General features: G+C 38.8%; 7 protein-coding genes across 8 annotated transcripts in view; 6 read left to right on the top strand and 1 right to left on the bottom strand.

The window, feature by feature from the left end:
- The first annotated feature begins 2011 nt into the window (after window positions 1-2011).
- On the top strand, window positions 2012-8060 carry LOC116256563 (probable thiamine biosynthetic bifunctional enzyme, chloroplastic). 2 transcript variants are annotated; one of them, XM_031632957.2, is made up of 11 exons: window positions 2014-2278; window positions 2567-2697; window positions 3266-3583; window positions 3665-3739; window positions 3911-3986; window positions 4062-4137; window positions 4432-4566; window positions 5110-5174; window positions 5329-5456; window positions 6542-6795; window positions 7404-8060. In XM_031632957.2, the coding sequence occupies exons 2-11, from the start codon at window positions 2668-2670 to the stop codon at window positions 7927-7929; spliced, it is 1683 nt and encodes a 560-aa protein (XP_031488817.1). In that variant the 5' UTR covers window positions 2014-2278; window positions 2567-2667; the 3' UTR covers window positions 7930-8060. The 2 variants fall into 2 exon arrangements, with proteins under 2 accessions (XP_031488818.1, XP_031488817.1); XM_031632958.2 differs by lacking the exon at window positions 2567-2697 and having other exon boundaries at window positions 2012-2278.
- A 2419-nt stretch (window positions 8061-10479) lies between these two features.
- On the top strand, window positions 10480-27582 carry LOC116255727 (protein transport protein SEC31 homolog B-like). Its single transcript, XM_031631664.2, has 22 exons — window positions 10480-11163; window positions 11428-11482; window positions 11570-11692; window positions 13783-13879; window positions 13980-14016; window positions 14125-14230; window positions 14309-14366; window positions 15719-15816; window positions 15932-16051; window positions 17620-17683; window positions 18899-19008; window positions 20191-20318; window positions 20485-21037; window positions 21354-21446; window positions 22729-22914; window positions 22993-23203; window positions 24744-24859; window positions 25008-25211; window positions 25584-25706; window positions 25793-26081; window positions 26356-26594; window positions 27177-27582. Exons 1-22 carry the CDS (start codon window positions 10847-10849, stop codon window positions 27264-27266), a joined length of 3417 nt encoding a protein of 1138 aa, XP_031487524.1. The 5' UTR covers window positions 10480-10846; the 3' UTR covers window positions 27267-27582.
- A 1835-nt stretch (window positions 27583-29417) lies between these two features.
- Window positions 29418-33116, top strand: LOC116255544 (protein SLOW GREEN 1, chloroplastic). The gene is made up of 4 exons (XM_031631406.2): window positions 29418-30286; window positions 32090-32236; window positions 32348-32428; window positions 32604-33116. The coding sequence occupies exons 1-4, from the start codon at window positions 29591-29593 to the stop codon at window positions 32787-32789; spliced, it is 1110 nt and encodes a 369-aa protein (XP_031487266.1). The 5' UTR covers window positions 29418-29590; the 3' UTR covers window positions 32790-33116.
- Window positions 33117-36622: 3506 nt separating this feature from the next.
- LOC116255890 (disease resistance protein At4g27190-like) lies at window positions 36623-39538 on the top strand. The gene has a single exon (XM_031631970.1). It carries the CDS (start codon window positions 36623-36625, stop codon window positions 39536-39538), a length of 2916 nt encoding a protein of 971 aa, XP_031487830.1.
- Window positions 39539-43266: 3728 nt separating this feature from the next.
- On the bottom strand, window positions 43267-47526 carry LOC116255637 (LRR receptor-like serine/threonine-protein kinase RGI5). Its single transcript, XM_031631511.2, has 2 exons — window positions 44356-47526; window positions 43267-43771 (listed from the first exon to the last, which is right to left on the bottom strand). The coding sequence occupies exons 1-2, from the start codon at window positions 47228-47230 to the stop codon at window positions 43404-43406; spliced, it is 3243 nt and encodes a 1080-aa protein (XP_031487371.1). The 5' UTR covers window positions 47231-47526; the 3' UTR covers window positions 43267-43403.
- An 8330-nt stretch (window positions 47527-55856) lies between these two features.
- LOC116256815 (violaxanthin de-epoxidase, chloroplastic) lies at window positions 55857-59526 on the top strand. Its single transcript, XM_031633307.2, has 2 exons — window positions 55857-56304; window positions 57652-59526. Exons 1-2 carry the CDS (start codon window positions 55987-55989, stop codon window positions 58960-58962), a joined length of 1629 nt encoding a protein of 542 aa, XP_031489167.1. The 5' UTR covers window positions 55857-55986; the 3' UTR covers window positions 58963-59526.
- A 9455-nt stretch (window positions 59527-68981) lies between these two features.
- The window catches only part of LOC116255461 (splicing factor-like protein 1), a 7407-nt gene continuing 6219 nt past the window's right edge, over window positions 68982-70169 (top strand). Inside the window, exon 1 of the mRNA XM_031631289.2 lies at window positions 68982-70169. This exon is cut by the window's right edge and continues 1328 nt beyond it. Within this exon, the coding sequence (XP_031487149.1) occupies window positions 69152-70169 (1018 nt within the window). The 5' untranslated portion in view covers window positions 68982-69151.

The raw sequence follows: 70169 nt of genomic DNA on the forward strand, positions 1-70169 counted from the left end.
TTTTTGTAGCATTTGGATGCCTCAAAACTAGATTCGAAGAAAACCTAATTTTGATGAAACTCGGTTTTGTAAAATAGAGTGAAAAACTTGGTTTGCTCATGTTATTAGAAAAACATGTTTTGGCCTTTGGGTGCATAAATTAGACAGACAAGGTTTAAAAGCCTTGGTTTTTATAGAACTATGTTTGGGTTGGATGAGGGTGTCCTCTCAACTTATTTGTGCAATGAATGGCATTATAACACATGCATATAATATACTATAGAGTTTATATGTGTGTGTATGTGTGCTTAGTATTTATGAGGATTCAAAAATGTCACATGCAAAAAGAGCTAAAAGTTGAAAATTCATTGTCGAAAGCACAATATCGATTGCCTAAAGCACCATAACTAATTGTTGCATTATAAACTATTTGGTAACATTTTCTTAGCAATCGATTCTTAAATTTTAACTATCCAGCAACATCAGTATGTTATATTTGATTATTCAAATTCAATGGAAACCAACACATCTAATGGCGTCATATAGGCAAAATGTGGACCCATTGATAATATATATATTTTTTTCTGAACAGTATCAGCCTATTGAAAACATGAGCGTAGATAAATGTATTTTTGAAAAGGAGATCAGTTTCGCAAAAAATATCGATGGTCGGTTGGGTTTAGTTGGCCGTTGCTTTCTGTGTGACCTGTTGATGGGCCCTCCTGTATTTATGTCGGTTAAGAAAGGGACTAGCCGTTGACGTAATTCAGTTTAAAAAGAGAACAACACCGTTCTGGTTATTAATGTAAAAGAGGGTTCAAGTACGTAAAGCATCTCCACTTCCAAGAGAATGGGTTTTTAACGTGTAAAGATAAGACAATTTCCTAAATAATAGGAAGTCATTAATAATGAACATATTATATGTAGTAATGTAGTTCATTTTTTTAATTATGTGTAAATACAGAAGTTTGTACACATTCACATGTGTGTGCACTTCTTTGATAGTGGTAGGGGTGGAGCAAAAATTTGTTGAGCGAATGGAATTAGTTAATCTTAATAAAAACCAAAATATATAAGACATGTAAAATTTTTTAAACAACGAGTCGAGTTCGACTCATGAACGAGTTCGAGCCGAGTCATTTGCTTAACAAGTCGAGCTCGAGTTCATGAGTCGACTCGTTCAAATAACCAAGTTGAGTTCAAGTTCAACACGTAACTACGGAGTCGAGCTTGAGCCTCAATCGAGTTTGTCGAGCATTAATCAATATATTCAAACGAGTTTACGAGTTTGTCGAGCTCGAACTCAACAAGTCACGATGAATATCAATGATGAATATCAATTCCATTCAAACGAGTTTGTCGAGCTTTAATCGAGTCGAGCTCAAACTCAACTCGTAACGATGAATATCAATTCTATTTAAACTATTTTGTCGAACCTTAGTCGAGTCGAGCTTGAGCTCAACACGTAACTGTCAAGTCGAGCTTGAGCTCAACACGTAACTGTCAAGTCGAGCTTGAGCTGCTTCCATCGAGCTATTCTCGAACTTGAGCTGAGTCGAGCTCAAAGTTTCATTAGTCGAGTTCCAGCTGACTGAACTCTTGCTCATTTGGGCTCGTGGTTCACCCATAGTCTCATGTTAGGACCTAAAATAAGCCTTGATTCCAAACTCCCTAAGACTCACAATTTCAAGTTTTCACTTCGGAGATCTACCCTTATAAGAGTAATCTTCACGTAAAATCTCTCTCTTTAATAACTTTTCAAATTTTCTTTTCCCTTTTGTTAAGTCTGAATTTATAAGTCATGTGGAGTTCATAAAAGTTTGATAGCTCATTTTTTGTGGCAAGACAAGCAACGGTGATCTCATAGTTTGCTTTTAACAAGACAAACCGAGTCGAACAACGAGCAGCTTTGCTTGTTTGCCGCTAAAATCTTGGCCATAGTTTGCAAAAGTTAGTACTGTCTATTGCAACCAACAAAAAAATTTGGGGTTTCCTTCGGAATGATAAGTACGGCTAAATGCGAGCACAGATTTTATCGGTGGAGTCCGCTGAATACGACCACCAAAATGCGATATCAGAATGTCTGCAACAGCTGAAATGTAAAATATCACAATCCCTTGGGAAACGGATTCACAGATTGGTTGTCAGAAGACTCGAAAAGAAGCTTTTGCAGGTTGGGGTCTTCAGTTCGAGGCAAACCACGACTCGCCAAGCTGGAGTTCAGGTGGTGAAAGGTTGAGGTACAGCTGGTCGGAAGCCGGCGGTCGATCGTTGGTCGGCGAAGAGCTTTTCGTATAGGGTAAGGAACTCCCTCTCTCTCTCTCGCAGACGAGCACACACACAAAAGTACTGAGCAATTGGATATGCAGAGGACCTGTTTGTTCAAAAAATCCTAACCAGATTATTTAGGTTTTTTTGTTAATCCAAGGCACAAGGAGTTTGGAGCAGAGTGTAGGGTGCCAGATTGTGTTATGTCAATAGTTGGCTCTTTAGTAGCAGTTTTTTGAATTGGTTGTAGCTGAAGAACTCCATAGTTTCTTCGTTCTTGACTGTGACTTGGTGACTTGAACTATATGTCTTGTACCAGATTGAAGGAGTTACTGCCCATTGACCGATCATGCCATGAAGGATGCGAAGGGTTTATAGGTGGCAGTTTAAGACTTTAAGTTGTGAGGCGGGTGAACAAAGATGAGTGATCGGATGGTGCTATTGGCCGTGGTATTTTTCTCAGATATGCACCATTCGTGTTCCTGCAGTTATTATGCAGCATTTCCTATTCTTCTGCAAGGATTAAACTTGCCTAATCTTCTTATCATTGAAAAACCACCCCGTACCAGGCCTTGATCTTTTGCTTTTTCTGTACATTTTTTAGCAGGATGTTGTTTAAATTTTCATTCTTGACAGAAATGTGCAGATAATATATTCTTCTGCCTCAATGATATAGCAATTTGTAGTTGCTGGGATAGGGCCAGTTTAAGTTCATGGCCACCTTCTTATCTTGTGGCAGACAGTGTAGGTGCCATGCTTAGTTGCCACAAGAATCTCTGCCCTTTTCATTTTCGTGGCATCGGAGAGACTTGTTTGATAGTATATCAGGTTGTAAACTTGGTGTGAATCATGAGAAGCTTTTCTTAGGATATGTTTAAACCCTGAATCCTAGTTATTGATATGATGAACCAAAAAAATTGATTTTTTTTCCTCTTGGTCTTCTATGACAACGATTCAGAATATTTGTATACATTTTTTGTATACAAATCTAAACTAATTTTTAATTTCTTCTGGACAGAACTGCTCTTCAGGACACCATATCCAACCTCCTTCAGGCAGGCTGCAATTAGCTGAAAGTTTCACCAAACATTTGAGACCTCTACGAGCTAACATAAAGATGACCTCCCGAAATTTAAGTGATGGAACTATCAAACATGCAGAAACCCTCAAAGAAATAAATGCAATATCTAAAGTTCCTCATGTAATGACTGTTGCGGGTTCTGATTCGGGGGCAGGAGCTGGCATACAAGCTGATTTAAAGGCTTGTGCTGCACTTGGTGTTTTCTGTTCTTCTGTCATTACAGCAGTGACTGCTCAAAACACTTGCGGAGTCCAGGTGAGTCCAGGTGGTGCAACTCTCTCAACATTGAATTTGTTAATTTTGTGCAAGAATGAGAAACTATTTTTGTGGTCACAGGGAATTCATGAGGTGCCAGAAAATTTTATTTATGAACAACTGAAGTCAGTATTATCAGATATGCATGTCGATGTGGTAAATTGCTGATTCTTTGCCATTTTAACCAATTAAGTTTTGCTTGCTTATTTATTAATTTGATGCGTGTTATCCAATGATATCTAAAAACTATTCTGATTAGTTAGTTTCACAAAACTATGCATTAGTAGGTCACTTTTGAGTTTTGACGCTGCTATCTTATTTCCCCAGGTGAAAACTGGGATGCTTCCTTCTGTTGGTGTGGTTAAGGTTCTCTGTGACAGCTTGAAAGAGTTCCCTGTTAAAGGTAAGTTGCATTTCTTTAGGGTCAAAACATTGTGATTCTTGTTGCTGTGTAGCATGACTTTATTCTCGAGTGCAGCTCTAGTGGTAGATCCTGTCATGGTTTCTACAAGTGGAGATGCACTGTCAGGGCCATCTGTCCTAGATATACTTCGGTATGTAAAATTTATTGCACTAGATGTATCAAATGTTAAGTAGATAGCACATGGGCTTCTCTCAAATACTATGGCTGATGTCCATGCTTTCTGGGTCTGCTGCCCCCTAGGCATATATGAACATACCAACTTCCATCTGCAAAATGTATTGGGATGTTAAGAGAACATTTTGAAACATCTCATGTTGTGTGCCTATTTTTTTGAAAAGGAAATAAATTTTCCTTTTTCTTTTCTTTGAAGTACTTGTTATTTGCCTGAGTGTCTCACAAAGTTGATTCTGCATTTGGGACACAGGAAGGACCTTCTTCCCATGGCGGACATTGTTACTCCAAATCTTAAAGAAGCGTCTACTTTATTGGGTGGAACTGAGGTCAAAACAGTTGCTGATATGCATTCTGCAGCAAAATCAATCTATTCTTTAGGCCCAAGGTTGAAATTTGGATTATAATTTAAACTCTAAGTGATATTGTTAATACGAGAAAGAAAGCTTTCTTATGCTCTTTAAATTTGACTACATATATTGGCTGAAACATTATTGTCTTTATTAGTTTTATTTCATAGTACTTATGTGCTGCAGCCCGCTTGGTTCAAATGTTTATGGCATGGGCTGGTGCAACTTTAGGTTGTAGATCAAGTGTGAAAGCTGGTTTGTTTCACACCAGCTTATTAGTGGATTTATATGTTATAATCCTATGTTTGTTTGGGAAAATGAAAAGATAACTGATATTTGGCCACTCATTATTTGATTATCAGCAAACTGTGTGCTGCATAACATGTGTATGTTCCACATCTACCAGTGCCATGCAAATAAAGTTATGGTTCATGTTAGACCTGACACATCTATCCTAGGAGTATGACTTAAAAGTCATCCTCTAGGGTAGCTTTTAACTTTAAGCATATCTACAGTCTTTTCTTTTATTTTTCTTGTTACTGCTTTCTGGGAATTAAGTATCTGCTATTTTTTTTTTCCAGAAATGTTCTGGTCAAAGGTGGGCACCTTCCAGACTCATCAGATGCTATTGATGTATTTTTTGATGGTAGGGTGAGACTGTACTACAATGTCCTTATGGTCCTTTCAAATGTAAACATTTTTATTTCCTCTTAGCTGATGTCCTATGTGCTTTTATGTGTGTGTTGTTATATACCTACCAACAATATTGAATTGGAAAAAACTGTTGCTGGCATGCATAGGTGTGCATTCTGTTGAGCTCCAGGCACCACGTATCAGGGCTTATAATACACATGGAACTGGTTGCACCCTGGCATCATGTATAGCTGCTGAGCTGGCAAAAGGTTCTCCTATGCTTCCAGCCGTCCAGGTAAGTTTATAACCATGGCCTAATGAGTTCCATTTAGAAAGCAATCTCTCCATTATTAGTTTCAGCAGGAAAGGTGTTTGTTTTTTTATTTTGGAGTTACAAACTTACAACTTTTGCTCCATGAATCTTGTCAACTGAAATTACCTCTTTTCTATAGAACCTCAAATGATGTTCTTAGTGGGCTTTATCTTTTTTCTTGATTCTTTTTACCTTGTGATGGTGGAAGAAGGGGAACCTTTTTAAACCTTTTACCTCATGTTCTTAGTAGAAGATAACACCAGGATCCATATATGTTGGAGACTTGCACTTTGTGGAACAATTGAAGAGCCATATCGATGACGGCATTTCGTGACACATATGCTTCCTCTTCCCAAATTAAAGCAGGATATTAGCGGGACTTGAGTAATGCAAAAGATAATCGGTTTCAGGCTCCAGTCCTGATGTGAGAAATTTTTCCAATCTAAGATACAATTGGGGCATATGTCCTGATCAGGAATTTGTTCACATGAAAACTGTTGATTTTTGTTAAAATTAGAGTCAGATGAGGTTCTGTATTTGGATCTGGATGTGAAGGTACTGAAATTCGTTATGAAGTCTGATTAGTAAATTAGTAATAAGAGTCTATTCTCTTGTCAATGCAGCAGCTGACTGGAATTCACTAGATATATCCCCTAAACCCTGACTATGTCCCTATTTGAGAAAGTCTTTGTGTGTCATGCAGGTGATTTAGCTAGAATTGTTTGGCTGGTACACATAAAAGCTATTATAGGTCAATCAGTTGTAAATGGACAATATATGGGTTCCTGAAACATGTTGCTTTTAGCAAAAGGGTAAAAGCTCAATTGATTCTGATACAAGTTCAATGTTGCTAACAATATAAGAAAGCCTTTTCACTTGAGTATAAAACTTAACCAGAAAATTGTGGTATACCACAGATTCCTCAAATCAACATTTGTTTACCAAGGGGAAAAAAACTTATCAATTTTTCATGGCAGAAAATTTAGGGATCCTTCTTTTTTCGGTAGGACCCTGTGGTAATTGATTTGCCTTAAAATATATGTATAAAAGTTTTGAAGTTTTGGCAGGCAGCAAAACAGTTTGTTGAGCAGGCGCTTGAGCACAGCCAAGAGTTTCTCATAGGAAGTGGGCCTCAGCGGCCATTTAATCACTTATTCATGCTTCAAACTGGTGATGTGAAACAGCCACAGAAACCATTTAAGCCAGCTGATTTGTTCTTATATGCAGTCACTGATTCTGGAATGAACAAAAAATGGGGCCGTTCCATTTCAGAAGCTGTGAAAGCTGCCATTGAAGGTGGGGCAACAATTGTCCAATTGAGGTTAGTTTTCTTTAAATTAAAAAAAGTCCCTCTGTAAAGTTTTCTAAATTTGTACTTTTCGGTGCTGACATAAACAATTCTTTAGATGCATTTTAAATATATGCTGAATGTTTACTCCTTTCTGCTTACTGAAATTTGTTATGACGTTGTATATGTGATTCTTATGTTCATGGTAGGTTTGCATCGAGAGATTTCTCTAATTTCATCTGGTTTCTAGTGATTAAGAATTCAAATGCCTGGTCATCTGGTCTTGAGACTTTTGGTGGTTCAGTTGAATGATTCAGTTCAGGATTTAGGTGTATCTGACTGAGCCAGCTTGTAGCAAATTATATATATATATATATATATATATATATATATATATATACAAGTAAAATTGACATTTGTGACTGACAGTCGAACTTAACATATCTTATAATTTTTGGGTCTAAGCATTTTCTGGCCATTATTGTATCAAAAGCTGCAGGAAAGTCTATTATCGTCCTGCATAAACTGTAGTTACATCAAGAAGGTATCAATCACACAGTTTGATGAAAGAAAATCCAGATCATGAATGGATTTGTTGAAGATTAAAATGTAATCTGCTCATAAGTTTCTTTCTTTTGCAGAGAAAAGGAGGCTGAAACCAAGAAATTTGTAGAAGCAGCTGAGGAATGCATGGAGATTTGCAAGTCATTTGGTGTGCCTCTGTTAATTAATGACCGGATAGATGTAGCCCTTGCTTGTGATGCTGATGGAGTGCATGTTGGGCAGTCAGATATGAGTGTCCCCATGTCTCGCAAGCTACTTGGCCCTGGAAAGATCATTGGTGTCTCCTGCAAGACTCCTGAGCAAGCCCGAAAAGCTTGGTTGGATGGTGCTGACTATATTGGCTGTGGTGGCATGTTCCCTACAAATACAAAGCAGAACAACCCTACGATTGGGTTGGCTGGATTGAAAGCAGTCTGTGAGAGCTCACCGTTACCTGTTGTGGCTATTGGTGGCATTGGCATCAAGAATGCCCATTTGGTCATGGAATCTGGCTTCCCAAATTTAAGCGGTGTAGCTGTTGTCTCAGCACTGTTTGATCGAGAATCTATTTCTGAGGAGACTCGTAGGCTGAAGTCTGTGATCTCAAAAGTGGTATCAAACTGATATGAAATGGTCACAGAATCTGATAACTTATGCTCAGTTGGCTTGAGAAAATAAATGGATAATCTATTCTTCATTGTAGCCAATAAATTGGTTTGCATGGAAATAAATGGTTTTAGAAATCTCTGACTCAATTTGTCACACTTGTTTTGCCGCTCATCATGGAAGCAATTTATAAGTTTTGTGTCACAAAATTATTGCACAGACAAAGGTAGGTCACACGTTTCAAGAAACATATGCCGGTTTCTGTTAAACTGTTATAGGAGTTTCAAGATTTTGAAGATCACGGGATTGTTCGAAGTCTCTTCTTGTGATAGCCAAACAACTCAGATGATCCTATCTGCATTTGTTTCCCCCCAATATTCTATATATGAGAGCCGGTATTATCCCAGGATGCCAAAGAGGTTGTTGAGATTCCAATTTCAAGCAGGGCGACAAGTATCTGTCGGGTTTTACTATTGCTCCCATTAAGGTCTAGGTCTCAAACTACTCTTATTGGAAAAAAGGAAGTGATGCTGGAGAAATGGAGAATCCTGCATCCGGACATTTCCCTTTGTGCTTATATCTTGATTGAATTTGAAGGAGTCAGTACAACTGGGGAGGCCCATGGCCAGGCCAGTAGGCCTTACTGTGCAGCAAAGGCCCTTAACTCTCCAATTTTAAAATGTTGGGGAGGTGACAGTGCGGAAGACAAAAACCAGCACAACCAAATTTTCCACTAAAAAAAATGAGTTCTCTGCTCTAAGGAAAATTTCCAATGTCTTGCAAGATCCAGGTGCCTCAATAAACAATCACTGGCATTTCAGGTCACAACCTGCCCATGCAAATTTCTGCAGTTTCTGTCTAATGGTTTTGCCATAATTGGATGTAACAAGATCTCATGGAAATATGAGTTTACGTGCTTCAGCTTTCTATGATTCACCCTGTTCGCCGAAAAGGCCAGTACGAGCCGAAGTATATCCTATCGTTTTAAAAGGTTAATGATACAAAATAAAAACCAATATCAGGAAACCGATCACTCTTCGTTCTTGTGAAAAATGAGTTCCATATCGCCTGATAGGTTTTTACCTAAAACTACGTGACCACTAACAACGCTGGATAATAATTTGAATAAACTTGATTGTAGGAACTTAGTCTCAGCATCCACACAAGTAACAAGAAATTGTTCGAACGACATTAGATTGCATCCAAAACTTAGTTTTAGCATCATAGCCAGTGCAAAAAAACTTAATTCAGCGACAAAATCTAAGGTCTTGTTTGGGTTATACCTTTAAAAAATAATGTTTGTGATGACATTTGTACTAACTATTTTGTAAAACTTGTTTGTTTTAGTGACGAAAGAAGAACAATATTTTCTGCTAATAACCTGAAGGGGGCTGAGCTCTTCACTCCCCCAATTTGTATATGATATTTTGTTAAAGTTGAGTTTTTCAACAACCCAATTTCCACCATCACCCAAGCACACCTTAAACAAGTAAAATTAAATGAACATTTGAACTGTTACCCAAACAACTGATATGTATATAAATGGTGTGAACCAATACTAAACAACGAAAAATGCTTGTAATCTTTTTTTTTCTTTGTTTTTTTCTTAACTGTACATTATGATGTAGCGGACGACACACATATATATGAAAATCATATGGATATATAATAGATGAACTAATGTTGTTATTACATGTATATATATATAATATGACAAACATGTGTAGATTAGTTCTGTTCTGCCTGTGTTTGTGCCCACAGGAATTTTTGTTGATGATCGTCACTATGATTATGTTTGGTGGTGGTTAGACTATTAGTGTGTATTTGCAACCTACAATGATTTGTGCTACTACATTTATGGTAGTAAGCTTAGCTTTAGCCAAACTTAAGATTTCAATTCATAAGTGGTAGCTTTGAGCTGCATACTGGTTTTTATTTGAGATAAATGTATATCCATTTTTCCAAACCATACCCTACTTAAGGTTAGACATTTTCATACTCATATTGCAATCTAACTCAATTTCCATTTTATCTCTACAGGTAGTTTTTGATTGACTATTGACTTTTGGATGAACTCCATAAGTTTTGGTACAAACTAGCATTGACAATCTATACATTGAATCGAGTTTGAGATTTTTTTTTTCATTGAGTCATTGTAATCTTTTTTCTTTGGGCTATACATTAATTCTTGTGACATCGTTATTCTCATTGGATCTGTTTTTGCTTTGGTTATTACTTAAATTTGATTTAACGTTTAAAACTTGATGTTCATTCCTTAATATATCTATACTTTTTTCTTTTATATATATATATATATATATAATTTTGTGTCAAAACTTGAGTAGTGACCGAAGCGCCCTTTATATATATGTATATATGTCCTTAAATTTTTAGTATGATTTTGTTGTCATATAAGCAAATAGGACATTTTTTAATCCCTTGTGGCTTGCCAACTAATTGGCTTGTTTGACGCGGCTGGAGTAACCGGCTTTGAGTTGAATAAACGCTCGGTTCGCTAACGACGTTTTATTAGCCTTACCTGCTACCCTCCCTCCAACACACAGAGCACTGGCACTTGCCACGAGTAACTGAAGCGTGCGAACATGATGCACACGAGCGGTTAACGTTTGGAAATACATGGAGATCGTGGCAGCGCGCGGAGAGCAGTCCCGAGGAAGAGATGCAAGAAGCGAAGACGCAGCGGACAACGAGGAGGAAGAGAGGGAGAAGAAGAAGCAGCGGCAGCGGAAAGTCGGACTGCGCCTGATTATTCACGATCTTTGTCTTGTCAAGTTCCCGTACATTTCCCCTGTGCGCTCCACTTAAGAGGACTGAGATCGGGATCAACATTAGATCTGGTTCTGCAAGATTCGGAATTAGGACCGTATAAAAACGAGAACGAAGGAGAGAGAGAGTTTGCGCGGAATTGGCATCCATGGCGTGCATCAAAGGGACATTAAGATCGGCGTCCGTGGCGTTCTCGCCGGATTCGCCGTACCTGGCGGCTGGGACTATGGCCGGCGCGGTGGATCTTTCCTTCAGCTCTTCGGCGAATCTGGAGGTTTTCAAATTGGATTTCCAGTCCGATGAGTGGGAGCTGCCCGTGGTGGGAGAGTGCGCTAGTAGCGAGCGCTTCAGCAGGTTATCGTGGGGGAAGCCTGGACCGGGCAGCAAGGAATACGCGTTGGGACTGATTGCCGGAGGGTTGGTCGACGGTGGCATCAACATCTGGAACCCTCTCAGATTAATGAGGTTTTTCTTTCGTTCTTGTTTTATGTCATTCTTTTAATTATTTCGCGATTGTGAGTTTGAATTCGGTCCGTCTTCGCATTTAGTTTTGAGAATTGGATGTCGGAATGTCTGTTTCTTCAAATTTCTTCTTCCATGTCCATGTCCCGTTTATGAACTGCGCTTAAATCTTGTCCATGGATAAACACAAAGTTCGTTTTTAGTTAGATTATTTAGTATTTACTGCACGATTAGTATCTAGTTTTGAAGGATGGATCCATTTTGCAGCTCCAAGGTTGCTGAAGGTTCTCTGGTTGCAAGTCTTCAGAAGCATACGGGGCCGGTAGGTAGTATACTTTTAATAATTGGATGAAACTCTCCTTAAATGGATGATATTTATGAAGATGTTATGTTTTTCGTTGTGCCACAGGTTCATGGATTGGAATTCAACATTAATTCACCAAATCTACTTGCTTCTGGTGCTGATGATGGAGAACTTTGCATTTGGGATCTTTCCAACCCTGCAGAGCCATCACACTTCCCACCCCTGAAGGCAAGACATGTTGGCAGCCTGACATAACTTAGTTCTATATCTTTTATTCTGATTGTAGTTTCACGGTTTAGTTTAGTTCCTGGTCTGAGTTGCTGACTCATATAATAAATAATAATGCAGCTTAAGATATGAATTAACTTTACATCCAGTTTACATTGGTGCAATTCTTAATATAATTTAACATTTAAGTAAACTCATGTTATTGTTTTTGTTCCTTATAATATCGATTCAAGTGTAAGCAGTGATCCTAGTGCTGTCATGATTTACAATATTTCTTTCTCTCTTTGTCTGGACTCATATATTTAGTGTTAACGTATCCTGCCACCAGAAAATTTTCAACAGGGAGGGAGGTGGAGGGGCGAGGGCCATTCTTGATATGGGAAACACTGAAGAGGTTCAACAGATGAAAAATTAAAAATACCTAGCAGAACACTATGACATATCAAAAAAAATATGAAACTTTTATTAGTTGACAAGTCATTGGCTGCAGCTGATAGAACAATGAACTAATCGGTACGATTGATGGCGCATCAATTAATGTAAAAAGAACCAATTGGAAGGCAATGGCCATGGTTGTAATCTTTCATACTATTGGCAAATGAATCTATTATACCATTTGATCCCTGCGTTGGAAGAAACTGTAAGGTGTAAGAAAATGGATGTTCAGATAAATGCCTTTCAGTGTACAATCCAGTCAACAAATAATTATTTAGAAAGAGAAGGCAAAGAAAGAGAAGCTTCTTAGATCCATGCTTGGTGACTGCCTAATTGCTGCGTTTTGTGTAGAGAATTCATAAAGCAAAAAGCATTTCTATGCACTAATGTATAAAATAGTACCTAACAACTATTTAGAAAGAGAAGGATGAATTAGTTTTTGGTGTGCAAACAGTTTATGTCCATATCCCTTGTCCCTTGTCTAAGTAAAACTTCTTTATCACTTGAGTTGTTGGTAGAACCTTTTTCTAAATATTCGCCTTGGTGCTTTGAAGGCCAATATCCCAATATGTCATATGGTTTCCTGATTTCTTGTCAAAGATTCTTATGAAAGATTTTATTCATGTTGTGGAATAAAACTGAAAAGTATGTGTTGTTTGAGCTATTTTTTTTTTTTTTTTTTTTTTTTAATGTTCTGTACAGCACATATAATCTTGCTGTTATTATTTGAAGGATATATGGCATGGTTAGTTATATTCTGCCTCATATTTATATCATGCTCTTTCTTGTATTGCTTTTTTTTTTTACATATTTAAATGGGTTTTAAACTTTATTTAACTGATTTTACTGTATCATTCTTCACTTCTCTGTAGTCTACATCTAAAATTAAGATTTCTTCTACTAAATTTACGTTTATTGATAGAGGTTAGTTAACTTTATATACTGTATAGTTTAACATGCATCGAATTTTTGATTCATTATTGAAACTCCACTGATGTATGTCCAAATAATTTATAAAATGTAGCTTAATTGTGAAATTTACATACACAGACATATAAGGACATATCTACCTACTTAGTATTTTTTTGTATTTTCTGCTACCACATCCTCTTTTACCTGCATCCTCATTTTTTGACATAGGTCAACATTTGATGGCATTGGGGACCAATCTTGTGATGTCATGCTGATAGTTAGCAATAAGGCATGAATATGAAAACATTCATTAAAGAATGGAAGTGATTAAAAGGCTTTTCATCTAAAAGATGGATGAAACAATGAAAGGGTGTATTTTTGAAGATTTAAAAGTTAATGCATGAAAGAATGAGTTAGTCCTCATTTTGTAAAGCGAATTACTGCAGACAGGCTGTGTGATATTTCTTTCTTCTTAAGTCCAACCTATTGCAACTATGCTTCTGGCAATGGATGGTCTTTGAAATTTGTAAGTTTTTATTGTCTTTTAAATGTAAAGGAACTTCAGTTGTGGTTCTTGATACCAGATTGATGCATGCCATTTCTTTATCCTCTAATGCTCTAGTTTTTAATTAAGTGAGAGTTACTGTGGTTGTTTGTTCAGCAGTTGCGATCTTCTCCTTAAGGCTTCTATGTATCTGTAGTGTATTAATTGTTTAATTAATTGATATTTATAATTACCTTAGGGTGTTGGATCTGGTGCCCAAGGTGAAGTGTCATTTCTGGCATGGAACCACAAAGTGCAACATATATTAGCATCTACTTCATATAATGGGACTACAGGTATGGTCTCACTATTAACTATTGATAGACAAAAACATCACTAATCATGTCTGTTATGTCTAATCAACCTTATAAAAACTTCATCTTTTTCTGGGTACAGTCATTTGGGATTTGAAGAGGCAGAAACCAGTGATAAGGTAACCTTGCTTGTCTAAGTAATGTGATCACAAATGGCAATTTGGATTTCTATTAGTTAATTCTCACCAAATTATGATTTGTTCACGTGTTGTGAATATGTGAAACAGCTTTTCAGATTCAATTCGAAGGCGATGCTCGGTTTTGCAGTGGAACCCTGATGTTGCAACCCAGCTTATTGTTGCTTCTGATGATGATAGATTTCCTTCATTAAGGGTGCACTACTTTTGTTTTTTTGTTAGTTTTAGTTTCTGTTGATATGTTGTGTTAGAAACTTTTGGTTCTTCCATGCAGGTTTGGGACATGAGGAACACAATATCACCAATGAAAGAGTTTGTTGGCCACTCGAAAGGTTTTCTTCATAATTGTCTTTCCTTTTTCTCTTAGAAATCCTGTGATTCCTGTATGCTGCAGTCGTGTGCTATATCCTCCTTTAACGACATTGATTTAGCGTACACTTTAGGTTCTTATTCATAGTTGTAATATCAGTCCCATCAACTTATGAATTGCTAGAATTTGATGTCACCAATTTTACCTGCCTGAGTATCTGCTTGACATACATTATACATAAGACATTTGTGATGTTTTGACTTGTTGATCTGGATAACAACAACTGCAAACTGGGACCATTGTTTTACAGCTATCCACCATTTGGTGAATCTTATATAAAATCCATAACTTAAATATTCATCCTTCTGTGCCGTCTAGCTTTTCTCGAAGTTTCAGAATTAGATCAGACAGGGACTTCATGGGCTAACAATGTACATGTGAAAGATAATTCAAAATGAACTCTTAATACTACACCCTTTCAAGTTTCAATTGCCAAGGTCTATTAAGGTGCTTGGAGCTTGACAACCTGCAGAGCATCTTGTAAGAAAAAAAAAGAACAAATAGGACTCCTATTTAGTCTTCTAATATAGGTATCTCTGGTTTACCCTCTAAACTGCATGAACAGATGGATGGCTACTGGGATGCTTTGTTAATTAAAGAGATCTGTAGTGAAGTGGGTATCATGGCGATTGTAAGTCAGATTAATTTAACTGTTCACCTTTTCCATAAGAGATGAGGAAATTTGAAGATAAAACGTTTTTCACCTGTTTGTGTATTTGCCTGATTGATCCCTAGAGTATCCATTATTTTACATGCCCTTTTAATTGTCCATGATTTAGAAACCTTTGAGCATCTATCCCCTCAGAATTACATTTTAGGTTATTGTATGCATTATGTGGATTGATTGGCCAGAGCCTCCAATTTCTCATGCATGCACAGAAGTCGCTGGGCCAATGTTTGACACCAAAATGGAATATTAGTGTGTCGTGGTTGACCTGCCAAAGATGCTATACGAGACAGCACCTTCTCTTTTTGCCAGTGAATTTGACAACAGTAGTGAATGTGAAATCATGATTGAGGTTAATGACAATGGTAAAGCTCCTGCCTTGGTTATGCAGTTCAATTGAAAACTTGATGTACAACTTAATATAATAATTAACAAACTACCACAGGGCGTTGTACAAAGATTTGGTCGTTGGTTCTTCCACTTACACCCTCTCACATGTTTGCTATTTTTCCGAAAATGATTTTGTAGTGTTAATGCCATTTGGGCCATTTGGTGCAAATTGTATTGGAAGCAGAGCTTATGCTTGGAGATTTTCAGGCACATCATCATTCTATTAATTTATCACCCTAAGGTCTAAGCTTCTGCAGGTGTGATTGCAATGTCGTGGTGTCCTAATGATAGCTCCTTCCTACTTACATGTGCAAAAGATAATAGAACTCTGTGCTGGGACACAGTCACTGGAGAGGTAAGGTTTCATTCTCCACCCTAATTCTTCATGTTAAGATGGAGAATATGCACAGTTTCATGGTGTCCTCATGACAGCTTCATTCGTTCTCTTTCTCCCTTTCTAATATGCACAGATAATTTCTGAATTGCCTGCCAGTACTAATTGGAATTTTGATATCCATTGGTACCCAAAGATACCGGGTGTCTTATCTGCATCTTCATTTGATGGGAAGATTGGTATATACAATATTGAGGTAACATTCCTTCATGTGTTGCATGTGGTTCTTGTATCTGCGGTTTCGCATTGTTTTAAAATGCTAAGGCTTTTAACTTTGATTACTTTGAGTCCTTGTCAGGATGTTATGATATGCAACTTTGAGTTGACCACTACATCAGGTTGTATCAATCATAGATTACTTGATAGTGGAAAAGTGGGACTCTTTTACCCATTCTGGTATATAGTTCATGAGTTGATGTGTCTTAGTGGTGATTTTTCCCTGCTTTAGTTTGGATTTTCAGTAGTTTTTTTCCTCTTAATAGCACACTTGTTCACTGTAATTTGGTCATGTGGTTTCCCAGCAAATAGATTTATGTAGATCTTAAAGAAATATTGTCACAGGACACAAATTAACAAGATAGAATAGATTGTTGGTCCTTTCTTTTTCTCACTTTTTTATGTGATAATATGAATATCAAAGGGGCTGCCATTCCCACAAACTAAGTCTCAAAAAACTTGCCATTGGGTGCAGTTGCACATCTTTCCATCTTACCTGGTCAATGAATTTCTCGAGTTACATTGGGAATTGTTGCTTTCTCTTTTATCTTTTTTGAGCATGCAGCTCTCTCTCTCTCTCTCTCACACACACACACGCGCGCACACACAACACACAAGTGGTTTCTATGCCCATGAATGTAATCCTTTTCCCTCGTACTGTATTTCAAAGTTTAGCATTTTAACTACGTTAACTATGTGTGGTGCTGGGCATGGTTTCAGGCCTTTTGGCTATTGTGGCTCATAACACTTCAAAGATGAATATGGTTTATGAATTTTAAAATATGAAACATGAATTCTAGATTGAAGAGGAATTAAAGCATTTTAACTACGTTAACTATGTGTGGTGCTGGGCATGGTTTCAGGCCTTTTGGCTATTGTAGCTCATAACACTTCAAAGATGAATATGGTTTATGAATTTTAAAATATGAAACATGAATTCTAGATTGAAGAGGAATTAAACTGATTAGCTGTAGAGATCATCCGGAGCATGCAGATCCTGTCAAAAAGATCTTCAAGTGAAAGCAAAAGACACGAGAGGAACACCATCTAAGAGCATGAAGTATTAGAACATAGTTCTTTTTGCCCTTCTGCAGTACTTGCTGCAATTTCGTCTTTGGAAGCACTTCTTATAGGGAAGCAGTTGAGGTTGGTCACAAAACCAAATAGGTGCATATGCTGTTGCTTTCATATGATACTTGATTTTTACAAAAGTGTAGTAGCCTGTGGTTAAAAGGTCAGTGTTCAGACATACTGTTGAATACAGTAGCCTACTATTTTATCAGTGCTTGGACATACTGAGCTTGATTCTTATTAGTTATTATTACATAAATATGGTAGGTCATTGTTCCACTGTCAGTGGTTAACTTAACAGATTTTTTTTTTCAAATTATATATTATATAATCTACATGTAGTTCCTGTATAGAAAGAACAGTCAACTGTTTATATGTTATTTTAGCACATTCTTTATTAATGTTTAGAGCTTGTCATGCTAGTTCCACAAGTCTTAGATACTATTCCTGATATTGACCTTGACTCCCCTGGCACAGGCTTGCAGCCGTCTGTCATCTGCAGAAACTGATTTTGGAAGTGCATCAATGGGAGGGTCACCTGGTAACTGATCTTTCAATAAGAACTCATGAAGCGTATTTCTTCATATGGGCGTGCATGTGTTTGCGACTATGTGCATATAAGTGCTTGTGCTCTCCAAGACACTATAGGTCATGCATGTTTTTACAGATTGCAGACTGTTGGATCCTTCTACTCTACGGGTTATTGGTTAGCTGAAATTCAGATAATCTATCTTGCTTGTGGGCAAACAGGATGTCATGATAATCTTAGTGCATGATTTATTCTTTTCTATTCCTGATCTCCCATCCACTCTCAGAAATGGACACAAGTGTGAGGGACGATGTAGACACACTTGATAGGATATGAGAACTCTTCAAAACTAGGGTATGTGGACAAACATGCACATCGATGCTGAGGTGCATATTCTTGAATGAGCTATCGTTCATACCCAGATTCGTGTCATGGCATGCTCACTGTTGTCTTGCTTCAACATTAGCAAGCATGCTGTATTAATTTATGTTTTCGAGTTCAATTTTACTTTTTAGTTTTATGGATCTACCATACTAAAACCAACAGTTAATCTCAAGCCTGCTTTTCTACTATCTAACTTTAGATCATTAAGGCAACAGGAACTTAAATAGCAATTTATCTAATTATTTTTTTGCTTCCTCAAGGCATAGCAGACAGCCGGTTAGGTCTTAACTTGTAACTGCTGGCATATTTAATTGCTCAAGGTTAGGCCTGCTGTGAATCAATTTAGTGCGGCTGAATTTAGTGTGGCTGGGCAGTCATGTGATTGCTTTCGGGCTTTCTTTCTTTCATTCTGGTGTATGCACACACACACACACACACATATATTCTTTGTTCTTTTTAATTTTGGTTTTCTTATAGGCAGTTTGACATAGAAATGAACATGCTTCTAGCTGTTAGGCAGCTCCCAATGGCTGGAATTCTTGCTGTTGGGTGCTGCCTAAAAGGCTAGAACAGTGGTTTGTGGTCTAGTTAAAGGGTAGTCTGCCCCTGTTTTAGGTGTCTCATTTTCAAGCACTATTAATGAAAAAAGTTGTGTTGTTTTTCTATGTTCTTTTGCAAGGTTCTTTATGCATTTCATATGTAAGCTTGTAGCTCTTGTTTCCCTCCCTTGCATGCAAGTTCTGTTGGCAAGTGTATGCTTTGGCAAGTGTATGCTTGTCTTGAAGATCTAATTCCTACCATTCACTTACACTATCGTCTTGGTTTTTGTTCTTATTTTGTCAGTTCATCTTCGAGCTCCAAAGTGGTTGAAATGTCCGGTTGGGGTTGATTTTGGTTTTGGTGGAAAGCTTGCTTCTTTTCGTCCTTGTGCAGGGGCAGCTGGAACTTCAGAGGTAAGGTTGCTTTCTCATTATAGATTTCTGTCAGGGTTGATATTGTTTTGACTAGATAGTGCAACAATGTGTGTCTTCAAGAATGCCCATAAAGAGTCAGAAGAACTCTTGATACCATATGAGCAATTTCCACAACTACTGGAAAATAAATCTAGAAAAGCAAGATCTATAATGAAAAAGGTAAAAAGAGGCTTTAGTTAATGCCTAGAAGAATCAATAAGTGCTTGTCTATGAGGTGGCAATGGCCTTATATATACAAAATGCTGGATGATATGCAGAATTGGGAGTGTCTAGTGGCTAGTTGGACTAGCTGTTGGGCATTCTCAACATTTCTAGCCTCATTAAATTAAAGCAAAAAGAATTACAAAAGAAAGAAGAAGGTTAAAAAATATAAAAATGGTATACAAAGACAGGTAGATATAAATTTCATTTAAAGATGGACACAGACTGTCATGGGTTAGTCTGCCCTAAAGTTATTACCGACCTATACTCTTTCACATAGTGGATGCTTTATCTTTCAAGAAATAGAAAGGATTGCTGCTTGGACTCAACAAACCATCCAACAACTGTCAAATGGGAAGCAAGTATGAGATACTGTCAGAACATGCCACTCATCTGAGTGCCCATACTGCTAACCAATTTTTTAGGTGGAAGGCTTCCTTGGGAGGAAGTCCTCAACTGAAGCTAGTTGCCAAGTCTTATAAGCTAGACAGTCATCATCTTACTTGATGTCGTACGTTCGTTTTGCTGGCGATGTCAAGCCATGATACACAAATGCAGTTGCAAATTATGCCCCTATCGATAGAATTAGCCATAACCCATGTGCACCCTTTTGTGCAATCTAACCTTACACACAGGAAAGCCTGCTGATAGTCGGTAACCGATCTGTACCACAATCCATTTTTAAACATTTTCTTCCTGATTCAATGTCCAATTGCTCCCACTTGCTTCCAAGCAATGGCTAAGTTTTGCCATCGATTATCCCATACCAACACTTGGCTAGGCCAAACATAGTTGGTCCGCAACACATTCTCTCCAGAATTAAAATAGTTTTGGTTTTTGAAATGTTGAGAAATTAGAACAAATACTTTACTTATCTTAAGCATGTTAGGTTTTCTCTTGTATTTGTTTCTTTGACCTTACCTCTGGTTGTTGATACATGATTGTGACCTTTTATTGTAGGTTCACGTGCATAATTTAGTGACGGAGTCCAATTTAGTTAATCGATCAACTGAATTTGAAGCAGCAATGAGAAATGGTGATAAAGCTGCTCTAAGAGCTCTTTGCGAGACAAAATCTCAAGAGGCTCAGTATGTTCAAATGGCAATCTGTTACTTTTAAGTCTCTAATTTGTTATTTTCTCTACTTCTTAAGCATGACGATAGAGAGAGTGCATGAGCTATATATATATATATATGTGTGTGTGTGTGTGTGTGTGTGTAGATCTGTACTTATTTCTACGTTGTCACTGGCTAGGTCTGAAGATGACAGAGAAACATGGGGCTTCCTGAAAGTGATGTTTGACATTGAAGGCATAGCTCGGACAGAGCTACGTAAGCATCTTGGTTTTGCAGGTGATGCGAATGCAATTGCTGACTCTGATCTTAGCAAGAAAATGGAAGAGTTTCTTTCTCTTGGTGAACATATGGCTGGTAAGGCAGATGCAGGTGTTTCCCTTTTGGGGAAAGGAATACAAGATACTTTACTTGATAATGGGGAGGATTTTTTTAACAATCTTGAAAGTCCAAAGGCAGAAGCTTTTTCAGCTTCAGAAGGTGTGATTGCTGGTGATACATCTGTACCAAATGGTGAAAAGATACAGAATGAAGCAGGATTAGACGAGAGCCCTGAATCATCGTTGGATGAAGCTATTCAGCATTCTTTAATTATTGGAGATTATAAGGAAGCTGTTTCTCATTGCATGTCTGCTAACAGAATGGCAGATGCTCTAGTGATTTCGCATTGGGGTGGTTTATGGGAAAGCACTCGGGACCAATATCTCAAGAGAAGCCATTCATCATATATAAAGGTCTGATTATCCTTGTTTCTTTAGTTATTTTGTGGGATGCCAAATCTAAGAATTTTTACTTTCTGATACCTCTCGGCTCTCAGTGTTGTGTTGCACATTGCGGCAGTTCTATGGGTTTAAATTCTACCATGACCAGGAATTCTAAATTTGATATCCTTTTAGAAATGCAAAAAAAAAATGTTAATGCTTATTAATGTCACACTTTTGATTTCTTGTTGTACTGTTGTAGATATCCATCTTCTTATATATAAAACATAGAAGCAGAAACTAAAATATGGACCTAATCTATCAGCATAAAACTGTCTTTGTGCTTCAGGTTCTTGCTGCATTGGTTGGAAATGATCTCTTGAGCCTTGTGAATGTTAGACCATTGAGCTCCTGGAAAGAGACACTTGCCCTTCTTTGTACCGTAAGTACATCAGAATAATAATAGCTAAACACTTGTTCTGTTTCATTTTTGGTTAGAGAATAACATCCTTGGTTTAGTTGTAAAAGTCTTACTGTCGATTTGTTATTCATTTCTCCAGTAGCCAGGATTAAATGTAAGGTGCTTGGCATCGAGGCTTTTAATATTTGGAAAAATTTATAGATGATATATTCCCTTTGAAAGGTTTTTCAATAGGTATGTATGTACCATGAAAAAGCTTCATGGATACTGCTAAGATGATGTTCCACTTGAGCAACATGGTTGTGCTTCTTTTGTTGTTATTGTGAAAGGAGGGACATAACTTAAATCTGTCCAATCGGAGTTCCGTTTGACTGGTTATGGAATCAGACTTAAGACCTTCAAGTTGAGGGAGGTGAAGAGTTTGACAGCGGAACTTGTCTTCTGGCACAATCGATTACTCTTCTGTTTATCCAAGCATACCAATAAAACCCAAAAAGAATTTATACTTTACATTGTTTACAGTCACTGCAGCTGCTATCATATGTGCAGTTCTAGAAGCTTAACATGTTGAACCATTCTGTGTACTTTCTGGTTTGACTTATTTATCAACCTGCCTCTGAATTCATTCATCATAAAAACCTCTACAGGTGCATATAACAAAGAAGGTTGCTATATGCTGGTGCATGGCTATGCAAGCTTATGATCTTTCCAAGTGAAGTAAAGTCAGTTTTAAACTCATCATCATTTTCTACTTGTTGCTTCCAGTGCCCAATTTCAAATAATAAGCAAGTTACAAAATAAAATGTATTAATGACAACCTTTAAAGAAAACAAAAAAGTGAATAAAAATAAGATATTATGAGTCATGACTTCAGTCTGAACGATTTCAAGTTCAGTATGATTCCACTGCTAGTGATTTAACTGCTTCAGGCATTGTTTGCCGTATTTAAGCTATGGGAATGCATCTCTCTCTCTCTCTCTATATATATATATATATATATATATATATATATATATATATATATATATATATATATATATATATATATATATATATATATATATATATATGGCCTCTGCGCAAAGAAAAGGAGAGTCAGATATACATACATGCATACATACATACATTCATACATACATGTACATGTCTGCACATTTATGTGCCCTTTATTTACTTTGACATTTTTTTGTATCTATACTGGGTCACTGGCTATTATGCATCTAAGATGTCTATTTTGTTGATTCAGCTTGTTGCCAAACAAAATAAAATGTTCCTGTAATCTTATCTAATTGACATTCTGCAGTATGCAAGGGGAGAAGAGTGGAGTCTTTTGTGTGATACCCTTGCATCGAGACTAATGGTGGGGGGACACACATTGGCAGCTACTTTATGCTATATATGTGCTGGAAATATCGATAAGACTGTAGAGATTTGGTCAAGAAATTTAAAAGATAATTATAATGGGAAGAGCTATGTTGATCATCTTCAGGTGACATTTTGTTGCTGAAATTTTTATGTTGCTATTCTAGTCCAACTCTTTGCTGAGGCTTCTTTGTGCCTAAAATAGGATATGATGGAAAAGACAGTTGTCCTTGCTTTGGCAACTGAGCAAAAGAACTTCAGCACATCCTTAACAAAACTTGTGGAGAATTATGCTGAACTTCTTGCTAGTCAAGGGCTTCTGACAACCGCAATGGAGTACCTGAAATTATTGAGAACAGAAGGTTCCTCCAACGAGTTAGCTATCCTCCAAGATAGGATTGCTTTTGCTATGGAAGGTAGCAAGACGTCCAAAACATGTGTTATGCTATTAATTTCACCAAATGCAGGCATAGAAGTACTATGAATATTGAGCTGTTTCTGCGAAAGAGTAAATTATAGTTGTATGTTATTCTCTTGCATTAAATCATCTGACTTCTATTTTCCTGACCACGTATATGTTTGCTTTTATCCTTTGAGTACATAATTTATGCTTGTAGCTTGCACATGTGCATATCTTTGAGTACTACACAATTCACATACATGTCCATGTGTATTCTGCTGTTTGAAAACCTGAAGACTTAACACATTCAATTGGTTTCCCTTATTCGTTTACTGGGTTGACATAACAAATGGCCTTGGAACCAGAGATAGGACTTGGCTGAGTCGCTATTACGTGTTGAGTCATAGTATGATTTGACGTGGTCAAATTGGATTTAATGATTTTTTGGCAAATTGATTGATATTCTGAATCTTTCCTTTTCCTGATGTTATTTTCATTATTCATTCTGATAACTGGTCAAAAGGTTTTTATAGGTGTAATGTCATTTTAATTGTTTGATTTGTTATTCAATGGGTAGATGTGTTAAAGTCTCACTGTAGCTCGAAGTTGTCTGAGTAATTACATGATTTTACCAATATTCATGTAAACTATTTGTATGCAATTTTTTGCCTGGTAGGTAACAAAACCTGCATTGGTCACTGTTTTAATCTTTTGTGTCGTGTGTGTGTTGCTTGTCTGTTTGTTTGCATGGAAATGCACAGACATGCATCCAGCAGGCCTTTTAAGTTGTGCTTTTACTTTTTAATGGGAAGTTTATAATAAATTTAAAAACTTGGATATGCTGATAGCTTGGAAGTGTAAGCTTAATTATTTTACCAACAAGTTAAAGAGTTATTTATTATTATCAAATGCTTCTATTTTTTATTCAGGTTGGCGTTTGTTCTGATTTTTCTCTGGAAAGGTTTATGGTTGTGCTTCTTTGTGATCTGCATCTCAACTTAGGAGGCTATTCTTCATTTCCTTTTTCATGGTTACATAGGAAAAAATTGAGAGAACATATGTGAAGAGAAGGCTAGTTTTCTGGTAACAAGACTAGATGTTCTACTGGAAATTTAGATGTAAAATATAGATTGAAGGAAGCTTCTGCCACAGGGATTTTCTCTTATTTGGTGACCCACAGAGGTTCATTGGCCTTGGCCTCAGTTTTGACACCATTTTCCACTTCTAAATATCCATAAAGTTTACAAATCAATAGTTGCATCTATAGGTTTGCTGAATTGTTCAACTTTAATGTAACTGCATGGTATGTCCCTAGTCTGTGTATTTGTTGGTTCCTGGCTAGTGTCTTTCTGACATTAATGTTTGTGTTCATGCCGAAGTTTGTCCTGAGACAACATCTTATGCACCTCATTGAGCATTTCTGCACCTTATAGAAAACAGAGTGCATAGTGTGATTGCCTACAGCGAGGATCTGCTATTTTTTCTTTGTGGTGGCAATCTTCAAGTCTCATACATAACCCAGTTCATCATTTCTTTTATGCTTGTCCATGGTATAGAGAAAGAAGCCCCGAAGACTTCACATTTTGACAGCACAACATCTCAGCAAATGCCAGTATATGGAAATGTGCAAGCAGGATCCAATAGGATTGACGGCAGCCAACAATACTATCAGGTGATTTTTCTTACTGCTTAAATATTTTGATTTTGTAATCTGCAGCATGCTTTCAGGATCTCAAGGAAATATTTAGCCCTGTTCCTTTCTTGAGCTACAGTTGGGGTATTAAGACATTTCTGCTATGGTTTTCTTTCTTCATGTGTAGGACAATGCACAACCACAATCACCATTTGGGTTACCTAGTAATGCTTATGGGGAAGGCTATCAACAACCCTTTGCCCCTTCATATGGAACAAATTACCATCCTGTGCATTCAAAACAACAATTCCAAGATTACACAAACCAGTCCTTTCAGTCAACAGGCGCTCCTCAAATGTTCGTTCCGCAGCAGTTTCCTCAAGCTCAGCAGGTGGTCTGCAGTTCTTTTCTTAATTTTCTCGATCCTCATGACCATATATCATCATAGACTTTTTTGGTGCAATGGATGTGTTTTGATGCATCCTGTTTAATGCACATCAGAAGGTTCTTTTTGTTCTGTACTGTGTGCATGCAGCTTTAGAGGGATTGCTTCATGGATATATGCCACATGACATGAGTTAAATAATTTTGTGAGCCGCTTGGGTTTATCTATGATATAGATGCTTTATCTGATTGTTATTATCCTTTTCTTGCCAATTGAAAACAGCTACTTCGCTGTTGATTTGCAATCTCTCTCTCTTGCTCTCTCATTCTTTGTGCATCTATTCAGTGTCTCAGCTTTTGTGTTGGTTGCCTTTGTCAGATGCATTATGCTCCAAGTGTGGCAGCATCACCTGAAGTAAAGCCATTTAACCCTGCCCCTCCACCTGCACTGAAACATATAGAGCAATATCAACAGCCTACACTGGCTTCCCATCTTTACCCTGTGGGTACTTCCTGCATATTGCAGTTAATCTTTTAACAATTTTACTGTAAAGCTGCAGAATAGTTATTGATACCTATTTCCTTCAGGGTAATTCAACTGCTTCCTTCCAAGTTGGGATGCCAGGTTCAGTTCCTCATGGTGCAGGTGCATCTCAACCAACTCCTTTCATGCCCAACAAGATGCCCAGCCAAATTATGGCACCAGCTCCTGCAGCTAAAGGTTTTATGCCAGTGACAAGCACTGGATTTGTTCAAAAATCTTCTCAACCATCAAGTCCAACTCATGTCGCAGAGGCTCAGCCAACTGCTGCATCTTCAGCTTCAACACAAAGTGCACCACCGACTGTTGAGACCGTTGATACCTCAAATGTATCAGGTAATATATATTTCTTTTTTATTTTTATTCTCCAATCAAATCACTTTGCTAGCGTATAACTATGCCAAAGTTATTGGGCCATTCGCTTAAAGGTACTATGGTTAAGTGCGTTCGTTATGACATGTTCGAGTTTATAAAATTTGTTTTGTTTTCTCTTGCACACCTAAAACTTGAGTTTGTTTTTGTGCTTACTGTTAGACAAGAACTTTTACTGCATACAATCTCCATTTCAAAATGCAAGCTTTGTGATATATTGTTTGTTTGCTTATTGCAGCTCAAATGAGACCTGTTGTTGAAACACTGAGGAGATTGTATGAAGAGACATCAAGAATTCTGGGTGCTCCAAATGCTGTTACGAACAGAAGGCGTGAGATTGATGATAATTCCAGGAGACTTGGATCACTGTTTGCCAAACTCAACTCTGAAGATATTTCACCTAATGCTGCCACGAAGCTTGTTCAGCTATGCCAAGCTTTAGACAAGGGAGATTTTTCTGGTGCTTTACACATTCAGGTACTTAGTATTCAACTATGTACAGCTTGTGTGTTTGTTTGATTATAACAAGCTCTTCTGATTCTTCATTTTCAAGAGCGGCAGATGGGAAAAAAGTTATCTTCATGGGTTTGAAATTGGTTTTAGAGAAACTCCATTTCTGTACTACTATTGAATCTTCTGATGCTGGTGAATTTTGATTTTTCCAAAATAACCTTCTCGTTTAACAATAAAATGGCCTTTTGTTATAGGGAAAACCACAATATTTTTTTCGTTTCTGTACATTCATGTGTTTAAACAAATGAAGTTATAGGGAATCTTTGCACTTTTCGGTACATTCATGTGTCCAAACAAATGAAGAGTTATTTCAATTCTGTTCTTCTGGTTTACCTTATGGCCCTCATACTGGGGGAAGGTTCCTATGGAGCAATTTAACTTTTCCATCATTTGATTCCTTAAATAAAGATTTGCTTAGATCTTGAACGGTGATCTTGAACCGTTCTACATAGTCATAGTGACAACAGCAGGCAGACGGCCGTTGCTTTAAAGTTCCTTAATGTAAAGGTATATTTCTATTCAACATGGTTCCTTTTTCGATTACAGGTTCTCCTGACGACAAGTGATTGGGATGAATGCAATTTCTGGCTCTCGCCACTCAAGAGGATGATAAAGTTGAGGCAAAATGCAAGATGAGATTGAGCAACCTCAGCACTGATTGGCTTTCCTTTCCTGATCGCAGTGCAAGAAGCAGCAGCGTTTCTACCAGTGATGGTCTCTGCGTCCTTCAGTCGATAACGTTTTGAAGTGCCAGTGCGGCCTCTTTGTATTCCTCAGGATTTCGTTTCATTTTTCTTGATCAAATGGGTTCTATGAGATGGCGCCGTTACTGCTTAGCTGGTGGCCGTGCAAGCTGGGGCTTGGTTTGTTAGTTTTTATACAAACGATTGTCTCATAAATTTTAGTCCTTTGTCTCTTTGCTAATTCAATTATTCTACCAATTATTTTTCCATATCAAGATGTAAATTGCTGAACATCATGTCACAATTCTCAATGGTGGATCCTGGCAAACCGTCTTCTGAGTCGCCGTCTTGGAAAGTCGACACTCTCGGTGAATGATTTTGCAAACAGTTATTCACGGCATATCTGTTTAGGTACCAAGTTGAGATTAATCTCCGTTGGAATTTCTTTTGATGAAAAATTGAAATGAAAATCAGATCAAATAGAAAAAGATCAAGCAAAAATAAGTTCTTCATTTTTATGTGCATTTTTATAAGCCAATGCAGGTGATATCGATGAGACAGCATAAGATCCCCCAGCATTCCTTTCTCTTGAAAACCTTTGTACGGACAATATGGACGAGCTCATTGGGGTTTGATGTCTACAATGCACCTAAGTGTCCTCGTAAGCAACTTGATTCAGATGAGCCAAGGCTGTCAATAGGCTAAGGCGGGACCAAGTCACATGCCTAATGAAAGATAATGTGAGATGTAAACAGATGTAGAAGGTGGTACTGGAGGTTTCTAATGAGTCATCAAACTTGTTCGGCAAGAAAATTCAGATCCACTTGTATGTTCCAAAAACTAGACATAGGGAATGAACACCATTTATAAATGACTGAAAAAAAACGGGTTTGCCCTAAAATCCTACTATTTGGAGTTAGTTCATGTGAGACTGTATGACATATTTAGGAGTGACAATCACACACTTGGCAATGTTTACTTGTGGCAATTTTAAAAAAAATAAAAAGGCTCATGCCTACCAAGAAAGAAGGCATGTTTTTATCAGACAGCCATTTGAACCCCCTTTTTTGTTTCTTTGAATAGTTCCCAAATAAATTAATCACCTGTAAGCATCACCACTGAACACAGTGCTCCTTGAAACACAGTATTCCGTGAATGTGTTTCAAAAAATGGACAAGTTCATGGACTCTGTGTGTCCCAGGGAACACAGCATTCCCGTTACCAAATGCCCTCTAATGTGTACGGGTTTTCCTTTCTACCAGAACATAAATCACTTCCATCAATTTACCATAGTGACCACTAATTCCAAATCACGAGTCAGAATGCCCAAAATTTCCTCAAAACAATTTTTCCTCCTAATATCTACGCCCATATTCCCCCTTAGCTTATGCTAATACTGTTAATGCATATTTAAAGCTTTTTCATTATCCTTTCATAAATTTATGTTGAAATTAGGTTCATCCTCAACAAAGCTAATTGCTAAACATTAGGCATTGTTTTCAGCTGTTCCTATTGTTAATGGAGACATTCGCCTTCCCTTGAGGGAAGTTCCAGAATGTCTGAATTATTTTCAGACATGGACTAAAATCAGACGAAAATTCAATTGCAGCGTCTCAATTAGTTACTTACTCAAAGTAGCTTGCAATTTCTACTAGCAGCAGGGGATCTCGAGTTTAATGTGATAGGAAGCCTCGTGAATCAAACCAGTTAAATGACCGACGACCTCCACCATGGACAGCACCATGAGAAAGCTTAATAGTTGCGAGAACAGAAGTATGATTTAGATTCAAGGTCTTCACCTTATGAGAATCTGCACTGGTAGTAGAAGTTAATGAGCTGAACACAAGTTGACTTGATAAGATTACAGCGACGAACCCAAACTGGTGATGATTCTAGCTGGGCTCCTATAAGCTTATTAACCAAGTGAGCTATTAACCAGCTGCCCGTCGAATGCATGCCTTTTCCAGACATTTTTTAATCTACTCTCTTTTAAATGTTATAGGGCTAATTGACCCTTGTAAAATCAACCATATAAATCATACTTTTACAGTTAAAATTTGGTCCGTGTTGCCACTGCGTCATTTTGAGGAGCTTCGGCTTAGAAAAACATTTGGATATAGCGTGAACTGGGTCCGTGGTGAACCCGTTACACGCTCTCCTTTGGAGCTCGCGAATTCCAGAATTGATTTTCTGTCCTCCGTCGCGCCATGAGTTTCTGCTGGTTAAACCCTTCTGCTACAATTGTCTCTTGGGTTTAAGAGCCTGGAAGTTCATGGTATGGCAGCCCACTCTCTCTGTGCAACTCAAATCCCTTCTTCCCAGCTGCTTTCTCCCCACAGAGTCTCTCTCCTTTCCCAAATCAGAATTTCCAAACCGAACTCCCTCAATATCCCTATTTTCATCTCCCGCTTTCCTCCTTGTCTTCTTCTCCGTAAGCCCATTTCCACCAATGTCAAAGCCTTCGCGTCAAATCCCAGAAACCCAAGTGGATCTTCCTTTCTGAAGGAATGTACGAGAAGTATTGGATTTTTTGCAGTGGGGTTGCTTATTTCTATGGGCAGTTTCAATAATCCTGCACTGGCTGATGTGAAGGGCAGTGGTACTCCTCCATCGCTGGAGGAAAAGTTGGGTGCCCAAGGTGAAAAGGCTGTTGACGCTGATGCTTCTCCATCTTTGGAGGGAAAAGTGGAAACACAAGATGAAAAAGTTGATGAAGACTTGTATATGAGGTTGTTGGAGAGGAACCCAAGAGACGTGGAGGCACTTAAGGTGGTTTTGTATGGAAGGATGAGAGCTGGGAAGACGAAGGAGGCAATCAAGTATGTGGAGAGGCTGATAGAGGTCCAGCCCGATGAAGTCGAGTGGAAGCTGATACAGGCGCTATCTTACGAGTTGTTAGGTCAGCTGAGCAAGGCGAAGAGGTTATTTAAGAAGATATTGGAGGAAAGGCCTCTTAATCTCAGAGCATTACATGTATGACATCTCTCATCCCTCTTTTATTATTATAATTTCTTTTTTCCATACGTGAAGGCTGAAGCGCTTCATGGATTGTTTAAGTATAGCAGTATTGGTTTATAGTTAAACACTTAAAAGTTATTCGTGAATCGCCCGAGGTTTCTTTGTTACATTTGGTATTTTTGTGTTTGAGTTATTGTGGTGATTGTTATCTTTATAGGGTGTTATGTTGATATTGTTGTTATGGCTGCTTTATTATTGTTCTTGCCTGATTTTTTGCTACTTCTTTGATTGGCAATCTGGGCTTCTTGTTTGTCGTTATTACTTTTGATATTTCATTGTTGTATTTTAGGACACGGCATTTATTCAATTAATTCGATCTGTTGGTAGAAATGTTCCTTGAAGGCTTGGGAAATTACCAACTTTCAGAACATCGAGTTTTCATGTCCTTTGGTTCTTGTAAGCGAGAGCATTTTACTTAGCCCTGTCACTGTGACGGCAAACTCCTAAAGAATTCTAATGCGCAGGGACCAAAACTCTGACCGGTGAAAGAGTGCGTGTATACGCTAGAATTGGGTTGTTATTACCTCTGGCTGGCATATCTAGCGTGCTGCATGTTGGCTCAAGATTGACAGTTTGATGTTCGGCAAATACTGCTTTAATGTTTATCGGTATCTAAGGATTCCTATACAATACCACGTGGAGCACTTGAGGTTAATTTGTAGGGTACAGTCAGCTACTCTAGGTGAAGTGGTCAAAATGCTCATTTGTCCAGCCAGAGAGACTTCCGTATGCCGTTGTGGCCTGTTCTTTGTCTTTTCATGGTCAAAGCGGGTAATTTGAACCAGATTTTTCATGGTCAAGCTAGTACTTTAAATTTTTAACCAGGAAAGAACATTTGAGACTCTTTTGGAAGCATATTAACAAATCTTGTGCATCTAACAAGAGATGAGAAGGTGCACAAGTTCTTTACTGGTACTCAGTTCCTTCAGGTGGAGTAGTGAAAACATGGATATGTTAAAAAGAAATTCTGAGAGAAATGCCATTGGCAATTTATGTTGTGTTCCACAAGCCAATTTCCTGTTTGCATGTTATCATTGCAGTTCTGACAGTAGTGCCAATTGAAGGAGAAGGACATGGTTCTAAGCTATTGATACCGATCCTTCTAGAGTTGGTACAGCAAGCAAGGAATCAATGGCCTCTACTAGTGAGATCAAGTAGTATCTTTTCCTATGAAACAGGTCTGGGATTATTCTGCTTTTGCCCACAACAATCAGCTGTCAATGGAGGCGTTTATGGCTGCAACATTCTGGTATTAGAGTTGAACAAGGAATTTTTAGAGTTGATGTGCTGATATTACCCCCTTATGCTATCTTTGGAATCCAGAGGTTACGGATCTTTTACCCTTAAGATCAAGCATAATGTCTGTGATGCTACACAAAAAAAAAAAAAAAAATTGATTACTCTATAAGCATGCATGTTAGAAGTTCCTTTTGCTGGGATAGATAACCCAGACATGCAGATTGCAGGAAAATTGCAAATTTTTTGGATAAATATTCATCTATTATGGGGAAAAATAAATTCATTTGCATCATTAACTAGAGAGTGGCCTATAAACAAACGGTGTCAAGTGTGGGTAGATAATTTGAGTCCTGCTCAGAGATCTTCTGACTTTGGAGATGATTTTCCTTTCATCAGTATTTCATAAACTTAAGGTTGTTTTGACCTTCATCGACACAATATTTACAGAATTTAACATTATTGTTAGTGTGTTTGCCTCCATCTTAAATTCTGAAAAAGAGTTAACTTTATCCTTTTTAGGGGCTTGCACTGGTGATGCACAAGCGCAATGAAGGTCCAGCTGCTTTTGAAATGCTTAATGATGCCCTGGATCTTGCTCAGCAAGAAGCCAGGGTAACTGAGGAGCGCAACATTAAAATATTGATTGCACAAATGCATGTGGTAAAGGTAATGTATCTAGCCTACCACGATGTAACTGATTTGGTTGAGTTAGCTTGGTTGTTGAACCTTGGCCGAGAGGGCCATAATCATTGTCTTGTTGCTGCATCATGTTTGTAGGGTGAACTTGAAGAAGGACTAAGAGAATTTGAAGATTTGGTTAAAGAGGATCCTCGAGATTTCCGGCCATATCTATGTCAGGTGCTCTTCACTTCAACTATTTCATAATTGCTGTGTAGGATTGTGGGTTTACTAAGCCACATTTTTTGCATGCTGGCTTGTATCTTGAGCTATTTGTTTCTTCTATTCTGTACAAATGGTGGTGAAGCAAACAGATCTTTATGCTTATCGCTGCTACATGCCTTTTCTGATACAGGGGATAATCTACAGCTTGTTAGATATGAAAGAGCAGGCAGAAGAACAATTCAACAATTACCAAAGTCTTGTTCCTCATGAATTTCCTCAAAGAGGTTTCCTTGATGAAGTGATGGTATCAGCGAAAACGGAATCAAGAGAGCACCTTGAGAAGGAATTTGCTGCACAATACACATCAAAAAAGTAAAGCTGGAAGTTTGGAGGTTTATAATTTCATTCAAATGAGTGCGTTTTTAGCCCAGCTGCCCAGGTTTTTATACAGTGTTACCCATTTATAAAAAATGCTGTTGTGTCCTCCTGTAATATCCTCTTCAGCTCGGTGTTTTGACAAGAAATAAGAACTTTCGGACGTGATGTGTATGCTCGTCTGCTGATCTTGAGAATCTACTGTAACGTATGCAACATGCTGGGAATGTTATGCGGAAGCTCGTGCACTTGCTTGTGTGTGAATCAGAATGTATTGCTTTTAGAATTTCTTCCCTGCTTAAAGAAGATTTGTCATGGATATTTACCAGCCCTGTGCATTTACGTCTAAATGGCGATTACCAATCTCTGTTTAGACCTCCTGATAAAATCCCGTTTTCAGGTGGCCAGTAGAGGGCAAGTCTGCTATCATTATTGTCTTCAGTTGCAGATTGTCCTGAAAAAAGGCCAGCAGTGCTAGAATTTCTTCCATCATGGAGCTAAATCGTAGCAACTAACGCCAAGCATCGAATTTTGTACTGGGTAAGTCTTGAAAATGGAGCACAAGAGCTTCTTTCCAGCTCGTTGTTCCTACAGACCCTTGAGGCGTGTTTGAGATCCAAGAATCTTAATCCATGGATGCTTGATGTGGTAAAGCTCCACTCTGGCAAGAAATCCACGTCAAAATTCTCTGGCCTCTCAACCGATGGATCTCAGATCTGTTCAAAGGTTCCTACTTACTATCCGCATTTTGCAATTTTTCAGTTGTCAGAAGGGCTTATCTAAGATCAATGGGAAAAAAGAAAAAAAAAAAAAAAAAAAAACTTGATCCTAAATCTCCGGATTTGAAAATCTGAAGGAGCTCTATTGGACGCGACATGTTCCGGGGCTGTCGGACGCCATACGTTCCAACAGTGAGTTTCTGACTTTCTGCTGATTTAGTAAGAGATTTAGTTGGCAGAATCTGAACTTCATTCTAATACAAAGGACAACATCACTAGTACATCATGAAATCTGAAGATTAACACTACACAAGCCGGTAAGCGTAACAGATCACCATGGAGGGTAAGTGATACGTGGGACCGCCGGAGAGACGAGTTTGCCGGCCGAGTCATACATGATGACACCAGAGAACTCAGGTGGCTGACACTTTTCACCCATAAGTATGTTCTTCTTCCACAGACACAGCTCTTGGCTTACGAAAGATTCATCGATGCCATCTTCTCCCGGACGCGTGCACCGAATGGCCTTTGTGGTTAAGGGCTGCGGCTCGGCGTTCATGGGAGCGGTTGGGTTGGATATGAACATGTGGGAAATCAGGTGTCGTCTTCTCCGGCGCTTCAGGCGGAAAGCACACATTGTCAGCACAAAGGTGCTGAGAATGAGACCAGCTAAGCCCATGGCGCCGGCTTGAGCAGAACCGAGTCCATGCTCAGCTTTGAGTGACCACCGCGCCATTTTTTCCGGTAAGTTGGTTACATCGCAGCGCCAACGGAGGAGGTCTATTTATAGCTTTCCACAACCCATCTGCTTCACTTTTCTCGTTTTTCTTCTCTCGATGACCTTAGGCATGTGGTGCTAGTAAAATGTTGTTTGATCAGAGGCACAGATCTGTTACTGTGATTTTCCCAACAAAGTGAAATTGCCCAACAAGCGAGAAACCTTTTTCGTTGAAAAAATGTGAGAAAATTATTTTTAGTTTTAAAGTTTAAGGATCTAAAATTTGAGGGAAAAAGTTTTCAGTAAAAACATCAAGCTTTTAAAACAAGTGTTTTTGTTGTCATCTCTGTGCCATAGAGCAAGTAGGATTGTTTGATCACCAGCTCCACTTTCAAGGTGTAGGGGTTCTGGTCGTCCCAACCCAATCCATTAGTTGATAGCTCCACCATGGAGCAACGCCTTTTTGGTCTGGTTGGCTATAGACCCACTATTATCTGGAGGTTATGTGCAAAAACCTGAAAATAGAAGACTTGACCAGACCACTTATATATATATATATATATATATATATATATATATATATATATAGAGAGAGAGAGAGAGAGAGAGAGAGAGGAAAGTTGGTAAAAACTAAACCACTTGATAGTAACAAAAACAAGACCCATTAAAATTAATTATTAAATTATTTTTACTGCAATCTAACCTTGTACGTATAATCTTAAGAGTGTTTTGGTGAGAGACATATATTGAGTTAGTCATTTTTCTTACTTAAATAATGCTTTTTAAATAATAAAAAATGAACGGTGCTTATAATATCAAAACCTTGATGGTAGAAAGATTTTTTTTTGACAAAAATGACTTAAACTAAAACATAACTTACATTAAATTAGTGTTTATAAACACATTAGAAGGTTCATATTTAGTTTAAAACATATTTTAACAGAGATTTAAGAGGTTTGGTTTTATCCCTTACCCAAGTGGTCTGGTATCTATCAATCACTCATGTGTGAGTCTCTCTCTCTCTCTCTCTCTCTCTCTCTCTCTCTCTATATATATATATATATATATATATATATATATATATATATATATGGTTTTGACAATGTTGTCAATCTATAACAAGCACTTCAAGAAAGCAAAATTGTATCTGAAAATTAATATTCTTCTATTATTTGGCTAATATGGGTTTTCTATGATTGGTTGGACATTGTTCATTCACCGCTAGAGATGGCTTAGAACTAGTACTAATGGTTCGCTATCCAATGGATCTTTTTGTTGCAAGACTCTGTTCGAGAGTTATGATCATTTACCAAATCTGTTCCCATCTGATAAAGAAATGATATTAAATGAAATGAGAAAGAGTTTGGCGCAGCTGGCCCATTCATCATATCTTGTCAACACGTTTTCATGAAAGTAGATTCAACAGAGTCAGCTTGAATTGTTTTCTATCGTTTGCCACCATGCTATTACAATCTCATATTCTACTTTTTCTTGTTTATGAGATGAAGGGAGAACAATGTCAAAATCGAGAACTGAATTGAATTTGAACTGATGATGTATGAGCAAAAATGTTATTGCTTAAAACAAATTAAAAAATTAATATAAAAATAAAAATAAGAAACCTGTAAGCAGATTTAATTCGATTGAGATCGGTTGATTCAAACATATCTTTTCAACATTGTCATACGAAGCCTGTTCTAAGCAGACGTGCAGTCATGCCATGCACAATATTAGACGTCACATGCATCTTCTTCTACCGCTGAGTTAGGTTGTCAAAGGGTTGAGTTTCAGTTGGAAAGGTGGCCCTGCCTGCGACCACTCACGTATAAATATAGAAAATTTCACCCAAAACCCTTTTCGGGTCCATCTGAATTCAACCTGTGATTTCAGATTTTTAGCGTAAATTTCTCTCGAAGTTATTATTATGAGTTTTTTAATATGGTGTTAGGCAAATCTCTCTATCAGTTGATGCATAGAGATGCCCTAGGTATTGAACTAGAAACTTCTTCAATTTGAAAGTCTTAACCAAAATCCAAATTGCATGAAAACCAGCTGGTTTTTTTTACTGAACTGAGAACCTCTTCGTCCTCAATTTTAAAAATATGTTCTCAAATCACCCACTCAAGTTATACTTAGAATGGTGATGGATGTAATGATGGATCTGCTAGATATAAAAAATTTAAATATTTGTTTCTAGGGAATTGGCGATATTGTGAAAGAAGATCGTCATGGACAAAGCGCATTTTATTTTCTTTGTTGAATTGACCAAAACCATATATTCCTTGGCCCGTCTGTGGTAGATCTGTGTTGGCATGAACATGCCCACTTGTCAGCCTTCTCATATCAATCAACGATGGGTGGAAGAATGTGAGAAGATCAGAGAAGCCCTTCTTCACCATGATCACTAACGAGCAGTTTGAAGGGTTCCTGGAGGCCCTCCTCATGGCTAAGTGGGAGCTATTCAACTGGCTATTGGCGGCCTTCTTTCTGTTTTTCATGATCAGTTGGGAACAATTCAAAGGGCTTCTACTCTGCTTCTTTTTCATGCTAAACTGGGAGAAGATGAAGGGTTTCATGGAGGCTTCTGTCAGGTGGCATGGCCTTGTCGTACTCCATTTCTATTATCTCAAAGAGCACAAGAAGATCTATGGAGCTCTCGTGGAGGAAATGAAGAGATTGAAGAACAACCAACACATCATTCACAGGCATGCAGATGATAGAAGCAGGGGAGAAGAGAAATGCCACATACAGGACTGGCTAGACAAGGCAGAGGGCATTGAGAGAGATATCGTTTCTATTAAGAAGGAAATTGAACAAAGGAAGATGAACATGAATCCGTGGCTTGCTAAGCACTACCTGAGCTACAAGCTTGGGAAGATGGCCCAAGATAAGCTCAATGAGATGATTGAGCACAATGCTAAAATCCCACTTGACCAAGAAGAGTTAAGCTCCTCTTGTAATGGCAATTTATTAATGGAGTTTCCTATCACAGCCTCGGAGAATGAAGTGTGTTCCCATGAGAGAATGCAAACAATTCTCAATTATGTAGAAGATGATCAGAATCCAAAAATTGGCATCTATGGTATGGGAGGAATCGGGAAGACGACGCTTGTGCGTCATGTTCACGAAAGAGTCCAGGGATTTGATCCCATCATCTTTGCTACGGTCTCCAAAGAACCCAATCTCCAAGTTCTCCAAAGGAACATTGCAACAGCGCTGGATATATCACTGCCTGCAGAATCAACATCTGAAGATATTGCACTGAGAATTTACATTCAGCTTAAGCACAGAAAGTACTTGCTGATCTTAGATGATGTGTGGGGAGAATTGGACCTTACACAACTGGGAATTCCTGATCCAACGAACGGTAATGGCTGCAAGATCATCTTGACAACCCGATCTTTGCATGTCTGCAACTCGATGCAGACAGGTGTGCAGATCAAAATAGAGCCGATGACCAAATCTGAGGCATGGGATCTACTCCGGAAAAAGGCGGGAGATGTCATACTTAAGGACAGCATACAACCAATTGCTGAAGAAACCATGGAAGAGTGTGGTGGACTGCCTCTTGCCATCGTCACCCTTGGTGGAGCACTGAGAAACAAGAGCACTACAGGCCCTTGGAATGAAGCCTTAAGGGAGCTGAGACTGTCATCAGGAGAGACTGTAGGTATGGAGCTTGCTGTCTTTCAAAGTTTAAAATTTAGTTACGATTACTTGAAAGGCGTTGATCTGAAAAAGCTCTTCTTGTACTGTTGTTTGTTCCCCGAGGACTGCGACATAGATATAAGATCTCTTAAGGACATCTGCTACTTCGATAGAGTCCTCAATTATGTAAGCAGCCATTTCCAATCACACTCAAGGATCGATAAAATCATTGAGAAACTCAAAGAGTTAAGTTTGTTAGAGAGTGGATTTGTAGATAACTACTATGTTAAAATGCACGATTTGGTGCGCGACATGGCCTTATGGATCACATCTGAAGGAGAAGGGCCCAGGTTTTATGTGAAAGCAGGTGTTGGACTAACAGAGGTTCCAGAGGACGAAGTGGATTGGGAGGAAGTTGAGATCATATCACTGATGATGAATGATTTACAAACACTTCCAGACGAGCCAAAAGGCACAAAGGTTAGAATGCTGTTGCTTGGCCAAAACAGTGGTTTAAGAAGCATCCCATTCAGCTTCTTTGTTCACATGGATGGAATGCAGGTCCTTGATCTTAGTGACACAGCAATTTCATCACTTCCTCCATCAATTTCCTTGCTGAAGAAACTGAAAGTCCTTCTGTTAACAAATTGTGAACATTTGGAGGATGTGCAACCCTTGGCAGCCCTCACACAGCTTTTACATCTAAAGCTTGATGGAACAGCAATAAAGGAGTTACCAGCAGCAATGAAGGGGATGAGAAGCTTGAGGCTTCTGTCGCTGCATGGTACACGCCATCTTAGTAAAATTGCACATAATTTGTTGAGTGGAATGAACAATCTGCAGAAACTCGACATGGGGATGAGCTACAGGAGATGGGTAGCAGTAGGAAGATATGCAGTTAGTTCAGGCGTTCATTTGAGTGAGTTGCTATGCATGAAACATTTGAGATATCTGGAGATCACAATAGAAAGCAACATTGAGACTCTGGAATGGATGCTGAGAAGCAGATTAACAAGAGTATTAAAAGGACTGCACATCATCAGCTGTGAAGGCTTAGTTGAAATACAGTCATGCCACTTGAGCAGTTTGGCTTCCTTGAGCATTCTTGGCATTTCTTGTTGCTCCGATTTGGAAAGGATTGGAACAATAGGTGACAATGAGGAGCTACCATTCACCGATTTGGTGCACTTGGGATTGATTGAACTGCCAAAGTTGGAAAGCATATGGGAAGGTTTAGAGTCACCCAGGAGCTTCCAAAACTTAGAGGTTGTTGTAATCGATCGCTGTCATTCATTGAAGAGCTTCATTTCACTTAACAGCGTGCTGCAACTAAAAAAACTCTGCTTTCTTACAATCTCAAATTGCACAGAGATGGAGGAGATAATTGATGCGGAAGTTGGTGAAGAGAACCCATTGCCGAACCTGAATGCATTGCGGATTCTGAAGCTTCCAAAGCTTACAAGAATTTGCACAGCTTTTCTGACATGGACTTCATTGAAGCATGTAGACGTGGAAGAGTGCCCACAGTTGAAGGCAGTTCCATTTAACTCCCACAATGCAAGGAGTCTGAAGATTGCAGGAGAAAGAGGGTGGTGGGAAACGTTGCAATGGGAAGATGAGGAGACCAAGACCTCTGTGCAGAAGAATTTCATCCCCTCCGATTGATCAAATGCTAAAACAAATACGCAAAGTTAAACTGCAGTTCACATCAATGCAGAGTCGCAGACCTTTTTTCTTCTGTTTTCCTTTTTCTTGCAATGAGTTTCTTGATTTGCCATGCCTGGTTGAGGATGAATATCTTCTTCTCGTGTCCGTGTTATGCATTGTCTGTGTTTTTCCATTTAATGTTTCTTGTATATTTGGGCTTGATCTTGCTCACGGTGGACACTTTGACACATTTTCTTTGTTGGGATTTTGTCTGTTGATCAATGAAGTTTCTCTTTTCAAGAAACTGTGAAGGTAATAAGTGGAAGGTTATTTTTTAATGACAATGAAAAGCACAGGTGTTGCATGTTAACATTATCAAAGGTTGAGTATGCCTTTTTGTTCATCACCAAATGTTCACGTATGTTTCCTAAAAGTTTCAGTTTTTTGCAACTATAGTTTTGCTCATATATTCGTAGATGCAATTAAACTCTCGTAAAGGTAAGCAGAAGTTTAGCTTACGTGAAATTCTTATGATTTTTCTGGATGGCATGTTTCACATTTGGTTATTGTGATGATTTGGTGTATTTGGCACATCAAGTAACAATGTTCGTTTAATTATGCTTTAGAATGAATTCAAACATTCGTAGTTGCCTTTAGCTTTGTTATACCAAATATTTATGTAATTTATTATCATCATTTAGATGCAGTGTTATGTTTCCTTAACATTATACCTTTTTACGCATTTGTATAGAACTTAAAAAATTTAAAACTCATGCCGGCTTGTTGCAAGTTAGACATTCCATAAGAAAAAGTACTTATAAGGAGAATAAAGCAAAATGGAGGAACTAATTAAATGAAAATGTGTTAAACCAAAACTTCTATAAACTTAAAAAAAATCAGCTGCTGAAAAGAGTTCAAAGTGAAGAGCTAGAGAGAGAGAGCCGATAAAATGAGAATTCATTACAAAATTTGGAGACAAGAAGTCCCCTAACTACAATAACAAACCGCAAAAATAGAAATAAAAGAAGAGATATATAAGACAACTGCACAATAAAACAAAATAAGAGAGGTGCGAAGAGAAAGGGAGGTGCTTGAATTCCTCTCGAGGTAGAAAGAGGGGCATACATGGTCTACCATAAAATCTAATAATAGTAATATTTCTAATAATTCATATGCCTTCCTCACATATTGGGCCTTGTTGTGTCAAGCCAATTGGTTCAAAGAAACAGTATTAAAAATTCGTACTCCAAGAAAAAATCATTGATCTAATTCCTTTAGATGCTTAATGCAGTTCTTGGAACATGCTTTGAGATTAACCCAAAAGCTTATAATTGCACTTTTCGAATCTATTTGGCTTCACATGTAGAATAAAAAAATAAACCAATTCTTTTGACACATTTTTTTATTTTTTCAACTATGTTAGCACTAGGGATGCTAATATATTCCATTTATATCGGATGCTGAACCATTTAAAAAAAAATCTGATTAGAAACTAATCTAATATCTGATTAAGAAATTGGATCGAATTAAGATTTAAGGAATAGCATCGGATCAGATTCAGATTAGAATATACATAAATATCCTATCAGATTTAGATTTGGATTCAAATTGGTTTTAGTTTTAAATAAATATCATACATCCTTAGATTCGGTTCAAAATTTGGATTCATATTTAGATATGAATTTAAAAATCAGATTTCGGTTTTGAGTGTGACTTTTCTTTGTTTGTATTTGAATCTAAATTTGAATCCGAATAAGGTAGATCGGATCTGTTGACATCCTTAATTAACACTTAGTTTAAATATGTCGACATCCTTGCATGCATTCTCCAAATTTAACGGTGTAACATTTTGAACATTTTACTCTACGTCCCTTAACTAAGCTTCAACGTGAGGCCAAACGTTTAAACGTACGCCGGAAGCAATGGGAACAAGGAAGAAGTAGTAGAAGAAGAAGCTCAGCAATAACAGCACATGGAGGAGGTTGTTTGGGTGTGAAGCAAAGCTTTTGAGCATTATTCCTGATCATGTGCACCAAAACGCACGTTCGACAGGAAAATTTTGGAATCTAGACGTAGTTTGTGGCGCTGTCTCCATCTCTCGCGGCCATTGATTAGATGTTGGTGCTTGAGAATGGCGGTGCTTTATGGTGGGAAGAAGAAAGAAAAGCAAGAAACAAGCAAGATTTAACGTGGTTTGGTCTGCTCAGACCTACATCCACGACAAAGGCTCCATACCTCGCTTTGTATTTTTCATTGTTTTTTAGGCCAAAGGCAATACACGTGATATATGAGAGCTTCCACCAAAATGCCGAAGGAATGTGGAAGGCTCTATCACAAGACAATACAATAAAAGAAATTATGATAGTTTCTAAAACATGCACAAGAAGAGAACGGCTATATGCCCAACAGGTAGGAACAAGAAAGGAAACTTGATTCTTCAACAACAGATAGAGAAGAAATTGCTAAAAATAACTGAAGGACAAACACTTGGGCATCTTTTGTTATGAATTATGGAGACCATGCATGAAGCAGCTTGGTCAAAGCAAAATTGTTTGCTTCCTTCCTAGCCCTGTATGCATGTGCAGAGTTGGAGTAAAAGGTGAACAAAGCATGGCCTTCTTCCACCTTTGTTCTTCTGTCTCCTTGTGTCCTTTCTTTTTTAAACTTATACCTCTCTCTCTCTCTCATCTTTACTTCGTTTCTTTAGATCTCTCTCTCCCTTATTTTGCTTCTCTAGGTCTCACGCAAGATTTTTAGATAGTCGACGATTTTGAGCATATACAACTCGTCTGAACGGTTCTTCGTCGACTGCACAATAAATTACGTTCCATGTCATACTGGGCAACAGAACCCAATAAGCTCTCTATGTGAACTAATTAATGAACCTCAAGAACCTCGAGGGGCTTGGTGCATTGCGTGGATTACAAAACTCATAGTTACTGTCACGATCCAATGTGCTACTTTTCTAGACCATAAAATGCATGCGCTGGGCACAAGAAGGGGCTACAGCCTGTATTCTGAGCTGTTGCAGAAAAGAAAATGAAAGTAACTGTTTAGTGAGGTTGAAAATATGTCTTAAATTGATGTTTAAATTCACAAAAATAAAAAACACGCTGATATGGGCCAACACATGAAACCGACGCGCTGCTGATTCCGGTCAGTTACGTTACAGCAATGAATCATATTGCAAGCTGATTTCTTCTTATGACATTCTAGCTGATGGAAATTTATGAAGTAAACATGGTATCAGCGGTTTAACCAAATCTTTGTTCACCTTCTTTAGTATGTGATCCATCACTAAGAAAAACATTGGATCTCCAACTTTGGACAAAGACGACGCAAAGACGACGGTTCTTGAGTTTTCCATTTAGAATTTGTCTTAACTTTGAAGCATACAAAAACTTGCATACAGGTTTGAAGAGATGCGATCAAAGAGCTATTCTTACAAGGTGAGACCAAAAACAGGACTTTAAAACATTGTTCACTTAAAATTGAGGGGGCGTTTGATAGAAATCCACACACGAAACTGGTTTGCCAATTTCTCTGTTTTTTCTCAAATTTTCGCCTGTTTTTTTTTATTTTCTAGTTCATTTTTTCTTTTCATGTTCACCCTTTCTATTCTAAGATTGTAAGATTGGTCGCAGCGAAAAAGATCGTAAGATTGGCAGATATTCCATAATATGTGTGTGTGTGTGTGTGTGGAGGCAAGAACACAAGGAAAAAGAAATTGAAAGAGAAGAAAGATCTAATGGAACCTATCCAAAAAGGAATTTCAAATCTCTCGAGTTCTGTACAAAGGATTCCCACACTTTTTGAGGCTACCAAAGATGCCTTTTCGAGTTTCCTCCTTTTGTTAATGCGAAGAAAGCACCATCTTTGGCATTCATGGTTTGATGAGGGGCTGTGAGTTCTTCCCCCAGTCTTCCTGTGGATTCTTCACCTCCATCAACAAGGCCACCACCTCCTTCATGGTCGGTCTCTCCGAAGGTGTAGGGTTTACACACAACAGTGCAATGCCCAGAGTCTGAAGCATCTCCTGCACCATCTGGTCAGACATGCCTCTGAGCTTTGGATCAAGTATGCTGCTCGTCGGCTCGAAGCTCCCCATCTTCTTCTTCACCCACTCCACTATGTGCAGGCCATCGCCTATACACGGCTCCACCGCGCTGCGGCCGCTCAGTATCTCCAGCAACACAATGCCATAGCTATACACATCACTCTTCTCTGTTATGTTCATGGTGTAGCCATACTCTGCAGCAGCATAGGTCAACACATTTTAGATGTAAAAATGCAAATGCCAGATATATTTGCCATCCAGCGCAGCATAAACAAGCATCTGATGTACACATAAATCTTTACTGTCTGGTCATTGGAGTCTAGCACCTAAAGCCTAAAGGAAACGTAAAGATCTCAAAAGACATGAGGATTTATTGCTGCCCAAATGTTGCCAACCATCACGATGTTTGTCAACCATATAAATAGAGCTGACAAGAGGACGCAGAATCATATATTCGAGGTAGAATATGTACTGAACATTTTGAATCGTAACATAACTGAAAAAACCCATCCGAGAAACAATTGAAACAACAAGTCATAGTTTCTTAAAAACAATTTGACAGGGAGCCTCCTTGGAAGCAGAAAAAGATAAACCCCCCAAGTAAAGGGACTGAAAATCAATGGAAACAACTACTGAGTAGAACACCAATTCTCAATATTGTCGCAGCGAAAGTATTCAAAAAGTAGATAATAACAGAGACATCTAAAAAAAGTTTGAAATAACTGAAAAAGCAGAAAAAGCAGGCAGAGCAGTGGACCGAGGAGGATTGGAGTTATACCTGGAGCTATGTAGCCATATGAACCAGCAACTCTCGACATGGCATGGTGGAAATTAGGCGAGTTCATCAACTTTGCGAGACCAAAATCTGCTAAATATGCCTCATATTTGGAGTCTAATAGTATGTTGTTGCACTTCACATCTCTGTGAAGAATTGCTGGCACACAGTCATGGTGAAGGTAGGACAGTCCCTGCGCCGATCCTACTGCAATCTTGTATCGTGTCTCCCAGTCCAAGTTCCTGTTGTCTTGCAGCAATTGCTGCAAATTCCCATTCGGTATATAGTTGTAGAGCAGAAGATTCACACATTTGTTTGAGCAGTAGCCCAAGAGCTTCACTATATTCCGATGCCGAATGTGACCTAGTATCTGGATCTCAGAAGCGAATGCATCAAAAGCTTCTTCTTCCTTCTTTGATTTCCAGAGCTTCTTCACAGCTATCACTTCTCCGTTGGGCATCTCTGCTTTGTAGACAATTCCTGAGCACCCTTTTCCAATTACATTTTCGTCGACCAGACAGTCCAAGATGTTGTCCATGGTGAAATTTAGCTTCTGGAATGGGATGAATGTCCAAGGGAAAGAGAAGTCCTCGATACTTGAAGACGAAGAACATAATGCGTTTCTCTTATCTGCCATTGCTTTATTGTACTTGGATATCAGAACCCACGCAGAGAAAGACATTAGAGTGAAGCAGCCCAACAGCACACATACTAGAGCAGCGGTCTTTGCCGATTTTAGGCCGGCAGTTCGAATTTGAGCGGAAGAACATGACTCCCCGTCGAATGACATGCATAGGCCTGGGTTATTAAGGAAGGAATTTGCAGACAGTGTTCGGAAAAACGGTGTAACCGGAATCGGGCCGGAGAAATTATTGAATGAAACATTCAATGAAGTTAGGCTGGTGAGCCTGCCCAATACTTTGATGCTACCGGAAAGAGAATTATGCGACAAATCCAATGACTGCAATTGCGTTAATCCGGCCATCTCAGGAGGAATCTCACCACTGAAATTGTTCCAACTGAGGTCCAGACTAATCGTCAAGCTGGTAATCCCCCCAATTTCAGGCGGAATCGAGCCAGAAAATTCATTGAAGCTCAGGTCCAACAAAGTCAGCTTCTGCAAGTACTTCACCACCTTCGGCACCGTTCCAGACATCAAATTGTTATTCAGATTGAGCTTATTCAGGTAGCTTAAGTTCCCAAAGCTGTCGGGGATCTCCCCAGTGAACCTATTATGGCTGAGATCGAGCTGCTCCAGATTGAACAAACGGCCGAGCTCGCTTGGCACATTGCCTGTTAAGAGATTACCTGAGACGTCAAGCAATTGGAGCATGGAGATATTGAAGATTTCCACCGGCAATCCGCCGGAGAAGTTGTTGGAGTACAGGTCAAGAAAGACAAGATTCTCCAGCTCGCCAATCTCCCGGGGTATCTCACCGGAGAGCTGGTTTTCTCCGAGCCTGAGCCTAACCAGCGACCTGCATTCCGCGACTCTGCTTGGCAACCGGCCGGAAAGTGAGTTTCCGAGCAGAAGCAACTTGCTGAGCTTCTTTAAGGCAAAAACCTCCCCAGGAATTGAACCAGTGAATCTGTTCTTGGAGAGGTCCAGTGAATACAATTCAGTGCAGTTTCCCAGAGTGGGAGGTATGCCCCCGTGAAAGAGGTTGCCCCAGAGAAATAGACTCTGCAGAAATTTCAGATTGCCAATCTGCCATGGAATTTCTCCAGTAAGCATGTTCTTGTCCAGCTGCAATGCCGTCAAGCTAGAGCAGTTGCTCAGCTGCCACGGCACAGAGCCAGTGAATGAATTCTCAGAGAGGTGCAGCTGCTCCAGCGCCGACAGCTGGCCCAGCTCCGGCGGAATGGCGCCAGAGAGCTTATTCGTCGAGAGGTCGAGCACGACCAACGACGAGCAGTTCGCCAGCTCCGGCGGCAGTGGCCCTTCCAGAGAGTTCCCCCATAGCAGCAGGCTGGTCAGCTGCTTCAGCCGGCCGAGCTCCGGTGGGACCGGGCCGGACAGCTGGTTCATGTGGAGGTACAGGTTCCGGAGAGCCGCGCAGTTGCCGAGTTCCCCCGGGACCGGTCCGGAGACATCGGTGGCATACAGGGCCAATGTCTCCAGGTTACTGAGCCGGCCGAAGGCCGCGGGAATGGGGCCGGAGAGAGAGGTGGCGGCTGCGCCGAACGTGGTAAGATTGAACCAGTTGCCAAGCTCCGGAGGGATGGGGCCGGAGAGCTGCGGGTTGCCGCCAATACGGAACTGTTCCATGGCGGGGATTCGGCCGAGTTCCGGTGGGATGGTGGAGTTGAGGTCGTTGTCCTGGAGGCAGAGGATGCGGAGGTGGGAGAGAGCGCCAAGTTGGTGGGGAATGGGGCCGGAGAGGCGGTTGGAGTTGAGGAGTAAAATCTGGAGGGAGGAGAGGCGACCGAGCTGAGGGGGAATGGGACCGACAAGGGCGTTGGAGGAGAGGTCGAGGAGGCGGAGAGAAGGGAGGTCACCGAGCTCGGGCGGAATGGAGCCGGAAAGGTTGGTGGAGGAGAGGTTGAGGAGCTGGAGTGAGGTGAGGGAGGCGAGCTGGGTGGGGATGGTGGCGTTGAGGAAGGTGGAGGGGATGTTGAGGGAGGTAACTCTGTCGTCCAGGGAGCAGGTGACACCCTGCCATGAGCAAGGGGTAGGCTGGGAAGGATTCCATGAGGTGAGGACGGGATCGGAGAGCTGCGCAGTGGGGAGGAGGGAGAGGAGGGCGCGGCCGTCTGGGGAGAGGGAGGTGGTAGTGGTGGGAAAAGAGCTGAGGAAGAAGAACAGGAACAAGAAGGTAGTGGTGGTGGTGGTGAGAGAAATGAAGGAGAAGAAAGTGGGAAAATGATGGGTTTTCATGTGGATATTTTCTTGTCTCCAAACCTTGGTTGAGGATGACTGGAGATTTGAGGCGAGAATGAGAGGCTTCTTCCTTCCTCTGGCTTTTGTGGACCTGTGGTCTTTCTACAGTAGCTGCTGGGCTTCTATCTTCTTCTTCTTCTTCTTCTTGTTTTACTGCATGGTGCAGACGCGAAGAGCGGTTTCTCCTGATATCTATCTATCAGGAGAGTTGCAGTGACATGCTCCGACCTCCATGAGGGAGAAAGGGAGAGAGACGGCTTTGAAGGAGGCGAAAATGGAGGCCGTGATCACAGGGTGAGTTGAAGAAAGAGACAGCATGTGGGCTACATTTCCGAGCGACTTAAAAGAAGACACGGAGAGATACTCGGCAATTTAACGGAAGGTGAAGTGAAATAATCGCGAGAAAACTAGTTTTCTTTAATACTTTTTAATTAATTTTGGAAAACAGATACAATAGAACTAAAACACAACTCTCTTTGATTAATAATTTGGAGAGTGCCAGGCACGCCTATTCAAAAATGGTTTTTGCTGAAAAAAAATATTAATGAAAGTTTTTTTTTTTTTTATCATCTGAGAAGAAAAATCATTTTATATCCCCTTCATTTTCATGTTTAAACTTTAAACTCGGCAATTTCGTTTAACATATATAAATTTAACAAACCACACCCTCTTTATGCTAAACGTAGCTCATGGATCTTTAAACTTATTTCTTTATTACGATACCTTTAAGCTTTTGAAATCATGGAGTAAGAACAAGATGCAGTAACACATTTTGTTTGGAGTCATCGTTTCGATCAAAACCTGAACAAGCACAACCGAGCAGAGCGGATCATGTACCATATTTGTATCAGAGACCAAACCGGGTCAGATGGTCCGCGTCATAAAATCGGCGATCTCTTCCGGCGATTAGAGGGGGGGCGGAGGCTGGTGCGCGCCTGCGTGCATGGGGAATTGGATTGTGCCTGGAAGGACGTGAAAGGCAAAAGAGTAACGCCCTCATATTTCAAGTCAAGGACCAAACGAGGATCTCTGCCCGAATCGATCTTTCGACTCGGTTCGAAAACCGATTCGATTTATAGAGAGAGGAGCAGTGCAGTAGTTTCCATTGCTGAGAAACTAAGAAGCCGTAAGATACATTTATAAAACATTATAAATTTACCTCAAACTTATGATAAGTTTACTGCATCATTCCTAATGTCAAATGGTTTTGAAGGAACGTTTGGCAATTGAAACATCCCGTGAATGTTTTATAAATAAATCTGCCTCATTCATGTGTTTTCTTTCTCATAATATGAATCTAAATCAAATACTTCTATAACTGATGAAGGAAACAAGCGTTTAAGAATTCACATATGTAAAACGATGTATGTATGTGCTTTGGTCATCTACATAAATGATGTTGTATATATTATGGAGCCATTTTTTTTTTTGAGGGGGAAGAACACTCAAATCACCAACCCAGATCTAGTGCGAGCACTATATGCGGCTAGACAAGTGTGAAACTCTCATTGGCACTCAAATCACCGACCCAGATCTAGTGCGGGCACTATATGCGGCTAGACAAGTGTGAAACTCCTGCTAAATATATTTACCTTTTTTTAGCCTAGCCAACCATCATTCATTCATCAACCGAGTCTACCACCGGCGTGATACGGTCTCCCAAAGACTCGGTTTTGAAGCCGAGTCTCCGGACTCTGACGAGGGGCCAAAGGCTTGCCACCAGCCAATCGATTTGTCTGAACCGAGAATAATTCACGACTGAGCTTTTCATTTTAGCTAACACAGGTCAAAGAAGAACTCATTATTCATATTTCTGGAGAGTGGGCAGGCTACTTCTGGACATTTACATATTTCAGTACTCTCGTAAATATTTATAAAACATAAATGTATATATATGTGAATAAAATATGACCGCAGTGGTTAAAGATAGCGTGGAGATTGAGGGAAGCCATGGAGGGTGGACGCAGAAATCAAGGAGCAAGATTTTAAAAATAAAATGAAAATAAATTAAGAGGAAAAGAGAAAGAAGTTTTTTGAGAAACGAGGGCGGATGTGCTTTGGGAGTAATAACTAATAAAAGAGGAGGAGGAGGAGGAGGAAAGGGAGCGGTCGTTCGGTGCTTAATTTTATTAGGAAAAGTAGAATTTAATATGTAGCGTGTGGAGGGGAGCGCCGTTGAGACAAGAGCCTTTTTAATGAGCGTCAAGCCACAGCATTTTTAGGGTTTAGCGGCCTTTTCCAGAAATGTGCTACTAATAACCGCATTTATCAATTAGGTTTATCACATCAAATGGGAAAGCAACCTATCTTAAGATTAAATGGTAGATATTCAATTGCAAACATAAATAAAAAAGACAACAGTTTTTTTTAAAGAATCGGAAATGCATGAGCAAATGGGGATACTGATAAGGTTCTTTAAATGAAAATCCTTATTTATTTGATGAGTATTTTGGATTTTTGAAAAAAAAAAAACTTGCTTTCTATATTTGTAATTTAATCGTCATCATTTGGTTTCCTCAAAATTGATGACATAGATGCTTTTGATCAAAATCTCATACGTGAGGATTCAATATATATATATATATATATATATATATATATATATATATATATTAGATTCTTCCTACTAAGAGTTCTCACACATGCAACCCAATGTATTGCATCGGAATGTATATGTGAAACATTTATATGGATGCATGGCTAAAGTATTTCAGTAAATTAATGATCATTTTGGTAACCAGTGGCCCATGCTGCCCTTAGGCCATAATGCCTGCTCAGTTTTTTTTTTTTTTTTAAAAAAAAAATAGATGCTTCCATGCGTAGCAATTCCATGTTAGAGGATTTTTCTATCCAAACTCCAAACTTGATTGGAGAAATCTAACAATTATATACATATAATTACTTATTTTGTAATCTAACCTTGCAGACAAATATGACTTAATCATTAAAAGAAAAACAATGGCGTCCAGCTCTTCTAGTATCAAACTTTTGGTAGTAGAAGATCATTAGTTTTCATGAAAATGGCTTCAATGAAAGCATGTTTATACGTAGATTAATATTTAAACATGTTAGCATGTTTATATTAGTGACAACTAAACAAACATCTTTCATTTCATAAGCTAAGAGAATTCCACCACACAAAGTGCTCAAACCTTTTGAAAGCGTCACGTTATTTATCGAGATATCAATGCCTTTCTCTCATTTATGTTATAGACGGGACTTTCTCACGGAAGGGAAAAAGTATATACGCTTCTTTATAATGTGACATTGAACGATTATGCAAGATATCTCTACGTGTACAAATAAAACCCATGAATATGAAAGAGATGATGTCAAAGAAGTGATTTTGTGACTATTTCTTAGAATATATAAAAGCTTGGTTTTGATCTTTTTATGAAAGTTTATATATATATACATTTGTTTTACACGTACTTTTTATATAAATGAATATAAATAATATAACCATGAATGTATGTGTACATTTTCGTTCATGTGGCACGTGGTAAGGGTGGGCTAGACAAGACCTGGGTTGGAGTGCAAGATGGGCATCTCGAAAGGAGCATGTTGTTGTTTATTATTATTACCAAGATGTCTCATACTTATTATAGTGCATGTTGTTCCTATCATGGACGCCTAATTATTTTATCTCATCCTGCCTTTGTCCCTTCTTTCCTCGCTCCCCTCCTGAGTTCGCGTGCCCTTCACAATCATCATGGCATTTAGCGCCAACCCTCCGCCCCTTTCAAACCACTCCGGAGCCCCAAAACCCTAACCCCCTCGTTTCCTGGTTCAGTATTGCCGAATCGGTTTTAATGAGTCGACTCGGTGACTGATTTACTGTCGTTCTCTTTTTTTTTTCTCTGCTGAATCGGCTGCTCCGATTAGTTTGGTGCAACTAATATATACTTAGCAATGGTCAAGCTAGAAATTTTGAATTAGTGATTACTAATTTAATAAATTAAATTTTGATTTAATGACTGCCAATTGAATTAATTTGAAGGGTCTTTTGACAACAAAGAAACTTAGTGAGTGTCATATGAATCTGTCTCAAAGATTGCGACATGTTTAATAACATTAGAACTATTGTTTGATGAACCTGCACTAACTTTTGAAGCAAATTTACGAAACATTCTGCTGCCAAACTACCCTTAAATTCTTAGGGACATTCGTTATTGACCGCATCAATACGTAAATCAAGAATTTTATGGGACACATGTAGGCGGATGCACAAGGGCGCTGGCAGGGGCCATAGCCCCCTTCACATTAAAAAAAATAATATAATTTTTTTGAAAAATTATATTTCGATTCTTACCAAAATTCGAAAACTATAGTATGAAAAATTTTCAGCTGTACCCTTGCCACCAATAATAGCTACCTAGTTTGATTCTCAGAAGCCTCGTTCCTCACCAGATATTTGAATGGTAAAATTTTCATTTATTTGATCTTTTGTTAATAAGAACACAATTTATCTAGTCATTACAAATGGAGATCCAAATCATTATCGGATTGGAGCCCCTGATCTCCAGGTTTGAAACAAAACCGATCTGATACGGATAAGGCCCATATTGGAGTTCCACATTCTTTGTCCCTATCTCCGGATCTGCTCTAAACTCGATTTTCCTTTGGATTTAGCTGATCGGAATCTGATCCCCTTGTACATGCAGCTCCGGGTCCCAAGCATGGTGCACGGTATTTCATAGGAGACGGCACAAACACCGGTTTCTGTTTGGAGTCGCAGATTTCTAGTTTGAAAAAAAAAAAAACCAGAACAAAAAGAACGGATCCAAGAAAAACCCACCTCCAGTTTGTACCACCCTTGCTTGGACTTGCACAAGCTTTGGATTTTGGTTCGTGATCAGAATCGGATTTGGATCCACCAATATATAGATATAGAACTACTACGGCCTCTTAATGGAGGAAATTGTCGTCTACTCTCCTCCCCAAGTCTCGAAGACCTCTAGCTATTAATAATATGGAGCATAGTTCCTTGTCTTAGGGACTCTTTTAACATTATTTATTCGAGACTGTTCGATTGACTTTGTTCGTCTTTGATTTGCCTAGCTTCTACGCATAGTCGGGTCGCTAAAGAACAGATGATGCATGGACAAGGAGATAGAGATACCGAACAATGTCTTTAATATTTATAAAATATTTGCTGCCTTGGGACGCAGGAGAACGGATTTCAAGTCCCTTGAAACTTGCAAACGCTGCTCCCTTCTTTTGTTTTTTTTTTTTTTTTTCTTATATCCGACTGTGGGATTTGAATATGAGAAAAGGAGGGCGAGCTCCCAGAACTTCATGCAACTTTGACTGCTTTACCTGTATTTTTGTGTTATTATATTCCCGTATTAATTATTTTTGTCATTTGACTCGAGAATTTCCTGGGATGGATATCATATGTAGTACATATCATGTCACTTTGAGTTGGTATATAATTACATGTGCCTTTTGTTCATTTCAAGCTACATGGATCGGTGACCGTCCATCACCTTCACCGTAAATGACTCCAACTCACATGACAACCACCACATTTTGCACCAAATGGAAGAATATATATATATATATATATATCAAGAGAGAGAGAGAGAGAAAATGAAGGGTATATTTTGGCAATCTCCAAGCCTAATAAGTAGACCCAAGTATAGGTTAAGACTTCATCAAGTATAATAATGTACTTTACATTAAGTTTTGAAGAGATTAACGGTTAATATATGAATAAATGACTTGTTCAAGCCTAAGTTCCTATATAGTTTAACTTGTATGACTTGTTAAAGCCTAAGTGGCTTTCTTATTTTTTGGCGATAGTTTTGAATATGAAGTGTATTGCAGACTTGTTAAGAAGAGATCATATAACACCTCGTAAGTTTAGTCTCGTATGTGATATGGTGAAGAATATTAAGAGACTTATAAGAAGTTGATTAAATGTAAATTGTTCTCATTCTTAAACCTTTTAGAGGCAGAAATAGAAATTGCTAGGAGCAGATTGGGATCCATTAAAAACAAATAAGAGTGGGCCGAATCATGACATGAGTGGATACAAATATTATATAATTTTAACCCTACCTAGCACCAAACAAGAATACGGCCGGCATTATCTATTGATCTATTTCTCCTACCGACATTATTAATGAAAAAAAGTAGAGGAATCAAGAATTTGTTTTGTGCAATATTATATTGAGAAGTTTTCATTATTGAACCAAACTTTTGTTCATAATTGAAGAAATAAAAGAGACAATCTTTTGTGTTCACTTTTCATGAAAACTATCATATAAGAGCCCCAAGCCAATTTTTGTTAACTTGAAAAATAAAAACTATTAGCAATTTTTTTCAATATTACCTTCTATTATCAGATTACATTGATACCGCTTTGGCTAACATTTTTGTTTCAATAGGCCCTTATTTTAATGTTTCCATGAAAATGTCATTCTGACCAGAAAATTACAAAAAAACAATCTTATTTTTGAAATAACGAGAAAAAATAGGTCTGAAAATGAAATTTTTGCATTTATATTTGCTTTAGCTCATGTTCTTAGCATGACATTCAAATATATCATTTACATAATTAAATGAAACCAGATCTGACACAGGATGCAAAGCCAACTTCAATTAATTCATTTCTCTCTTAAATCTCATTAAGAAAGTAGCTTGTTGCCAAAGCATAAAGCATGTGGGTGGCAGCAAACAGTTAAAGCAGCATCTCCTTCATTCCTACGAGCTCTACTCTTTGGCCATTGTTTAGAGTGCCGTTGAATACAACTGGAATGTGGGTTCAAGCGCCTTCTTGCTCATCTACCTGCTAATATTTTATTGTAGATTATATGTATTATTAAGATCAGTTTGAATCAATCTATTCAACTTGAATGTGTAGGAAATCAATTCGATTGATTAGCTGATACATGGTCGCGATATTTCATACATTATTTATTTTTTATTAGTTTAAAGAATATCATACGTATATAGATGATTGCATAATCAATTGATTCACTGCAATCAGAGAAGGCATTTGATGATAAGAACATTGTGTTCTTGGAATACTTGTGCATATATAAAAAATATGACCTAAAAACATACAATTTTGTTTAAATAAATGTGATGTAATTATAGTTATTGTTATAGATCCAACAATTCGTGCTTAAAAAGATTGCAATATATTTTCTAAAACAGCAACATGATGTTTCTAAAAGATGTGTTTAATATGTGTTCCAAGAACACAATATTTCTCTTATTAGACTTCATTAAAACAGGTGGGTGCAGTATAAAGATTTTGATTGCGGTACAAAAATTTTATTGCTCTCGTACAACGAGCGAGCCGAGCTTGAGCTTGAGCTTGAGCTTGACTTGGTAAACCTACTTTGAGCTTGAGCTCGACTCGGTAAACCTACTTTGAGCTTCAGCTCGGCTGGGTAAAGCTTGTACAAATTGATTCTTATATATAATATATATATAATGAAAATGAAAAGCACAAAAAAGATGTTAAAATTTGTCAAAAATTAAAGACATAACCCTAAAGATTAATGAAATAGAAAAGGCACGAACTGAGTCGAGATTAAACAAGTCAACACTTCTTGTAACTTGACTCGTTAACTTGAGTTTTAATTCAAGCTCGAGCTCGAGAGCGGAACTTACACAAGTGAGTTCGAGTCTCGTTGTATATCCCTACTCTCAAGGGAATCGTAGATCGAGATTTCAAATATGTTTTTGAGAAACATTTTGATATGGAACTCCAAACTCCGGGTTTTTAGTGCATCCACATTCATGTTAAATGGCTCTTGGAAAAGGTAGCAATGCTTTAATACGGATATCTTTTGTATACTGATAAATAGATTGATCAAATAATTTAATATTCTGTGTGCACCTACCAATGAACTGGCGTTCAATTTTCTTGCCTCTATGCGCATCAAAACTACGAAACGTTAAACTTTATGACAAGAGACCCATAAACCAAGATCAGGATCCACAACTTGCACTGAAAAGAAAATGATAAATCACACTTGATTCCTAACAATCGGATGTAATGTACTCATTTTTAGAAGATCAAGAATTTAGAATTTATCAAAGAAAGAGTCTGCACTGTGGCCTTAAAGCCTGAAGGAGCCCGTTCTGTTTGATTTAAAAGCATACTTTAAAAAAAAATTGATAGTCTTGTTGGGTCAATCAAACACTAGGTTATTCTGTAAGATGATGCATTGGGAATTGAATGTTTACCTTCTTTCAACTTGGAGGTTTTAAGTTTAATATCTGGATAAACGAGGTTTATGTTTTGCAAATACTTTAAAATCTGAGACAACTTCTTTTTTCTTGATAAAGAGGTGAAACATATTTTACGTGTTTGCTTTCCACAGCTTAGACAAGTTTACTCGACCTGTGCTTGTCAAGCTCGAGCTCGACTCATTTATTTGAATAAGTTGAGCTCTTGACTTGAACTTGACTCGTTTATTAGACGAGTCGAGCTTAATTGAGGGAGTTTGAGTCAAGCTCGAGTTAGCTCGACTCATTCATCCTTACTAAAGGGAGTGTCTGGTGACATAAAAACTTTGTTCTTTGAAATTCATTGTTCCACAGTTTAAGTTTTCTATTATAAAACGCACTTTATAATAGCTTTGTTCATACCGAGTCCGAACCGCTTACCACATCCTTGCCAAGTTGCCAAGAGCCCAAGATGCCGCTCCTCGTCCTCTCTCCCGTCAATCATTATCCGGCAAGTGCTGTGTCCAAAGGCCTCACTGTTTTCCTCCTCGCTCCTCCAAGCATCCATGGAGACCATAACCTCAGTGCTTCGAAACCACCACTATTACCTTCCCTCTACTGCTATAGCCAACCATTATTGCCTTCCCTCTACTTCTGCGACCACTCTTCCCACAATCCATTTCCGCCGGGAAGCCGCCTGTCTCCATCCGGAAACCGCCTTTAGAAGCCTGTGTGCTCAATTTCCCACCACCCGAGCGGTTTCACAATCTGCCCACCTGAGTCCACCAACTGCTGATTCGCTGGTGAGGATTGTCACAGTGGTTGGTGATGGCTCTGTTAGCCCCCTTAAGAGCACGCCATGGGAGGAAGTCATGCAACATACTGTATGGTTAAGCTTTCCGGCTACTTATTTTTCAATGTCTGGTCCGTCTTCTCTTTATTGGGGATATGGACCCTGTGGTGGTGAAATTATGGTTATTTTGTTCGTTTTTTTCTCATTCAATCGCTGGTCTGTCAACATTTTGTGCTTTGTCGGCAGTTGTTCCACTTTTTTTTTTGGATATGCTTGCTTCTCGCTTTTCGTTGTTGATGTTGATGTTTTCTTGCTAATCGTTTTGCCTTTTCTTTATCTAGTACAGTGTTCATATCTGTTGCATCTATATCACATGTTAATTCCTTTCCTTTTTCCTTTTTTTTTTTCCCTCAGTACCGGTTGAAAGCTAGTACGTGTCATTTTTCTTACTTTTTTATATTGTTTATCGAGTTTGTTAGGCCAAAACCTCAACGATCCCAGATAGTTTTGATTAATTGAATTTGATGGATGGCATGAGAATCAGTTGGTGATTGTCTTGATTTTTGCATTAAATTAGTAACCATCAACTGTTTGTTCTCTAATCCACCATCTCCAAATGCTGTTGTTCCTCAATCCTTTATTTATCTACTTTTTCTGTAAATTAGGTTCAGGACCTGTGATTGGTTTCAGTTTCAAATGGAAAGAATGCATTTTTATATTTTTAGAATTAGTGCTAATTTCCGGCAGGGTTTTCTGCAGTATTTGTTGTCAATGGCAACCATACGGCATCAATTACTTTTTGCTAATTTTTCACAACACCAATAAAAACAAAAACTAACTAATCTGCATTTATAGCAGCCGGCCTTCTTAATGTTTTCTATTTCTTTCTTTATATTTGTTCCCTCGTATGCTTCTTTAACTCCTGAATTGGCTGTCTCATCTTGTGTGTCTGTGATAATATGCTAGAAAAAGATTAATGTTTGCTTGTTGAGTTCGTTTTCATTTCCACTTTAGAACTCAGAAATGGATGTCTGCCACCTTCTTATCTCCCGAATTTCTACTTGTTGCAAGCTCCTTCTTAAGTATGTCATGACTTAGTTGTGTCAGAAGTTATTTTCCTGATGGTCTATCCATTGACTCCTAGGGCTGAATACAAAGGAAGCACCTGCATGAATTTTTAAGTTCTTTATTAGTTGTCATTATTGAACATAAATATATTATCAAACTCCGACAGCCATAAAGCTCTATTTAACATTTCATAAAGGTAGTTTCCATCTCCATTTTCCTGTGCAATGCCTTGTATGCAGGGAAAAGACAGGGGATTTGCATCTAAAGATAACTTTTATTTTAGTCTTAGATTTTTTCAAGGCATGAAGCTACTCAAAATAACTGCTGACATTGTTTGACTTTGTTTTCTTGTTTTCTATGGAAATTGCAGGCAGAGAGGCTAAAATGGGTCGATGAGGGTTATGAAATGCTTGTATTTACTGACAGAGCACTTATATCTGATGGCATGGATCAAAAAAACCTAAGAAGAGCATTGTTGCATGGAGACATATTGTTGGTTGTGGCAGTTACAAGTCAAAATTCCGTTAGCTGGCTTGACCGTAATACTCAAGAAATTCAAAATGTGGTATACCTCGACTCATCTGGTGACCTTAAGAACAAATTAGGAGGCAAAATCGTGAATACTGATGCACATGGAAGTTTTTTTGGTAAAGTTGCTAATTTAGTGAAAGGGCCTGAAGAGAAGGAATCAGGTGAAATCCTTAAACGAGTGTCTGAGTCATGGGCACGGAGAAATGCAGATGACATAAGGTTTTGCTTGTTGGTACTCATCAATTCATATGTTAGACCTGTTCCAATATTGAAAAACCTTAGAGCGAAGGGTTTCTCCACTCTGAATTGTATGGTGAAGAACTGTGGGACTGAGATTCTAAACTGCCTTTTTGATCCCAGCTGCAGAAAGGCTCTTCAATGCCTGAACAGCTGTGGCCCCACTGATCAGGTCTGTAGTTATCGCTGTATTGCCTCATATGAGAGCAAAAACCTAGAAGCCTTTTCTCTCTGTGTTTTGGAAAAGCACAACTGCCTTGGAATGACTGCAGAGATCTCTTCAAAACCTTATGTTCCACCACTTTCCATCTTTAGAGGGGAACAGTTGACTCATGAAGCTGCAGAAGATATTTTTGTGGGGTGGTTGGGAAGGTTAGATTGGAGTTGGCGGGTGATTGCAGGTCAGAACCCTGCATATGACCAGTTCCCTTGTCAGTATCAGCTATTTTATAGAGGTAAAGCCCGAGGATCATTCTGGTATGAGCCAGTCTTCAGGGTGAAGACCCTAAGTGGAGAAATGTTATGGAGAAGAAGGCGCTACCGCGTTAGGCGGAGTTCTATACCTGGGACATTCTTTTTCACTGTTTTAGATAATGGCGTTGTGTCAAAGGAGTTCTGGACTATCGTGGATGTGTGTGATGATTTGAGCTGGGCACTGTTCCATTACAGTGGCGCAGCTCGAGCAGCTGGGCAGTCTTACACAGGGGCAGTCCTTGTCAGCCCTGATGGGAGTTGCCCATCCAAGTCAAGCAGCGAAAGTCTTGCTTCTGCATTAGAGAGGTGCTGTATCAAAGACTGGGAGCTCTATGCAGTTGACAACCGGTCATGTGAAGGTCCTCCTCTAGGGATTCCTGAAGGTTCTAGCCTCCATCAGACAATTAATGTAAATGATCTGAAACCATTCTTCGTTTAAATGCACATTCACTCTCTAGATCTACTATTTGCATGATTTGGGAGTCTCAGGGCAAGGTTGAGTAAAATGCCAAAATATCTTGTCGTCGCATCTTCACATAGAGCTAAGAACCGTGGCTGTGTATGCTGAAAGTCAGTCTTTTTACGTGCCTGAGTTGATGGTAACTTGTACCGCCATCTGCTTCTTCTATTTTTTTTTTCCCTTTTTGACAAATCCCAGGTCTGATAGGTAGTCCTAAGTCGTTGCTATTGAATCTTGTAAATTGTGTATGTTTTAGTTTGTCTGTTTGTGGATTACATTCTGATCAACTATTCTGAGCGATGGCATGGTAAGTTATCCTCATCATGAGTTACTGAAAAGCAACATAAAGCTGCTGCTTCCTGGAAGCTTGACGCTGCACTTCTGCAAAATCTCGGGAACAGCGATACTTGTTGAAAAATCAACAAGTTCTCCTGTGATTCTTTTTTTCATGTCTGCCTTGCGCGTCATATGGTTCTTGTAAACCTTTAATGTAAAGTGAAGACCTCCTCATTTCCTGTGTCATGGCAAAGTTTCAATTTACAAGATTGTGAAACTGGTGGTTGAGTTGTTCGTGGTCTTCTTGCATAAAACAGAAAGGTGTGGATGGAGCAGTGCAATCCTCTTATCATAAAACATGTTCCACTGTCCAATGATATTTTATCATTCTGCCAGTACATAAGTCTGTCCATGCGCCACTTTCTGATGTATACATATTGGGATAAGTATCATTCAGTTTTGAGGTTCTCTCTCAAAATTCTTCATTGTTTTGTAGCCTTTAGGAGGTGACCCTCATGGGTTAAGATTGGCAAGGTCTAGCCACTAATGTTTCGAATATAGTATGTTACTCGGCAGGCTGAAGTCAGATTAAAGGTAGAAACTCCCTAATTGGCCCTGCAGAAATCAGTAAGGAGGCTTCAATCTGACCTCTCGGTCAAACCGTATCTGTTCGGTGAAACAAATAAGAAAGTATATGACCTAATGAAAAATATAAAATGTGAACTCAGGTAGCATAGGCCTAGGCATGAGATTCTGCCCTATCAAGTTACCTGTGGGCTGAATGATGATTTCTTGAGTCTTCAAACTAAGTAAATATTTACCCCTTCACCATTGACCAGCATCTTTTCGACGGGCAAATACAAGCTGGCTTAAGCCAGATTTGACTGTACAGGACTTTGGGATACTGCTCCACGTACCCGCCTAGACTGAACCATGTTCCTTTTTAAATTTTCATGGCATCGGACGGGGCTGCACTCTTGCAATAAGGTGGCGCACCTTCACCTTCAACAGGTGTTCTTATCGCTTCATTATAACCATTCTCTCTCTCCTAGCTTACACACACATATTTTAAACCCTTCCCAGGTAAATGGTAATGCATAATTCGTGGGCTATTGAACCGCAGAATTTATAATGGCTATTTCACTGTCAACCTTGTATTAAGCACTCATGTAATCGCATATGCTATCACGGAGATTACGTGCTCGTGCCGATTGCTTATCAGCTTCAACAGAATATATCTGTGCAAGTTTGGGAATCAATACAGCGGGCTCTTGGTTATGGCAGGTCAGTAAAGCTATCTTTGCCATCATTCTGTTGAGGCACCTAGCGAACCAATTACTCCAAGACCTAGCGTTATTTTTGTTATTAAAGAACTATAATCGCAAATAGCTGAACTGCTCTTCACTCCGAATTGCAGGTTACCTTGAATCCAGTCCTTTGCGACAAGAATTCCAAGTCGGATTTTGTTTCTTTGTTGTTCCTCTTAAGGAATGAGGAGTGATGCAAAAGCAATAAGGCTTTATTCTTTCTTTAATTTTCCCAAGTACGTGAATTGTAGAATGTTGCACTTAGTGATGAAAATGGAGATCTTGTTCCCTACACATGTTGATAATGATATTGACAAGAACTTGAGATTTGGGCACTAAATTTGTTGAACTGGGCTAGCCCTTTGTGGTTATTTAGAACCTTGGGTTGTCACCTGAATTGTGGTCTGCTGATAAATCTATTAGGATTAGAACGTTCTTGACCTTTTAGCCATTGAAGCCGCAATTGCTGGTAAGATATTCTATCCCAAATTGAATACTGCTGTAAATGGTTCCTAAAGTTGGCTTTGAGCTGGAACTACTGTTGCAATATTACGGTCCTGTTTTGCATCTGAAAATCAAGTTTACGTCCAGAGCTATTATTTCCTGCAAACTGTTGGAAACAAGTGCTACAAAGTTTATGATCTCCTCAATGCGAAGTTAAAATAAATGGCATTCGAATTTGCTTTTGGTGTATGCTCTTGGCACGTCGAACTAATCTAGTTCTGCCACTAGGGGCAAAGAAAGAAATTTTTTGTTTAGGGGCCGAACTATAGTTTCAAAATTTTAACAAGGGCGGAAATAAAAATTTTCAGATCTTTTATATATATTAAACTAAAACTTTTTACATGTACATATAAATTTTTATTTCCTCCGCCCCTGCCTGCCAGCAAGCACCGTCAATAGCGTTGCCTTTCCACTGAGACCAATCAAATTTAAGTTAATAACGCTACCCTTTAATCTCCATCAAATTGTCGAAGTGCTTTGACTTGGATAGGGAATTGGAATCTTGGCTACTGTTATATGCATGAGACGATACCGCGAAGCCATCACCTTCAACTATTTTGTAACTGCTACTGATTGTGATTAACTCCCTTGTGCATAACCTGTCCCACAATGACTTGTTAATGACAACATGATTGAACACTTAAGAAATCTTTTTATTTTTTCTATGTTCAAGCTCTGAATGTTTACTGACACTAAGGATTGTGGTCCTGGGTGGAGAGAGATGACACTACTTATGACTAAGCAATCCCATCTTAAAGTGAACCTTCTTCTACGCATCAAAGGTTTAATAACCCCATCTCTTCTGCATAAAGCTAAACAAACTCAATAGAAAACTCATTATGTGGCCTGCTTCTATCTCAAATTTTGAGCTTACCTGATGTGCATTTGGCTATTGCATTACATGTTGGATTGACAAATGGGTGTCGTAGAGATGTAGATGCGCTGGTCATCTTGCGAACAAATTGTTGAGTGGCTCCCAGAGTTCCCCCAAACACTTCGGTCGGGCCACCACCAAGGGCAGCTCCACTGAAGGGAATGGAGGAACTCAAGGGGACTCCCAACCTCATGCCATGCCTTTCTTGCTCCCTGATTGTTAGTTCCTGCTGTGTGCTGTCTAAGGGGCAGCTCTTCTGCTCTGTACTTATAGTCCTGCCAAAGGGATGCCTTGGTTACGAACTATGGTTTTGTTCACCTGCCTCGAGTGTTGGCGACCTTCATTCTTGAGAGTGTATACATTGAATCTGGTCACATTTTGGGCTTCTGTGTGAAGGTGCGGAATCACACTGTGTGGATGAAATTCTGTTCTGACCAACTATGGGGATATCATGGGCCTTTCTCTACCTTTTGGCAGACTTCTTTTCCTTTTTCAGATTTTGTGTCTATTTCCACCATGTTGCTGACTCTGATTTTGTCGGTTAATTTTTGATGCTCAACAGCCATGATATCAACTGCAACCAAGCATACATGTGCCTTTGACGGTCAATGTGTGGTGTTCCACCAGTGAATGTCTTTACTCTGGAGAGGACACTCATAGTTTCAGGGATAAACTCAAGACAGAGTTTGGCTCATCCAGTGTAGTACCCTCAATTGGCTTGTTGCTGCTAAATTAGGAAGTGGGTGGCCTTGTTGCAGTAGCCTAGCTACATATAGGCCCACGTGGGCAGTTGCCCACGTCAACAACAAATTTTTTATTTATTTTTACGATTTACTACAATTATTTTCTTATATATGTTGCGCCCCTTCAGAAATGAGAATTTGTATAACAGTGTCCCATAACGTAAAATTTTTAGCTCCGCCACGGCCTTGCTGGTGGTGTTGCTGATGCACAATGCAACATTTTTGTGACCTGATTTGCATTTAGAAGCTAAAGCGAAGACCAACATTTTTATATGTTTGTGTACAGATGTTGCATACCTGAGAGGACTTGGCAAGTATAGACTTGAAATATTTTCAAGTTGGGTGCACATAAAACTTCCTATATGGTTACTTTGACACCCAAAATTTCTGCCTTTTCCCGCTTGACCCTTGAGACTGCAACGGTCTAATGCCCACTTTTTCCTTTTTCCCTTCTTCTTTTCCTTTTGGTGAATGTAAAGGATCTTTCTGTGAAAAAGACTGCAAAACTTTCCGCCACTAACTTTAGATATTCTCCGCACGCCAATGTCTAGGTTCAATGAACCAAATCTTCTCTCTAGAACTGAAGTTTTGCATGTCAACATTTACATATGCCCCTTAATTAAGTGAAAGAACTAGTTGTATGGAACCAGAATTCAAGAATATACTTCTCCGGATAGCTTTTCTTAGGACAATTAGTAAAGATTTTGATTGCAAAAAGGTGGTTCTGCTATATATAGAGGGACGAGGCTATCTGCAATCCACAAGCGACTAACTCATGTTGGGAGGTTCCAGGAGTTCCCTTCAAGCACTTCACTAGGAGGTCCTAGTAAAGGGCAGCCCATTGAAGTGTTTGGGGGAACTCTAGGAGCTGCCCAACTCTATTTCCTGTGCTGTTTCGGCATATTGAGCAAAATGATATGCCTCATGAGGAAGCTACATCACCACACCTATTCTTTATGTGCGTGTGTGTTTGTGCATGTGTGTATATGTGTGTGTGTGTGTGAGAGAGAGAGAGAGAGAGAGAGAGAATCAAAGAGAGAGAATGAAAGTGTTTTCATGTTGAGAGGTCCCCAAGGTTCCCTCGAACACTTCATTGAGAGGCACCTTGAACGTTTGATTTCCCATACTAAAGATGCCAGGAACGTGACATCCTGTTCTTGGCGTCTCAGAATCTCAAGAACTGGAAGAGCAAATGCAGTCCCAAGAGGGACCGCGTTTGCATCAACAGAGAACAGCCCTTCCACTAAGGAGAAAATTCGCGCCGGAAAATGCAGGCCCCACTGAGTTGCAGCATATGCTGCATGTCTCTCACCGGCCTTATCTTGTAAACAGGAAAGTGATTCGTTATGGTGTGCATTTGAAATGTGTTCCGACATACGTATTTCTATCTTACGGTATCTTGTTTTCTTATTAGTCGCTCACGTTTGAGACTGAATAATTTTTGTTAAATTTTCTAACGTTTTTTGATCTGTTGTGCATGGTGGAATTCCTTTTGGCAAAGATAAAGTGCAGCATCTGTTCTTATCAGATTCTGGAATGCAGAAGATTTGAGCACCCGAGGGAGGAAGAACTCTTTAACGCTTGAAGATGAAGAACAAAACGGGATCGGTATCTCTTCTCTGCCGTTGTTTTCATGTGCTTGGAAAAGCTATTTTTTTATCGGGTTGGCTATATACTGCGACCAGCATTGTTCCAGTCTTCCAGAGGACTTGAAAGTTGAAACAGAATGCTCGTCTTCCTCGTTTCTCTTATAAACTCCTATTTGCGCTAAAGCTGTAAATATCGATGACACTAACGTACCATTTCTGTAACTTCATGTCAACTGGTAAGTGATTCTGAATTATTTTATATGCTAATAAACCAACCAGAGACGGCAAGGCCGCTTACACAGGTTTGAACCTTGTAGTCACTGTTAGATTTAACAATAACAAACATGACATCTGAGTTGTTGAACGATGTATTATAAGTTGACACAAGGCTCAAAGCAAGTGAAAAAAGCAGCCATGCACCTTGAAGGGATAGGAGAAGGGGAGGACTTCCGCCTTTGCTCAAATGGTGGGATTAGATTCTCCCCACCAGAAATGTTCAATAAGAAACTTTGAATCCAACTAGCAATCTACTTCAACTTCAGAGAGGAATTTACTTGCTGTATCAGACCAATGTCTGGATTCTGAGCTAAAGAAAAAAGCCACGCTTGGTTTTTTGTTTTAAACATTTGGGTTCTAATCCAATTAGGCAGTATCCTATCAGTTGAATGTGACAACAACTATGCCTATTCTGAAACAACAGATATCTTAATTTCTTATCAACCAATGATATGTTAATAGTTTATTTCAAAAAAACAACTTAGGATTTCTTCCTTATTTGTGATTTGATACTAATCAATTGAAGAGTCAGAATATGTTGGACATAGTTACCAATCAATGAAATACGCAAGTCGCAAAATGGAAGCAGGAAAGTAAATGTTTCGTAGAACATTATATTTGCAAAAGTAATCGAACAAAAGATGAATCGGGAAGAAAGGAGGAAGTGTTAGAAAAGGATAGTGAGTTCAAAATCACCATGATCTGCTAAACTTCCGACACCTTGGTTTCCATTCAAATTTAGATCCAAATTCGATGGAGAAACCATGAATTTTAGGTATGTATTCCTTTTGCTAAATACGAAGGCATGGGCAACACAGGCATGAATAAAACTGCCATCCCTAACGCTTCTAATGATTTCTGTGTCGATCTCTTGTTAGGAAATTTCAATAGCAAAACGTTCCCAAGTTTCTTACCGTGAACTGAAAACATCTGATGAAACGGTATGAGCATCTTCCGCCCAATTTACATGAGACCAGAAAATATTAACAAAAAAAAAAAAAAAATCTTCCAACGTCAGATTTGATTAAAAAGAGAAGTCCCCTTTTCTGCGGAATTTGGAATTTCAGATCAAACTTAAACTTATAGAGCTTGTTTGGATCTCGTTCACGAAATTTTAAGAACAAAAATATATGATCCACAAAAGTTCTCAAAATGAAAGGAAAATATAGAATCATTTCTATGTTTAATAAAATTTGAAAATAAAAAAAGAGAAAAAAGTCAAAATTAAAGCAAAAATTTAGTTTGACTATATAAATTTTTAAGTTTTAAAATATACCCGTACCCATATACCCATATGGTCTTACCTACGGAGCGAAATGGGAACATGGGTAGATCACATGTACCCGTTTGACTTAATGATGTATAGAGCACTGGTGTTTTAAAAACACTGTTCTACCAGTGTATCAGAAACGCGGTGTTTGAAACAAACTTAGAAGTGTTTGGATGCAGGGTGAAAGAAATAAGAGAATAGAGAAATTTAGCGTCGGTATATTTTTGAGAGGAAACAATTTTTCAGAGGAAGAAATTTCGCCTTGTTTGAATGCAAACTTAATTTTAGCGTGAAAAAGAATCATCTTATTTGAATTTGGGAGTGGGTGAATTTTTTTAACCTACGAATTATGTTCCTGCATGTTTGATAAAGTTTTTCAACAAAATTTTTTGGAAGACTAATTTACAAAAGCTATTTTTCACAAAATCATAAGCTAGGCAATAAAGAGATGAAAAAGCCAGTCATGGCATCCCACCAAAAAGCAGGAGTTTTTTTTAAGCCCTACTTAGCGGTTCTTCTTACTTCCTGCTTTCTTTCTGCATACTTTCTCTTCAAACCTCGATATTTGAAAGAGAAACGGTTCTTCTTACTTCCTGCTTTCTTTCTGCATACTTTCTCTTCAAACCTCGATATTTGAAAGAGAAACTTGAAAGCAAGTATAACCAAATAATTTGCATTAGTTTCAATATATCATCCAGCAAACATGTCAAAACGCAGAATTCAACTTGAAGATCCCATAAATAACAAAGACGTTCCACGAGAGAGTGTTGAGCATAATACCAAGCTAGTTATATACGTTGTCCCTAACCTTATATGCATATCATTATGACCAATATACCCTTTAAGCAGTTAAAAAAATGTTTTTGTTTTTTTTTGTCCGTTCACAGTATTATCTCATTATTTCATAAATATTTTATTATTTCATAAACATTATCTCATACTTAAGTTTAGTGATATCTTACACATTTGTTCATTATCTCATTAATATTTATTATCTCGTAAACAATTTTTCATAATTATGTTTAGCGTCATCTCATACATCTGGCTATTATTTTATTATCTTATAAATCTTTTGTTATCTCATAAACCTTATCTCATACTTTTGTTTCACCATTATCTCATTATCTTATAAATTTCTTGTTATCTCATAAACATTATCTCATACTTATGTTTCACCATTATCTCATTATCTTATAAATTTCTTGTTATCTCATAAACATTATCTCATACTTATGTTTCACCGTTATCTCTTTATCTTATAATTTTTTTGTTATCTCATAAACATTATGTTATACTTATTTGTTATTTTATATTTATTTGTTATTTTGTGCACATGCATATGCAATGTTTGGACATGAAAGTAAATGTACATATAAATGATATGATCTACATCCAACATACGCTCATTACTACTTACATACATGGAACATACGCTCATCACTACTTACATACATGGAGACAATGTACAAAACTCGATCTTAGCATAATATATACCACTTGTTAGTATCTAGTGAAACTTAAATTATACCTTTCACACAGAAAACACGCCTAGCAAAAGGCCAACAATGGGAGCAGAAACCTTTTATTTTCCATCTCACGAGGTTCTTCTATAATCGTTATGTAAGTAGGCTGTAATCCAATACATTGTATTTTGTGTTGATGGTTTGAGAGAAGCAAAGTCATTCCTTTCCTCTGCCTTTAAGGTTGAAGGTTGAAGGTTGCTTAGAAACTTAGCTGGTCATTCATTGCAAAACCAATTATTGAAGCATTTTATGTTTGAACAGTAGGTCTGAAGCATTTCATAAATTTTTCTTGCAAAGAGCACATACCATTGTGGTGCAACACACAATCGGGTTCAGATCTCTAAGCAGTTCACATGCAACATATCGCCTCAAAAGGGTGTCATACGTATAAACATTAAGCTTGACTCCAAAAGATGGCTGTAGATTTTCACCGAAGTTCCGTATCGAAGTTCTGAATGCAGCAGTACATCTCCAAAGTGAATTTTATGTGAACGACCCACTTCTCACAATCATCTTATGATGCTAACAAATATGTTTCAAGAGTAAGCAACGCCTTCTGATTTACCATTCAGATCCTCCATAGATGTCAAGCTTTTGGTTCGTCATCTTGTACGTGCGCGTGGTGTCCTTGGAATTTTTAGACCAATTTGAAATACTCTGGTGCAACAATCTCTTCTTCTTCCTTCTTCACTCTTCTTGGTTGTATGTGGATGATACTTGAAAAAAAAGAACGCCATTCAGTGAAACCCAAGTTTTGTGATGGTGAGAGGGATATCAATATATTGATTTAGATTGAATATGTGATTGAACAGTTCCAAAAAAACAGATATGGAAAAAAAATTTAATATTTAATGAAGAAATCAGATCAGATTTGGATTTAAGATATGACATTTGATTGGATTTGGATTTACATATACATAAATATTCCATTGGATTTAGATTCCGATTCAGATTAGAGTTAGTTTTTAGATAAATATCATATATCCAATGTTCTCATATTTTGAAATCGGCACAGAATTCAGTTCAAAATTCAGATTACGATTCATATATGAAGGCAAAAATGAGATTTAGCTTGTGAAATCAGATTTTAGATTCAGATATGACTTTCTTTTGTTCATATTAAAATCTGAATTTAATTTCAAATATATAAATATATGAAAAAACAGACATGATTAAGAATATATCTAACTCAAATCCAATCTGCTAACATCCGAGGCAGATTGGCTTTCAATAAGTTTTGGTTTATGTATTTGGATAACAAAAACAATGTTTAAACTTTAAACATGTGGGGATGTCCAAATTATTTAATTTTTTAAACATTTGTTTGTTAAAAATTGAGTTTCTCCAAAAACAAGTTTCGAAGGGCATACAAACATGCCTTAAAGGCCTTTTTTTTTTACAACTAAAATTCTAATAGAATCGGTAAAATAGTCTCCGACGATTTCTCCCCACTTGGAATAATAAGAAAAATTTTCACACCCTCAAATTTCACCTCATCCCTCAACGCGTAGGGCACCGTCATGTCTGCTGCTCAACTTGGATTGAGATTTGGATCCCAAAATAATGACCCGACCCGTTTTACCCCGTTCTTATGCGACCCGATGAGGTTTCTAGAGCTTCTTAAACCTACCTTAGGCTGAAACGGTACGCCTCTCTCTCTCTCTCTCTCTTTCGCGCCATCCATAAAACCTCTGCCTCCTCGTTTCCTCCATCCCGCTGTTTCTGGTCCGAAGGAAATCCGTCCGTGTCGATCTTCTCTTCAGTTCTTGGTCTCTCTTTCTCTCTCTCTCTCTCTCTCTATAGAGCATGGAGGGTCCAGTGCCTGTAGAGATGCATGTTCCGTACTCGGAAAACTCGGCCAATGGAGACGCTGCCTACCTCCAAAATCCGTCGTCACCTCCGCCAGGAAACCCTCCTCTCCCTCCGGAGGAGCCGACTTCCCCATTCCAGGCAGGGCCCTCCCCTCCCCCTCCTCCCCGCTCCCCCAACCCATACGGCCCTCCTCATGAAGGAAACCCTAACCCTAATCTTCCTCCTGCGGACAAGCACCCCAACGCCCACCGAACCGACTTTGTGCCGCCGCCACAATCTGAATCTGCGACGGGAACAACCACCACCACCCCGAGCGGCAACGTCGGCGGGGAAGGGTCTGGAGGCGAAGATGAGACGGCAACGAGCCGCCGCCGGCGCCGATCACGCTGGGAGCCGCAGCTGGAATCCGAGGGCGATGGCGCTGCTTCCGGTGGCCGAAAGAGGAAGTCCCGTTGGGCGGATGACGACCCCAAACCGCTGATCCAGCTACCGGATTTCATGAAGGATCTCGCCGAGCTCGATCCCGAGGTTCAGGCCTTGAATTTGCGCCTCCTTGAGATCTCCCGCTTATTGCAGTCGGGCCTTCCGCTGGATGACCGACCGGAGGGAGCGAGATCACCGTCGCCTGAGCCGATCTACGACAACATGGGTGTTAGGATCAACACCAGGGAGTTCCGTGCCCGAGAGCGTCTTAATCGCGAGCGTCAAGAGATTATATCGCAGCTGATCAAGCGCAATCCAGCATTCAAACCGCCAGCGGATTATCGGCCGCCGAAGTTGCAGAAGAAACTCTACATCCCAATGAAGGAGTACCCGGGATACAACTTTATCGGGCTCATCATTGGCCCCAGAGGTAACACTCAGAAGCGGATGGAGAAGGAGACGGGCGCCAAGATCGTCATCCGCGGCAAGGGTTCTGTTAAGGAGGGCCGTCTGCAGCAGAAGCGTGATCTGCGCCCAGACCCGGCTGAGAACGAGGACCTCCACGTCCTAGTAGAGGCTGAGACGCAGG

The sequence above is a fragment of the Nymphaea colorata genome, chromosome 6, assembly GCF_008831285.2.
Source record: "Nymphaea colorata isolate Beijing-Zhang1983 chromosome 6, ASM883128v2, whole genome shotgun sequence".
NCBI classification, from domain to species: Eukaryota; Viridiplantae; Streptophyta; class Magnoliopsida; order Nymphaeales; family Nymphaeaceae; genus Nymphaea; species Nymphaea colorata.

What these genes read in the sequence shown, in the direction of transcription:
- LOC116256563 (XM_031632957.2), top strand. Translation starts at nt 2,668, where the DNA reads ATGAGTGATCGGATGGTGCTATTGGCCGTG. An exon ending in GAAAGAGTTCCCTGTTAAAG is followed by an intron (nt 3,987 to 4,061) that starts GTAAGTTGCATT and finishes TCTCGAGTGCAG; the next exon opens with CTCTAGTGGTAGATCCTGTC. An exon ending in TCTGTCCTAGATATACTTCG is followed by an intron (nt 4,138 to 4,431) that starts GTATGTAAAATT and finishes TTTGGGACACAG; the next exon opens with GAAGGACCTTCTTCCCATGG.
- LOC116255727 (XM_031631664.2), top strand. Translation starts at nt 10,847, where the DNA reads ATGGCGTGCATCAAAGGGACATTAAGATCGGCGTCCGTGGCGTTCTCG. An exon ending in GGGCAGCTGGAACTTCAGAG is followed by an intron (nt 19,009 to 20,190) that starts GTAAGGTTGCTT and finishes CTTTTATTGTAG; the next exon opens with GTTCACGTGCATAATTTAGT. An exon ending in GATTGCTTTTGCTATGGAAG is followed by an intron (nt 23,204 to 24,743) that starts GTAGCAAGACGT and finishes TCCATGGTATAG; the next exon opens with AGAAAGAAGCCCCGAAGACT.
- LOC116255544 (XM_031631406.2), top strand. Translation starts at nt 29,591, where the DNA reads ATGGCAGCCCACTCTCTCTGTGCAACTCAAATCCCTTCTTCCCAGCTG. An exon ending in CACAAATGCATGTGGTAAAG is followed by an intron (nt 32,237 to 32,347) that starts GTAATGTATCTA and finishes TCATGTTTGTAG; the next exon opens with GGTGAACTTGAAGAAGGACT. An exon ending in TCCGGCCATATCTATGTCAG is followed by an intron (nt 32,429 to 32,603) that starts GTGCTCTTCACT and finishes TTTCTGATACAG; the next exon opens with GGGATAATCTACAGCTTGTT.
- LOC116255890 (XM_031631970.1), top strand. Translation starts at nt 36,623, where the DNA reads ATGATCACTAACGAGCAGTTTGAAGGGTTCCTGGAGGCCCTCCTCATG.
- LOC116255637 (XM_031631511.2), bottom strand. Translation starts at nt 47,230, where the DNA reads ATGAAAACCCATCATTTTCCCACTTTCTTCTCCTTCATTTCTCTCACC. An exon ending in ATATGGCTACATAGCTCCAG is followed by an intron (nt 43,772 to 44,355) that starts GTATAACTCCAA and finishes ATGCTGCTGCAG; the next exon opens with AGTATGGCTACACCATGAAC.
- LOC116256815 (XM_031633307.2), top strand. Translation starts at nt 55,987, where the DNA reads ATGGAGACCATAACCTCAGTGCTTCGAAACCACCACTATTACCTTCCC. An exon ending in AGGAAGTCATGCAACATACT is followed by an intron (nt 56,305 to 57,651) that starts GTATGGTTAAGC and finishes TGGAAATTGCAG; the next exon opens with GCAGAGAGGCTAAAATGGGT.